We start from the raw sequence: 71,537 nt of genomic DNA, 5'->3' as shown, positions 1-71,537 counted from the left end.
TGGATGGTTTGCTATTGATTTGTGAGTAAAAATCATAAATTTAGCTTTCTTTTTATCAAAGATGGTGTTATTCTTTTTACCCCATTCTAACGACCTTTGCCCTTCATTTTCAAGAGCAGATATACAGCTATCAGGCCGCAAATCAGCAACAAAATGAGTGACATCGTCAATAAACCCAAGGGATAACCTGTTTTGATTCAAATCGAGTGGAGAATTGATAAGGAGGCCGGTATTGTAGATGATATAAAGGATAGGAGAGAGAGGAGAGCCCTGAGGAAGACCGCAACTAAGATTGAATGACGGGGATAGGTAGTTGTCCATACGAAGCGAAGTAGATCGATCGGAAAGAAGTGAGTCGATAATTGCTGCCAGGTACGAAGGGATATTGAATTTGATGAGAGTGTCGATGAGCCGTTCTTTGATGACGGAGGGGTAAGCTGATTTGACGTCAAGAAAAAGAGCTGATACGATCTTATTCTCTCTCCATTTCTGACGAATCCAGGAGGATAAAAATAAATTAGCATCATCTGTACAACGGTTTGCTCTACCGCCGAAATGCCCCTGTGCTAGGATTTTATCATTCTCAGCCCAAAAAGTAATACGTTTAGTGAGTAAGCTCTTGAATACTTTTCCCAAACAAGATAGTAACGCTATCGGTCGGTAAGATCCCGGGAGTGCATAAGAATCCTTGTCAGCTTTTCTAATAATAACCGTTACCGCGTGTCTCCAATATTTAGGAAAATATCCCAGATGGAGACACGCCGAAAACAATTTTACTAGAAAGGGAGTGATAATCTTTTTGCTCCAAAGTAAAACCTCATTAGCAATCTCATCGTGACCACACGCTTTCTTTTTAGGAAGTTTAGATAAAATGTTATCGATTTCGGCAGTGGAAATATCAGGGAAGAAAAGAGGATTAGAAAAATCAACCGGTGCGATATCACTAATATCGCAATTAATTGGAACCTCCGATGTTCCTTTAAATAAAAGGTTAGCTTGTTCTTCTTTGTCCGAAGTAAGCTCATCTTGCTCATTCAACAAAGGAGCAACATTTCCATTGCTGCTGGGTTTGGTAAACTTGTAAGCTTTAAATAACTGATGATCTTTACTTTCCGCTAAAAATTTACGCCAGTGATTCCGTTTGAGCTCGAATACTTTGTCTTTAAAGACCTTTTGCCAATGGTGATAGCAATCGCAAGCATGGACCGAATGAGCGATCAACATCCACTTTCGAGCTTGATTTCTATTCTTGACAATGGGTGAGAGGATATCTTTATCCCACCACGATTTGAATTTGACCTTGTTGACCTTCACTAGTTTTCTCTGTTTATCGATTGAATTCTGGAATGAAACAGTTAGCGTTTTCACAAATAAAGGACCTAGACTTTATTTCTGATAAACCAAAAACCAGAACTGACAAAAAGAAGAGTAAGAACAAGTCATGAAAGTGATAATGAGAAAAAATAGAAAGAAACCAACCCTGAAACAGCTAAGAATATGAAAGACAAGGACAACAACAGATAGAAGGCGATAGGAGTGTGGATAGACTGGATTTAGATTTTGAGTGGTTAGTTAACGAAAACAAGGTGGAGATTGGGAGAGAAGGAAAAGGAACAAACCCTAAAAGAATAGGTGAAAATCTTAACAAAGAGAAAGGGAAAGAATAAGGACTAGATCCAGGAAGGAATCTGGGAAAGAAAGGGATATTAGCATTGAGGATCGGAGGCGCCAGGTCGATGAGAGATCTGAAATGCAAGGGTGCATTTCTCACCAAGTTGGAAGCCAGTACGGCTGTCCAAGTTAAGGCTTCGCGGTGCACGAGCGAGGGTTGAATCGATGTTGATATCGAAGAGACTAGATCAGAGTCGTATTGGTTAGGAGCGGTGAGCAGAATGATGCGAAGTCGAGAAGTTGGGGAAAGAGATTTTAGGTTCGAGATCGATGATTATCGATGGAAAGCGTGGGATTGAGCGGATGAGGGAGTGTGGAAGGTTTAGGTTTCAAAGAGTGATATCGAGGGACAGTGCGCCCGTAATGAGATGCGCCGCAGAGCGCGCACGAGTTTCAACAACAAATTCATCAATATCATCTATATTCAGTAAAGGGAAATCTTCGAGCTCTTCTACAGTCTCCGACAAATTATCACAGAATTTTTGAACATCAAATAACTTGAGATCCACTGACAACCGAGTAATTGGAACAGGATGCGGGTTAAAATTGAGTTGAAGAACAATGGACTGATGATCTGATCCAAAATTTACAGAAGAAGTATAACACGAGTCAATAAACTTAATAGCACTGAAATTACCCCAGGTAAGATCGATAACAGTAGGACTAGTCCTTCTGTTAATGAAGGTTGGCTTTCCCTTTTCTGAGACAATTTTAAAGCCGTTTCGACCACATGTTCTGATGATTTCTTTGGATTGACGATGAGTGTGTTTGTACTTTGAGGGGTTCCATGATTGGTGATGGAGATTGGAATCCATGAAAATAAAAGAGGGAATAATTCGGTCGTTGTGTTGGTTCAACCATTCGGCAAGCTGATTAATACCTTCAAATGATCGGGGAGGATTATACAGATTAATGAGTCTGATCTTGTTGATTTTTTCCAGATTAATTGTTAGATCAACAGCCAAAAGGATGCGAGACCCGTCTTTGAGTTGAAGAATCTTGGCGGAAGAGAACGATTTTTTAAAAAAGAAACAGACTCAATGCTTATTGATGTAATCAGTTGGTGAGTGATTAGAATCGAGAATACAAGACCAATTTTCATAGTGTGGAAGTTTGAATGTGTGCGGATTAATCCATGGCTCTTGAAGAACCAGAATCGAGAAATTTGAATCCGAGTTGAGCACATTCGAAGTGACATCGAAAGAATTGTGACAGTTTAATTGTAGAATTTTGAGATTTGGCGAAGTCGAGTCGGATGCCGAAGAATCCGGCGGGACTGAGGCTGTATTAGGAAGGGATTGAAGGTTTGGATACAAATGATTTTGTCCTATCATTGATTAACAAATTTTTGACGAAAATTCTTCGTTTTTAACGGACACTTAAGGCTCAGGGGGGAATGATAAAACCGAATGTTATCATCATCGAACTCAGATGAAGAATTAATTTTTTTTCGTACTGAATACATTTTACACACTTCTCGCTACCAATATCGGACTGACAGTCTTTAGAATTGTGAGGATCACCACAGTGCTTACATAAAGGAGTGTTTTTACAAATTTGAGCCGTATGGCCTATTTCTAGACACTGAAAACATTGGAGGGGATACTTCTTATAATGAGCACCGGTTAGAGGTAAATAATTATAAAAAAGACTACCTTTCTCGATCTTGCGAGCAAGATCTTTGTCAAAAAAATTGACAATTAGAGACCCGTGAGATTTTTTGTTAGCTTGTGGGTTACCGAGCCATCGAGAACTTTGGATGTGGTCAGGATGAATGTTATTTTCTTTACATAACTCAGCGAGGGTAGACTTGTTGGACGGAGTAAATGAAATAGGAACCGAGTGAAGGATAACTGGGAAAGTCAAGGCAGGGGTAACAAGAGTAGAGTCACACAAATGAGTCCACTCATGCTTGTGCTCAAGCAGACAATTAGCTGCAAACCGGGTCTGGGTGAAAAACTTAAAATCACCCGAAGGCAACCGGGCAACACCCTTGACATTGATGGACGACCCATCAGCTGTAGTGGCTTCGATATCCTTAAGCACTTCATTCACTTTCTTGGTTATCTCCGGGGGAGACTTTTGGAAGAACAGACGAGAGTCCGGGATGGTCTTTCGAATGACAAAAAATGCAGGTTTAAATTCATTCAACACCCTGTTCGAGGGGGGAGGACGAACAGTAACCGAGTGAGGAATCACCGGAGTGTTCTTTTTAGTGGCTGAAGCCCAAGACGAGTTATTTTTAGGTTCCGGGCGAACCACAGCGTTGATCGACTTCTCCATGGAGTCTAAACGCTTGGTGATCTTCTCCACAGCGGAGAGAGTTTGAATACTAGTGATCTTCTCAATCGCTAAGAGAGGGGATAAGGTTTTGACCGTCTCCGCGTTTATGAAAATACTCCCATCTGAGTTAGGATGGGCAAAGATCTCAGCTATCGCACTGAGAAACCCATTATCAGGGTTTTGGGGGTTGTGGCAGGACTGGGTAATGGGAGGGTTGTGAGAGAAGTCCGACTGGGTCGGAGTTTGAGAACGGTCAGAAGAAACCGACTGGCCCATAGACGAACCGGAGGCTTCAATATCCTCCATTTCTATGGTTTTCGACCAGCCATCCTGGTCAACCCGCAAACCTTTAAGGTTCTTGGGGGCCATGTTATTGGCTACACGAGCCGAGTACGGTAGAAACCTAGTACTCTTTTTGGGGGGTTCTGAAAACTCAATCTTTAAGGTTTCGGAGGAAGAAGGGGGGAATGGGAAGGGGGGTGGGGTTAAGGAGGAAGCAAAGAACAGGTAAACAGGGAAAGGAAGAAGATACTTTAGGCAATACTTTTACACTTTTTGAGATTTTGATGTTTGGGTGAGTTTGAAAGGTGGTCGGTTTTTGGTGGTTGAAGTTGAGTTTTTTATGAGAGTGAGCTCAGTGGTTATTGCAGATGAGAGGGTTGATATGGTATGTTATGAAAAAGTGTAAGGGTGATGATATTGGCTAATGGGTGATATCTGTATAACTGGTGGGTATTGAACTGAGGAAAAAACAACTGGGGGAGAGAGCCCCTTGTATAGACAAATGTGAGGGATTTTAGCTACAAGGGGGACCCTGGATGAGGGATTTTAGCTGGTGGGCTGCATACAAGTGGTGTCAGAAGATACTAAATACAGACAAAAAGTGGGGTGAGAAATGAAAGATGAGGTCATACTATGCAAGGAGTGCATAAACGGGGTCAGAAGACTGCATGCAGCTGCAAGGGGTGCATAAATGAGGCGGGGACATGTCAAATACAGAAGAAATGGGGTTAGTCCCCTACATAAGCAGTGGAGATAAGAGGGATAGAAAAGAGTATGTGTTTGGCTGGGGCTGAGTATGCATATACTTGGGAAAGGTGACTTGAGGGGTGTGACAGGTTGATGACTGGGGCTGGCCGTGTCCATGAGGGTCCAAGAGGGTGTAACTTCCGATCCAGCGGGGTTCCAGTGACGCTTCCAGTGGTGACTAGGGGTAAAATTGGCCGTAGAATCCATTTCTGAGGTCCATTTGATGGTATCCTGAGGCCTCTAACTTAACACAAGTCCCCCCTGGTGGGAGCGCTGTGGCTGGCGGCAAAGCCGCCCCTCCCGCAGGGAGGGACTTGTGCATTATCCCAAATTTTACGCGGGAGCAGAAAGTTCATTTGGCTGAGAGGTTTTTAAAATTTTTATAGCTCCTCCCCCAGCCTCTCCACCAATATGCCCTATCTGTACCCTATGCTACTTTTCTTTCTCTACATTTTGGTCTACTCAGATTTTTTCTATCTCAATCTGTTGACCTTTTCAAAAGATCAAAAATGCACAAGTCTTCCAAATGAGGCTCCACTTGTTTGGGACTCCAGGAGTTGTTTTTCTGGCTACAAGATAGATAAGTGGCTCAAATTGATTGCAAGAACAGAACCTACAGCTCTGTGTATTCAGTTTTTCTATATTGGTTGGGATTTTTAGTGTAGCAGATCCTTTCTGCTCCTGCTTAAATCAAGACATAACTCATAGACCTCTCCTGCGGAGAGCCCTCCGGGCGGGGTCCCCCGGACCCTCCGTTCAAGAGGCTTAGTTAAGCTAGCTGAGGCCTAGGGTGAGTAAATATATGTATGAGAAAAAACTTTTGATTTTTCACTTTTCCGTCTACCACAGCGGACACACTTTTGATAGTGACAGACACACTTTTGATAGTGGTGGACGCACTTTTTATAGTGGTGGACTCACTTTTGATAGTGGCAGACACAGCGTAGCGCGCGCTCTTTTGCGCCCTGCGTGCTTAGCATTAGCGCAATTGCGCATATCTGTGCTAACGCTACACTAAAATCTAAAATGTATCTGTGCTAACGTTATGCTAAAAGCTAAAATAGCTTTGCACTCTGTGCGCGTAGCTTCAGCGCAGATGTGCGCATAGTGCAGCGCAGATGCGCACAATTGTGATAACACTACGCTAAAAAAGAGCGCATTTGCGCTGCGCTACACTACACCAAAAGCTATGGTTAGCATAGCTGACCCACTTTTGGGCCTTTTCAAACTCATCTTGGGCCTTTGGGCCCCAGAAAAGCTTGCATTGGCCCTCTACGCGCCCCTTTGAGCCATTATTTGAATTTATTCAAATATTTGAGCTTAAATTTGCCCAGGCATTATTCAACTCAAATTGAATACAAATACAAATACTCGAATCAATTCAATTCGATGTGCTAGTCTTTGCCGCTGTGGTGTGCCAAATCTGTTTCAAGTATCAAATTACACAAAGTGATGGTTGAATACATGAGAAGGAGATATATTCTTAGATTTATTGTTGCATAATTAGATTCTGAAGGTCATTTAACCCCTAGTCACTCACTTTAACCACTAGGGTAGCTCCACTCAGTCAAAAGTTATTTTGGTTAAATGGTTTTCATCCAACATAAGTACATAGTATAGTAGTACATTGGTAGTACATAATATGTTATTAGAGCCAACCAAAACTGGGTCATATTTTTTGTGCATATTCAATTAGAGTTAGGGCTAGAACCACAAGTTGGCCATATTTGTATGCATATTCAATTAGACTTAGGGCTAGAACCACAAGTCGGCCGCCTTGTAGATAGACTATATAAGGAGCCCTTCCTCCCCCCTCATTTTAATTCAGCATGTGAAGAGCAGCCACCAACCAACCAGTCACTCATTCATTTAACAGTGTGATCTCAAACATCCACTCACCCAACACCTGTGATCATAATCAGGTTCTTAAATAGCTTGTGTCATTGCACATCATCTGCATTGTTTGATCTAAGTCTGATAGAGACTACCACACATAGTGATCTCTATCAAGGTTTTGCCACAACAATAAATAAATTTTGTTGTCAGAATCCTTGTGTAGTACAATAGAGGGGCAGGTCCTTCAAACCACCCGTAACATAAATATTGCTTAACTGCAAATATCATATTTGTTATCTCCCCCTCACAGAACTGCCACCCGTCCCAAAGCAGTTCTCACACCGCCCAGCCCATCCCAGTCCACTCCGCATGCCAAGATCCTGCAAGCCCAAGTCGCCTGCTCTTCCTCAATCCATACGCTGGAGTCCACATCCCCGCCTTCCTTGCCGGCCAATACCGGTTCATGAGTAGCGCCGCTACCTTGGTTGTGTCGTTGGACGCCGCCTCTCCTCCTCGTCACCCTTGAGACTAATTGGTGTAAGACTCAAAAGCGGTTGTGAAACCCTTTTGCTGAATGGAGAAGGGGATGATGGAGGTGCAAACTCTGCCCTTCTATACTATCAGATAACAAGACCCACCAAGGTAAGCTTGGCAAGTTTTAATGAAGTGATAGGGTTGGTTGGTTCAAGATGAGCTTGTTGATGACACTGAATAAAAAAATTTTATTGTTAATGTAAGGGTTGTTATGTATGTAGGTTGTTATGTATGTAGGTTGTTATGTATGTAGGTTGTTAAGTATATGTAAGATTGTAAATGTAAATGTTGGGGTGACTGTAGTTGGTGAGTAATGAACCGATGTGAGAGATATGAGAATATGAGAGTGAGTTCAGTTGTTATTGAGTTGGTGAGGGTTGTTATGATGTGTAAAGGGTTTGGATGGTATGTAATGTTGTGGGGTCTGTGATAGGTGGGTACTGAACTGAGGGGGGAAAAGAGCTCCTTATGTAGACATATGTGAGGGAATTTAGCTACAAGGAAGCCCTGTATGAGTGATTTTAGCTTCAGGGAAACTGAATGAGTGAATGTGGTTAGTTGGAAATGTACATGACATGTAGAAGGTACAAACATCTGAATGAGTGACTATGATTGGTCAGAACATGAGGGATTTAGTGTGGTACTTCTATGATGTCACCTGCAGCTTTCAATTGTGAAAATCCACTAATTTGGAATGTATGTACATACTATGCAGTGTAAATGAGTATGTGTAGCTGTCCAGAAGCTGGGTCGTGTATGTAAACTTGAGGTTGTAATAGGAGGTTGGATATATATGTAGCCTGTGATCAATGGTGGGTAGTTATTGCTACAGTAACGCGTAACGTAACAATAATGTAACATTTTTTGGCCGTTATCGTTATTGTTACCAGTAACGGCAGTGCGATATCGATATCACACCAAGAGTTTTTTTTTTGCGACGGCTGTTACTATATCTGAGCGCGTAGCGACAGATATTGGGCAAGATAACAAGCAATAAAAGGCCAAAATAGGGCCAATTTGGCCTTTTATTGCTCAATAACGCGTTACTTTACTGGTAACGGCCTCAAAAAAAGAGGCCCGCTACGTTACGCGTGATGCCGCTGTTCGCGCGTTACTGCTAACAATAACGGCGCAAAAAGTAACGGCGGGTAGTTACTTTACAAAAATCCCGCAGATATTGTAAAGTAAAGTAACTACCCACCGTTGCTGTGATGTATATGTAATCTGAAAGTGTAGCATCTAGTCCTGTAGAGTCCTATCCTTGCGCCATAGTCTGTGATTCCTGATGAATAGTATGTAAGAAAAAGAGAAATAAAGATTTTTTTTGATTTTTGATGTAGTGGAACCTTTCCGTCCCCCGCGCCAAACAACCACCACACCAACAATCAATGCAAGTTAAAACAAACATCTCATTGAGTGGGCGGAAGCAGTTGCGCAAAACTACCACGGGGTCACAGTCCAATTCCTGCCAGGCAGTCATTTCATCTGGGAGCAGGATGATCGTAAGCGCGGATTACCCTGGTCATTTGAAACCCCTCAAGGCAAGAAAAGTACGGCCCTGGGTGGCGCTTGTGCTGGATCAGTCAATGAGATTGAGGTCATTGGTTCATCAGCCACCCGGCCTACATGTAAACTCAACTTCGAATTACTGGGGTCTTCCTCTGCTCATCCTGGTCCTGATGCCCCGGCCATCACGCACCATCAAATGCCGCCGTCCTCGCCATCCTTAGAGAGGTACGACTTGGAAACATACCTTGATCTGGCCAAAATCGATCCCAACGACACGTACACAGGGGGCTGCTTGATGACTTTGGGTATACGACATTGGGGATTCTTCCGATCATCAAGTGAGGCCGAGCTTCTCAAGCACGGATTTCCTATTGGGATCGCAAGGGCTCTATGCAAGGGGGTTGCACTCCTGGAGCAACATCATAAAGGAAAATCCAAGCAAACCAACATGGTTATCCTGGCGCCACCCTGAGCGCAGTCTTAATGGTATCCGGGTGCGGTCGCCGTCGCGTCAAAAGCTGTTTTATGATTATACACATTTTTTTCCTCGTTGATTTCCGCCCAACCAAGCTTTTATGAATAATCTTGTGATGATTTGACGTTGCCCTTGACACCAAGGTTGTTTGATGATTAGCCACATGTTTTCCTCCTTGTTTTCCTGCCCTCCCAGCTTATTATGAATTATCTTGTGTTGATCTCACACCTTCATTTGTGAGACTGAGACAAGTACAGAGAGTTATAATATGAATTATCTGCTGTTTATTTGACGAGTTCATTTGTCAGACAGGCAAATTCATGAGGTAAGTGCAGAGTAAGGATGATCATCGGCACCCGTGTACCGCTAGCAGTACCAGGATACCGGGCCAGCACCGCCCAGCTGGTGCCGGCGGTACTTACCGCCGGTACCAGCGGTACCTGTGACAAGTCTGAAACAGTGTCACAGGTCCATTGTACCGTCTTGCCCTGACCGCACGTGGTGGTACAGTCTTGCCCTGTCCGTTTGGACGACCGCACATGGTGGTACAGTCTAGCCCTGTCTGTTTGCGTGCAAACGGACAGGACAACCGCACGTGGTTGTAGAGGCTCACCCTGTCCGTTTGCGTGCAAACAAACAGGACGACCACACGTGGTAGCCCCCCCCCCCCCCCCCCCGGGGAATGTTAAAGTTCTTTGTGAGACAGGCAGCGCAGAGACATACAGTGACCCCGCCATGTAAGCATACATGTTGTAAGCATAGGATTTCCATCCACCATTTTTGGTTACTGCAAATTTGATGCTTTTTATGCATAATGCATAAAAAATTGGGGGGAGAAAACAGCACCAGGAAAAAAAAGTAGTCAGTTGATGACAACTGACATAACACAGCTCTGGTTTCAGCTCCAAAGCTACTCCATCTGCTAGTTCAGGGCTGGCTGGCACACAGCTCAGTGCCCATTTTGGCACAGCTGAAGCCTCTAGCTTGCAATTTTCACAAGCTGCTCCTCAGCTTTGTCCCAGGCAAAGCTGCTGCTCAGCCTTGGCCTAGGCCCAGCTGCCCCTCAGTCTTGGCACAGGACAAGCCACTGCTCAGCCTTTGCCTGAGCAAGAACGGGTGTTGATAAACACACACCCGTCCCCCGGAGGCAAGCCCTCGCCCACGCCCTTTGAAAAGGGCGTGTGGGACCGCACACCCTTGATAAAGGGAAAAAGGGCATGCACACCCCTGTATGGGCGTGCGAGGGCGTGCACGCCCCCACATGGGCGTTCACGGGCGTGCACCATGGCTCGTCGGGAGCTCCTCGGCGGGCAGATGCAAGTATACCTGCTCGCCGAGAGCCCCTCGGCGGGCAGTTACAGATACCACCTCGCCGAGAGCCTCTCGGAGAGCAGGTATACATGCACCTGCTCGCCGAGAGCCTTGCCTGCTCGCCGAGAAGGATAACTCTCGGCGAGCAGGTATACAAACACCTACCCGCCGAGCCTGCTCACCGAGAGCCCCTCGGCGGGCAGGTGCATGTATACCTGCTCGCGCAGAGAAATCCTCGGCGAGCAGGCATACAGATCCCACCTCGCCGAGAGCCTCTCGGCGAGCAGGTATACATACACCTGCCCACCGAGCCTGCTCACCGAGAGCCCCTCGGCGAGCAGGTGCATTTATACCTGCTCGCCGAGAGAAATCCTCGGCGAGCAGGCATACATATCCCACCTCGCCAAGAGCCTCTCGGCGAGCAGGTATACTTGCACCTGCCCGCGGAGAGGCTCTTGGTGAGCAGGCTCGGCGGGCAGGTGCATGTATACCTGGTCGCCGAGAGAAATCCTCGGCGAGCAGGCATACACCTCTCGGCGAGCAGGCATACACCTCTCGGCGAGCAGGCATACATATCCCCGCTCGCCGAGAGCCTTGCCTGCTCGCCGAGAAGGATAACTCTCGGCGAGCAGGTATACAAACACCTGCCCGCCGAGCCTGCTCGCCAAGAGCCCCTCGGCGGGCAGGTTCAAGTATACCTTCTCGCCAAGAGCCCCTCGGCGGGCAGGTTCAACTATACCTGCTCGCCGAGAGGCTCTTGGCGAGGTGGGATATGTATGCCTGCTCGCCGAGGATTTCTCTCGGCGAGCAGGTATAAATGCACCTGCCCGCCGAGGGGCTCTCGGTGAGCAGGCTCGGTGGGCAGGTGTATGTATACCTGCTCGCCGAGAGGCTCTCGGCGAGGTGGGATCTGTATGCCTGCTCGCCGAGGATTTCTCTGCGCGAGCAGGTATACATGCACCTGCCCGCCGAGGGGCTCTCGGTGAGCAGGCTCGGCGGGCAGGTCTGCTCGCCGAGAGGCTCTCGGCGAGGTGGGATCTGTATGCCTGGAGCAGGTGTACATGCACCTGCCCGCCGAGGGGCTCTCGGTGAGCAGGCTCGGCGGGCAGGTGTTTGTATACCTGCTCGCCGAGAGTTATCCTTGTCGGCGAGCAGGGATACATACACCATACCCGCCGAGGGGCTCTCGGCGAGCAGGTATATGTACTTGCGCCAACCCACCGAGGGGCTCTCGGCGAGCAGGCACGGTGCACGCTTGTGCACGCCTATGTGGGGGCGTGCACGCCCTTGATAAAGGGTGCGCGGTCCCACACGCCCTGTTCAAAGGGCATGGTCGTGGGCGTGCCCCCGGAGGACAGGTGTGCATTTATCAATGCCCGTTCTTGCTCAGGCAAAGGCTGAGCAGTGGCTTGTCCTGCGCCAAGACTGGAGGCAGCTGTGCCTGGGACAAAGCTGAGGATCAGCTCGTGAAAATTGCACTAGAGGCTGGATAGCCAGCTGGAGCAGGTGTCATGTCAGTTGTCATCTAGTGACTACTGATTTTTCCTGGTGCAGAAATATGCTTATATAGGATTTGGAAAAAAGGCCAAGGGGCCATAGATACTACTGATCTCCATCTTGGAAACCGTAAGAACCTCCCAAGTACAGCTTATCAACCTCAAAAATGTCAGCCAGTGAGCAGGTAAAAGCTCCTTTCTGCAGAATGCTTGCAACATCCCAATCATCTGCTCCCCAAACATCTCAAGCAATGATGGGCCACTACGCTACGGGCCAATATCTGTTAGTGTATCCGTGGTAATTTGGCGAGACAATTGGGGTATTGTTATCCCCAATTATAGCCCAATACACTAACAGTTAGTGTATCCAAAGTTTCTCATTGAAGATCTTGGGTATTGTTATCCAGAATACACTCGAAATACACTAACAGGTAGTGTATTTCTTTTGGATAACCAACATTTCCCTGAAAGTTAGTGTATCAGAGTTAGGATAACAATCTTCTGCACTACAGTATCTGTTATTTCATGGTTTTTAGCCTCTAGAAAATGATTTTCAAAACATCATGTCCCAGATTTATTTTTTTTGTAACACAAAACCAACTTTACTACCAAAAATATCAATACACTGAAAGTAATTTTATCATTAATTTCAGAGATAAACCAACAGTTATTGTATTTGTTATCAGGAATAACAACAGATAACAATCATGAAACTAGGGTTTGGTTATTGTTAACCTGGCATATTTCAGCTACACTAACAATACAATAACAGCCAAAAAGAATAACATCAAAAAGATGTATTGTTATTGCAATAAAATCAAGGATAACAGTATCATTTGTGTAGTGCAGTGGAAAAAACTAACAATACACTACACTAACAATACAGTTAGTGTATCAGCCCACCGTTGTCTCAAGCCACACAATGTAAGCATAAACTGGCCTGGGAATTTACAATGCTTATAAAGGCCAGTCCTATATAAGCAAAAGTGATTTATGCTTACTTCGCTAAGAAGCATACCTCAATGTAAGCATAGGGTTTTTGTCCACCATCCTTATGCTTACATGGCGGGGTCACTGTAGTACAATTGCAGAGATAGAGAACAATTAAATTGTTAGACAGGCAGGCAGGCAGCGGACAGACTGATATATAGCAGGCAGTGGACAGAAATAAGATTGACAAGACTTCATTTGTTAGAGTTAGACAGGCAGGCAGCGGACAGAGCGGGCAGACAGAGATATAAAAGTTGAAACCAATTCAGCACAGCAGCAGACAGAGCAGACAGACAGAGATAGAAAAGGACCAATTCAAGTGGCCAATCGTAGATGGGCCAAATGGCGTTCATATTGTGAGACATTGTCAAACAAAGCTGTAACCACACCTAAATTCAAACCTAGATCCGACACTTTAGATCGGGCTAATGACGACCCACGCCGGAAGAACCTATGGGATATGATGCCATTTGCGAGGAGGGTTTCATGAACCGCGTCAATCTTCCGGAGCCTCAAGAATTCAAAATAGCCGAGGATTGGTGGCGCCTCCGGAGCCTGAGGGTCATATTCCACACCGTCGGAAGTAGGAGCTGGATGTGGAGCCACAGAGTGAGATACATTGCTTGAAATGGTGTCCATAAGCAGTCGACACAATGTGGAGCTCTTGTCATTGGCTGGCTTGGGTTCCACCTTCTGCTTCTTTGCTCCTTGAACACGGTAAGGAAGAAGAGATTGAGGGGGAGACGCAATGTTTACGCCAGGCATGTTTGGATCAAGCTACACGGTGGGGACCAGACAACAAAATTCAGTCAACCAGCTACAACAAACAAGAATTCATAATATGGCGGCCACTCACAATACACATGGCCCACTCTTGACACCCGGCGACTGTTATGGGTATGTACTTGGTTGGATAGGCAGGGTTGATTAACACTGGGATGTTGGTATTGTAATCTTTGTTGAGAGGATAACAATCAAATATTTCACTCATTTGGAAGTTGATTTTGTTCCAGTCCTCCGGGTCAATTTCTTCCTCATCTCGCTCTTTGTCATCATCCGGATCATTGCTACTGTCATTGTCCTTGTCATCTCCCTTTTTGCGCTGCTTATTTGGTTGTTTCTCATCCATAGCCTGTTTGTATTTCGCTTGTTTTGCCAGAAGATCCGCCCGCTTGCCGTCTTTGACAACCTTGACTGGATTGACCATGTGGAGACTCAAACAAGGCTCCGGGGATTTTCCTTTGCAAGCCAAAGCAGAGATCATGTTGAACCAATCTTTGAGGGAAGCCTGATTGGTCAGGGAGACCTTGTCCAATTTGTACCAACCCTTGAGATGGAGGATGCTGGCATACCAGGAGAGCTTGTATTTTTTCTTCTCAAGCGCATCCATAAAGATGATAGTCGTATTTGGAACAGACAAATCACACGCGGCCGCTACTAGATATTGAAACTGTTTGAACGTTGAGTCAACCGGCACCATTACAATAAAGTCAAGTGGAGAGGGAACTAGGAGCCAAATTTTTTCGCTCTTCTTCTTTTTCTGTTTATCAGATACATAAAGTTTGAAATTTTTCACAATGTTTATCTAAATCCAACCAAACAATGTATGAGTTATCTCAGACGGAAGGATGAGAGAGAAGAAAGGCAAAACTCACTGTTACGGGACTTGGCTAGAGTTGAGTTAAGAGGGATTTGCACAACAAGGAATATATGAGTTAAAATGGATGGATGGATGAGAGAGAAGAAATAGGAACTCACATCAGAAGCAGGTTTTCCGGTTGTATAAGGTGGTGGAAGGCTTTGCGGGGCTATGGAGCTCAGTATTTCTGATAATTTAGGTAGTATCTGGCTGTTATCCATTGGCGACGGAGAAGTGGGGAGACAATTTTGACAAACCGGTTGGATTGAGGAGGGTTGGGATGGCCAGCCAGAATTAGCGGGATGGATCGATAAAAATTTTATTGGCTGGCCGGAAGTAACAGGTCAATTTGATCAGTTTGATATGGCGGCAAGTGGGCTAGCACAACACAGCAAAAGGCAATGACAGGTGCCAGATACCAATCATGATGATGCTCGCCAGAGTGTTTGATGCGCCTGCTGCATGAAACAGCTGATGTCAGATGGCAGAAAGGGGGGATAATACTAAATGTTCAAATTCACATCCCCATAACTTGCGGGCAACGCAAATTTTCAAAAAGCACCGGGTCCAACCTTTTCTGAAAGGGGGTTGAGAAATTGACTCCCATAAATTGAAAAATTGACTCCCAAATGGGGTTTATGTCGCGCAGACCGCTTTGCAACGTCTCCCCCGTGTCCTCATGACCGCATTTTGACCCGGAGGGGTTTTGGGAGTCGGATTTTTAATTCCGCAATCCCAAACGGGAGTCGGGATTTTAATTTTACAATAAATCCCAGAAAATAGGGAAATATTTATATCTCCTCACTGGAGCACCCAAACACTCCCGAAATTTTACAGAAATCTAGATACACTGTCTAGAAAACATGTTTAGATTTACAGAAGTATAAAAAATCAGGAAGGCCTTGGGGAACAGGGGGGTTAATTTGGCGGATTTCCTACTAAGGAAATCCCGCAAAACCTTATCTAAGGTGCTCCAAATGGCCCCAAATGTTTTCTGCCATGAGAATACACTTTTCAAACCATATTTTGAGCTTCACGGCATTAGCACACCTCAGGGACACCTTGTGTAGCCGGGGCTGATTTGGCGGATTTCCTACCAAGGAAATCCAGCAAAACCTTATCTATGGTGCTCCAAATGGCCCCAAATGTTTCCTGCCATAAGAATACACTCTTCAAACCATATTTTGAGTTTCACGGCATTAGCACATCTCAGGGACAACTTGTGTAGCTGGGGGATTGAAGAAATAAGGGCCAAAGGCCTGAGACTGAGAATGGTGAGCTGAGAAATGATCAAGCACAGAATCTGTGCAGGGACTCAGAAAATCAGATGAGAAGTCTTAAAAGAGCATGTCTCACTGATATGGGCTCGGAACTAAGTGGGGGTTGTATTTCATGAGGGGACGAATGAAATACGTGGAGAAAAAAAAAGGGCCTAAGAGGGGCCTAGGGGGCTAAAGGACCCTGATGGAAAGAAAAGGAACAAAAAGGAAATAAACCCTCTTCTGGGCATGGGGCACAATTCTAACAGGGATGATTTGGCGGATTTCCTACCAAGGAAATCCCACAAAACCTTATCTACGGTGTGGTGGACAGATCTGTACACGCGTGGGAATCAGGCTTTTCGCGGCGCATGGCGCGCGCCAGGGACATCAAGGTTCAAGCCAGCAAGCCCTCAAGGCTTCCTCAAGGTTCAATGGCGCGGCGTGGCGCGCTTCCTCAAGGCGTTTCAGGTCTTCTTTTTTATTTTCTTTTCTTTTTGTTTCTTTTTCACGCTTCTGTTTTCCTGTCAGTTTCCTTTCATTATGTTTTGTTAAATTTCTTTTTTTTCATTTGGCGCGCGTTGGTTAGGTTTTGTATGAGGAGGGTTGGTTTGTTTTGTTTCTGTTTGTTTGGTTTTGTTTCTGTCTTGTGTCTCGTGTTGTTGTTGCGCGCGTGTGCGCGCTAGGTTGTGATGAGCTGTCTGTTAGATGTCACAAGCTCCAAAGTTTGAGTTCAGTTCGAACTCCGGCTTTGGAGCGGCATGGACCTACTCTGAACAAAAAGAAAAATTCAGTTCTCCATCGAAATTCAAAAGTTAGAAGTCTTGGCGCTTTCCGCCCGTATCATCCGTTTTTCACACGTCTTCTAAGTTCATTACCCCGCAAAACGCCGATCTCTTCCACCTTACCGGTTTAGATCACATCCCTCATCCCGCCGGCAGTATCCCCGGCTCCCTCTCAAACTCAAAACACCGCCGACGCGCATCTCCAGCCGTCAGAAAAATCAACCCCCCCCAACGCTACACGACTCGTCGCGCTCTTTTACGGCCAATCGTAACCGGAGGGCATACACATCTCAGATTCATATTTTCTTTTCCCCTCCCCGAACTGCTGCCGGCCTAGCACCGGCCAGAGTTCCTCATTTGGTCCCCCGAGCCGGGATCGAACCAGCGACCTCAAGATTTACAGTCTCGCCGATTTGGACGGATTCGAGACGCTTGGCGGTCTTTGTTTTCATTTAGAGTTTCTTTTCTTTTTTTTAGGGTTCAGCGGCGAGGGCAAGGAGACTAGAAGTAAGTCCCTCCAATTGTGCACCTCCCGGGTTCTATCTGCTACGAGTCGCAACATTACAAGCCACATCTGTGAGCCTCGAATCTAGTTCGTTTCGTTTCGTCAGGACATCGTTTTAGAGGCGCTAGCGATGGCCGATGCAACTGCGGGATCGTCGGTCTCAAGGATGGTTAAGATTAAGCCTCAAGACAAGACCTTGGGCTTTGACGGCTCTAATGTGGAGCGATTTCTTTCCGAGTTTCAATTCGCGGCGAAGCTGGACGGTGCGTCAGAGGCCGACATGGCGCAGCAATTACGGTTTTTCATTCGGAGCGCTGAGGTGAAGGACGTTGTGGAGACGTTAGACGGGTTTGATCCGCCTAACTGGGCGGTGTTGAAAGCGGCGATGTTGGCTCATTGGGGCAAGATTGATATCGCCCGGTTTACAACGCAAGATCTCGAGAACCTAGTTCAGGGGTGGAAGGAGAAAGGTGGTGTGGCTTCTGTTGTCGATTTTCAAGAATTTCGGAAGACCTGGCAGCCTATTCAGTCTTATCTGCTGAGGAAGGACCATATTGACTCAGTCGAGGAGATCAAACGCCTTTATTATCAGTCCTTCTCAGCTGGACTTCAGGAACGAATCCGCGATCAATTAATCAAGGATAAAACGATGATTACGACCTTGGATAATCGTTTTAAGCTTCCATCGTTCGAGATCTTGAAGACGGCAGTTGAGGAAGTAATGAAGACTCAGACTGCGCTTACGTTCGAAGGGTCTCGCGCGTCGGTTCCAGTCACTTCTGGCTCGTTTAAGGAAGCAAATGAAGTCATGCAGAAGATCGAGCTCGATCGTCGCCCAAGAGAAGCGCCCAGTCAAGCTAGGGCTCCGGCTACGGTGGACGAGATCGAGCGTATGCTGCAGTCGTTTGAACAGCGGATGGAGCAGAAGTTTACGACGCAGGCGAGGCCGTCAACGCCGCGAGGGCCGATGGTTTGTTATTATTGTCATCGAGAGGGCCACGGTCTTGGTCGTTGCGCTGAACTGCAGAAGGACAAGGAAGAAAAATTGGTGGAGCAAAGGGGGGGCAGTTTCTTTCTCCCCAATGGTGCACTTATTCCTGTCGATTCCTCGCGACCGATCCGGCATGTGGTAGCCTCGTACAACCCAAAGGCAGCGACGGCTAGCGTTCCAGACCAGGAGTTTCGGGCGGCGTGCGGTTCTCTGGACCCTTGGCAACCACCCTCAATTTCCTCGCAGTCGTTTTCTGGGACATATCAGGCGGACCCCGCGAAGAAGAAGCACGAGCCCCCTAAGCCTTTTAAGGCTCCTATGGTTCCCCCTGCGGCGGCGCGGCGACCTATGCGCAAGGCCTCAACACCGAAATCCGGATCGGATACGGATGGAATGGATGCGGAATCTGAGCTGTTTGAGCGGGTGCCTGCGGCTCCCTCTCCTGAAGATACGCCGAAGGACAGCCCAGCCGCTCCTGCGACGTCCAAGACAATCCCGCCGACTCCCAAGGTGCGCTTTGAGCGTGGCATCTCCAAGGACCACCCCAATGCGGCGGACGTGATACTTAAGAAAATGTTCGACGTCTCGGTGCCGAACGTCACGGTTTCGGAGCTCTTGGCGGTGGCTCCTTCGGTTGCGGAAGGAATGAAGAAGTGGGTCTCTCGGCGGCGCGTCGAAGTCGGTGCCGAGGAGATGAAGGTGGCGTCCGGGACCTTGGCGGAGGATTCAGAAGGAGAAGGGCGGATTGATGGGATGAGGCTTTACTCTTGCCCATTGGGTTACATGCCGTGCTTGGTCGGCGATGAGGAGAGTAACGCCCTTCCGCTAGTCGACTCTGGTTCCCAGTTGAACCTAATCTCTGATTCCATGGCTAATAAGTTTAATATCAGTCCGCGCGTGAATTTTAGCTCCGCGGTGTATGGGATTGGAAACCAGGCGTGTGAACTTGTAGGAGTTGCGGAGGATGTTCCAATTCGAGTTGGGAAGACCATTGTTGGCTCGTGTCACTTCTGGATCACGCGCATGGACGGGCCGCTCATCTTCGGTCGGCCTTTTCTCATGGACTTCAATGCTTCTCTCAATTTCGACAATCAAGTCGGCGAGAGGATTCTTCTACCAGATTCGACTGGCCGCAAGATTGAGGTCTCTTTATGTTCAGTTGATTCCGGGCGTTGGGAGCGAGACTTTCCCGGCCACGGACGTAAAGCGGTCCTTTCCCATAAAGGAAAGGCTTGTGAAGACCCGCTGGAGGGCCGTCATTTTTTGTAGACACGGTTGATCCGGGAGGCGGCAGATCTAATTTAGGGTTCCGAAATCTCGCCGCTGGATCAACTGCACATTCAGGAACTCAAGGCCGCTATTTTTCTTTATCTTCTCATTCTCACCAGAAAAAACAGTCAGAAAACATCAAAAAACAGTCAGAAAACCCTCAAAGCATAAAAAAAATCATTTCTTCCGGCTCCTCAGTTCCTTCGACGGTTTCCTCTCAGTTTTCTCCTTTGTCTTTCAAGTTATCTCAAGATTCGGATGCGGTTCAGGGCCCAGAGGCCTCCTTTGCGATGGATGATTCGGAAATAGTGGCCGGAAAGGAGGAAAAAGGTTTGGCGCGAGGATTGGGAGAACTAGAAGTAAGTTCCTCCCAGTTATGCACCTCCAAGGGCTCTACCGCACCGTCAAAAACATTACATGCCACATATGTGAGCCCCACCGTCGAATTTTCTCGCCTTTTCTTCTCAGCGGATCGTTCAGCCTGCCAGTCGAGCCTCCGCAATGAGGAGAAACTAGCGCCGGACTCAATTCATACTCGTCTCCGCGACGAGAATAAACTAGCCGCTATTTCATGCCTCCGGAATGAGGGAAAACTATCACCGGATTCAGTTCTTTCACGGCTCCGTGATGAGAATAAACTAGATACGTCTTCTGACGTCCTCCGCAACGAGATAAAACTAGTTCAGCTCCGCGATGAGCCTAAACTCCCGAGCCTCCGCGACGAGGTAAAACTAATTCAGCTCCGCGATGAGGTGAAACTAGCGGTATATCGGATGGCGGCAGAAGGAGGGTATGTGTATTTTGGGACGACGGAGGGATTGGGAGAACCAAAAGTAAGTTCCTCCCAATTGTGCACCTCCGGGCAAGATGCCGCATCATTGTCGAAAACCCTACCTCGGGCCACACTCGTGAGCAAAGCGCCGGCGTTTCTTTCTACTCTTGCAGAGAAGGCAGCTTTTGAAGATCCCGTGGAGCACCGGACGTGGCGACTGCTGGAATGTGGACTTGGTTTGCGTGCTCAAACAGCGTTCGCGGAATCATGGCGCGGTGGAGCTCTTCTGTCCTTCGCGGCAAAATACAAGCCGGTCGCAAGGAAGATCAAGCCGGTGAACCAGCCCATGCCTCAGAATCTCAACCCCCCTCTTCGTCGTCCGTCTCTCTCTTGTGACCCGTACTGCGGCCTCTCCAGATCATTAGCGGGGCCCTTCGCGCCACAAGGACGGGTGACTGAAGACCGGCTTTCCGTGGTAAACTTCGGTCCTGAGGGGTGGCTGTGGCCAGACGAGTTGAATCTCATCAAAAACGTGTTGGCTGAACGCAACCTGTCTATAGCATTTACGGAGAGCGAGCGCGGATTGTTGAAGGAGTCGTATGGGATGCCTTATATCATACCGGTCGTGGAACACGAGCCGTGGCAAAAAAAGAAGATTCCTATTCCCTCGGCTAAGCTAGAGGAGTTCATCCGAGTGGTTCGCGAGCGTGTCGCCACGGGACTCTACGAACAGTCAACGTCGAGTTACACTTCTCCGGTCTTCTGTGTTCTCAAGAGCAACGGCAAAATTCGGGTCGTCCACGATCTGCAGCCTTTGAATAAGGTTACGATTAAGGACGCGGGTGTTCCGCCCGCTACGGAGGAATTTGTTGAGTCCTTCGCTGGCCGCGCATGCTACGGCTTGGGCGATATTATGGGCGGCTACGACGAGCGCGCTCTAGACCCCATCTCTCGCCCACTTACGACTTTCGACACTCCTCTCGGGCGTTTTCAACTCACACGGCTACCTCAAGGAGCGACTAACTCCGTCGCCGTGTACCAGGCCCAAATGGTATGGATACTGCAGGACGAAATCCCGGATCACGCGGGGATTTTCATCGACGACGGCGGCATCAAAGGGCCCGTCTCTGATTACGACAACGAACTCCTCCCTTGGCACACAGGAATCCGCCGGTTTATTTGGGAGTACGCTACAATACTCGAGCGGGTTCTCTTCCGCATCGAAGAATCCGGGTTAACGGTGTCAGCTTCGAAGTTGGCCGCGTGTGTTCCGGCACTAGAGATAGTCGGACACGCGGTATGCAAGGAGGGTCGCAAGATATCGGCGAGCAAGGTGAATAAGATCGTCTCGTGGCCAACGCCGGTGAACCCTACGGAGGTGCGCGGGTTTTTGGGAGTCGTGGTTTATGTGAGGATCTTTATACCTAAGTTGTCCGAGGTTTGCCTCCCTTTGCGGCGTTTGACGCGTAAGGACGCGGTTTGGGACTGGACGAAAGAATGCGAGGAAGCCTTCGAGAAGTTGAAAGTTATCGTCGGCAAGGACATAGTTTTGGTGAAGATTATGTACGGCTCCGGAGCGGGTCAGCTGAAGTTAGCGGTGGATTCTAGTTTCCACGCGGCCGGTGCGGTTCTTACGCAACAAGACGCAAACGGGCTTGATCGGCCTGCTCTTTACGAGTCTCTTCTGTTCTCAGACGTGGAATCTCGTTATTCTCAGCCCAAACTCGAGCTGTGCGGCGTAGCGCGGATTCTCAAGAAGATGCAGACTGTACTCTGGGGCCAGCACTTCGAGCTTCAGGTCGACGCACATTCTCTGATTGAGATGATCAACGCACCCAGCTTCCCAATGCGCCTATGACGCGTTGGGTTGCTTTTATTCAGTTGTTTTCCTTCGAAATCGTACACCGGCCGGGAAAGTCTTTTACCATGCCCGACGGCCTCTCAAGACGACCTCGAGGTGACGACGAGTCGGACCCCCCTTCAGATTTCGACGAAGAGGCACCTCACATCATAGCACGACACTCCTACGCGGTGGCCGCTGAGGAAGCTTATACAGGCTATCAGGAAGGCTATTGGCGCTGCATGGAGCTGTTTCTAGCTACGCTGCTCAAGCCGGACGGGATGGACGCGAAGGATTTTCGAGCGTTGAAGCGCCGGTCGGCGGATTTTTTCTTGCAAGCCGGAAGACTGATGAAGAGGGGAAGTCCTCTACCTCGCATTGTAGTGACCATCCCGGCGAAGCAGCAGGAGATACTGACTAAGCTTCATGAGGATCTGGGCCATAGGGGCTCCACGGAGACGTACCGACGGGTCGCAGAGCGCTTTTGGTGGCCGTCGTTGAAGGAGGCGGTTGTCAGGTGGTGTCGCAGCTGTGAGGCGTGTCAGAAAAAGGACCTCAGGCGCCCGCAGGAGCTGCGCTATCCTACGGGGGAGACGACAGTTTTCGGGCGAGTATCCATGGACGCCGTTCACCTAAAAGCTGGCGGCGCTAAGTACTTGATTGTTGCGCGCGACGATTTCTCCGGTTGGGTCGAAGCCAAGATTCTCAATAATTTGACGTCGGAGGCCGTGGCAGCCTTTTTGCAGGAACATTGGACCATGCGCTATGGCCTCGCGCAAGCTTATTCCACCGACGGCGGCTCTGAATTTGGTGGCGCGTTGGCGGCCATGCTCCGAGCTCTACCCGGTCAACATCGCGTGTCTACGCCTTACTACCCTGAAGGTCAGGGCATGGTGGAGCGAGGCCATGGTCCTCTCAAGGCGGCCCTAGTGAAGCTGGCGGGCGAAAGCGGCAAGAATTGTCGCAAATTCCTGCCGTTGGTTTTGTTTGCCGACCGCATTTCAACAAAACGGACCACGGGCTATTCCCCTTTCGAGCTTGTCTTCGGCCAGCGGGCCGTTCTTCCTTTGGATCTGGAGATTGAATCCTACCTCGGGGTCGACTGGGATTCCGTACGAGACACTGCCGACCTGTTAGTTGCGCGCTCTCGGCAATTAGAGCGCAGTGAGGAGACGCGCGAACTCGCGTACAAGAAGATGATGGACGCGAGGGGAGAATCGGTACGGTATTGGGAGGAGAAGAACGCGTCACGGATCCGGGAGCCGCTCAAATCGGGTGATCAGGTTTTAGCGTACAACCGGTCACTGGAAGTGCAGTGGGGTCAGTTGTTTGCGCATCGTTGGAACGGCCCGTATCGCGTCGTGGAGCAGGTACAAGGGGGCTCTTATGTCTTGGCGGAACTGGACGGCACGGAGCTCAAGCGCCGCTTCGCCGCGGATCAAGTGAAAAGGTTCTTTTCCCGGGAGGACATTGCTGACCACAAGTAAGTTCCTCTCCAAGTGTGCACCTCCCGGGTAGTTACTACCGCGTATCGTCAAAACCCTACTCTATGCCACGCTCGTGAGCCCCGCGGAGGCCCCCGGTTTGTTTTCCTTTCTTTCTCTAGGACTTGGATTTTCTTTAGGCATGGGCATTGGACGAGCAGTCTAGGGACAGACTGCAAGTCGTGGGTGGATGTGGTGGACAGATCTGTACACGCGTGGGAATCAGGCTTTTCGCGGCGCATGGCGCGCGCCAGGGACATCAAGGTTCAAGCCAGCAAGCCCTCAAGGCTTCCTCAAGGTTCAATGGCGCGGCGTGGCGCGCTTCCTCAAGGCGTTTCAGGTCTTCTTTTTTATTTTCTTTTTCACGCTTCTGTTTTCCTGTCAGTTTCCTTTCATTATGTTTTGTTAAATTTCTTTTTTTCATTTGGCGCGCGTTGGTTAGGTTTTGTATGAGGAGGGTTGGTTTGTTTTGTTTCTGTTTGTTTGGTTTTGTTTCTGTCTTGTGTCTTGTGTTGTTGTTGCGCGCGTGTGCGCGCTAGGTTGTGATGAGCTGTCTGTTAGATGTCACAAGCTCCAAAGTTTGAGTTCAGTTCGAACTCCGGCTTTGGAGCGGCATGGACCTACTCTGAACAAAAAGAAAAATTCAGTTCTCCATCGAAATTCAAAAGTTAGAAGTCTTGGCGCTTTCCGCCCGTATCATACGTTTTTCACACGTCTTCTAAGTTCATTACCCCGCAAAACGCCGATCTCTTCCACCTTACCGGTTTAGATCACATCCCTCATCCCGCCGGCAGTATCCCCGGCTCCCTCTCAAACTCAAAACACCGCCGACGCGCATCTCCAGCCGTCAGAAAAATCAACCCCCCCCAACGCTACACGACTCGTCGCGCTCTTTTACGGCCAATCGTAACCGGAGGGCATACACATCTCAGATTCATATTTTCTTTTCCCCTCCCCAAACTGCTGCCGGCCTAGCACCGGCCAGAGTTCCTCAACGGTGCTCCAAATGGCCCCAAATTTTTTCTGCCATAAGAATACACTCTTCAAACCATATGTTCAGCTTCACGGCATTAGCACACCTCAGGGACACCTTGTGTAGCCGGGGGCTGATTTGGCGGATTTCCTACTAAGGAAATCCCGCAAAACCTTATCTAAGGTGCTCCAAACACCCCCAGCTTTTTTCTACCATATAAATACCCTCTCTAGAAAATATTTTTATAACCAAGGAGGTATTAAGCATCAGGAACACCTTCTATAAAGCCCTGTGGATAAGGATTTGGTGCAGTTCCTTAGTAGGAAATCAAATTAGCCCCCTGCTTATAGAAGGCTTTCCTGATGGGTAATACCTCCTTGGGGATCAAATTTTTTTCTAGAGAGTTTATTCATATGGCAGAAAAAAATTGGGGCCATTTGGAGCACCTTAGATAAGGTTTCGCGGGATTTCCTTAGTAGGAAATCCACCAAATCAGCCCCTGGCTACACAAGGTTTCCCTGAGGTGTGCTAATTTCGTGAAGCTCAAATATAGTTTGAAGAGTTTATTCTTATGGCAGAAAACATTTGGGGCCATTTGGAGCACCGTAGATAAGGTTTCGTGGGATTTCCATAGTAGGAAATCCGCCAAATTAACCCCCCTGTTCCCCAAGGCCTTCCTGATTTTTTATACTTCTGTAAATCTAAACATGTTTTCTAGACAGTGTATCTAGATTTCTGTAAAATTTTGGGAGTGTTTGGGTGCTCCAGTGAGGAGATATAAATATTTCCCTATTTTCTGGGATTTATTGTAAAATTAAAATCCCAACTCCCATTTGGGATCGCGGAATTAAAATTCCGACTCCCAAAACCCCCCCGGGTCAAAATGCGGTCATGAGGACCCGCGGGAGACGTCGCGAAGCGGTCCGCGCGACGTAAACCCCATTTGGGAGTCAATTTTTTAATCTATGGGAGTTGATTTCTCAACCCCCTTTCCGGAAATACAATACATGAAGTAGAGTGCTGTGTTTTATGTTTACTACAGAGCAGCCCGGGCCCCGATGGACACGAAAGTGGTGATGGTATCTTTATCTAAACGTGCGCTGCCTACCGAGCCGATACCTAGCGACGAGGGAGGCTTTTTTTCTTTAGCTAAGCAACCGAGCCTCGCGGGACTCGCTGGCTACCTAAAGATTTACCGCAACGAGGGTGGATGCTCTAAACTGGGCCCGGGTGACTAAATTTCGTATGGTCCCCCAACATAGGGCCCGCAGTGGAGATGCTCTTATAAAAGCAATCAGAGCAAGTTTATGCAGGTTGATTGACTAATTCATGTGAAGATAGATGATCAAGGTCAACAAGGAGAGGAAAAAATATGTGCGGCGGCTATGATCGAGCAAAATAAATGGATGGATGATAAGAAGCGGAAACGAAAGCAAAAAGAAAGAAAGGCAAAACAAACTTTTATTAAACAACAAACCACTTCTTGCCATTTTTCCGGCTTCCATTCTGTGCCAGTACAAATGCACTGCTGCTACTAATCGAGTTGCAAGATGTGAATATTATTGACATACAAATGCTGCGAAAAAATCTTTTTTGAAGATAACAAAACACAAATGATGAACTGCGGTAATTTTTCATTATGCTTGAGCTTCAAGACCTCCATCGCCTGAAGAGGAAAACCAAGCAGAAAAAATAAATAAAGTCAAAACGATACTCCCGCAATGGTGATGGCGAAGAATCTTTTCTCACCTGCTTCGCGCTTCTTGAGGGCAATTTCGCCACCAACAGCTCGGCGCCATACATCTTTAACATCGTCGGTGACAGTTCTGAGACAAGATTCAGAGAAGTTTCAGCACAATGCCATTACTTCTTCCAATGTTAAAACAAAATAAACAAAACTAACTCGAAATGACTGGTGGCATCGTATGACCGAGTGATAAAGACGTTGTCTTGTTGGCCGGAAGCTGCTGGAGCGTAGATTGGGCTCACAGTTACAAATCTGATGATATGGATATTCAAATATTTGGGTCAGCTCTACACTTTCTTCATCTCTAGATCCTTATGTACTGACTTGTCGTGGATGGGACCAATGAGCTTGTACGCAGCATCTAGCTCGAGCTCAGGGGTCGAGGTCTCAACGATAGTGGAAACAATCGCCACATAGTAATCTTTAGCACAAACATTGTGAGTTGAAGAAATAGCGGCGATGTAGATATCTGATCAAAATAGTAAACGTGTAAGGTTGGGAAATTCTATTCAACTTCGCACACGGGTTCCAATAACTTGAAATGATATGACTTACCATGTTTTCGACCGACTTGGGCTTGAGGGATAACCAATTGAAAAGAATCGCTATCATCTGTGTTGGGCACAGGGTGCTTAAGCAAGCAAATTGAACGGACTACTTTGCCCTGCTCGACGACCTTCTCCCCATTACCGCTCGAGAAGTAACTCGGGTCGCCTATGACTTTTTTCGCCTTGACGGTCTCCGTGCCGCTCCTCACACCCGAGACCTTGCCTTCACTGTCGTAAATGATCTCATCGATAGGCTTATCAAGCATATAGGTTCCGCCATAGATGGCTGATAATCTGGCGAAGCCCTGAGGAAGTTCACCCAAGCCGTACAGAGGGTAAATGTATGGCGACTTGCCGTACCGAGCTAGAGACTTGGTATAGAGCATGATGCGCTCATGTGTTTCCTTAGCGGGCCGGGTCTTGTATGATTCATCGGAATGAAGAGCTAATGCATGTCCGATGAAATCTTGGGTTGCCGCCTCCAAAGAAAACTTGGCGTATACATCTTGCATCGTTGTGGTCTCGAGAGAGATACCTGTGTTTCGATTTGGTCAACAAAAATTACCCTTAATTCGCGAACGCAGAGTGCAACTGACCTTGATGGGTAGACGGATCGCTGACATTGTAGTTGGCCACCCATTCCATAAACTTCTTGGCCCTTCTCTTTTCGAAGATGCCCATGAGGGGTGATGTGACTGCCTCCACTTCACTGGCAGGTACCTTGGCCACTTTCCCAGCGGCAAGCACATACGAGCCAGCAACCTATGTTTAGCGTGCACAAACCATAGTTAGTGGATGTGTTAGCAAAGATCAGCATCAATAAGACAAAGGTAAACATCAATAAGAAGAAGAGGGGATAAACTTGCTTGTTTAAATTCGAGGTAACGGGTGACGTCAGTGTGCACTAGGATATTGGTGAGTTCGCCGTTGATCATCATGAACTGAAAAAAAGCAAGAGCGATCAGAGGGAGGTTTGTGGGACAAAATTGATGAAATGAACGACGAAGAAGAAAGCTCACCTTGGGGATCAAATCAATAGCCCAGTCCCTGTCTCGGCCTAGCGCAGCGGGAGGCTCTTGACCGGGGCGGAACTTTCGATAGAGCTGGGTGAGATTCAGAGAGGCAGATTCTGCACCATAATAGTCATTTCTAGTTGTTGGGACAAGCACACACTTTAGTAATTAACAGTCGCTGTGCGAAATAACAGCCCTCGAAACCCGACGGTAGGCAGCTCACCTGTCCATGTGCAAGACTTTCTTTCCGTCGACCGAAAGCAAACCGGATAAGATGCATTCCGTCAAGCCAGTGCCCAAGACAACGTAGTCGTACCTACATGCACGGGGAAAGTAAAGTCATCGACCACTGTAATGTCAGCATGGTGGAGATGGTCAGAAAGCTACAGGAGTTGATCGACACGAACTCTTCATCCATGCTGGTGTTCTGATTTTGAGAAAGTGTCGGTTTTTTGATTGGATAGTTCTTTAAGTCGACTGGGGGTTGTTGGTGAGTTGGTTGATGGTCATGAAGGTGTGTCGGTGACTCGGTCCCCAATGCGAAGACTCCGATTGAAGAAGGCTGTCGATCTGGTGGGTCCACACCGGCTCTCCTCCTAGGGACAGTGCACAGGGACAGGTCGTCATAGCAGTGGTAATACACCATCACACACTCACTTTAGCCGCTCATGATGTTTATTTTCCCTTTAATCTTGAGCCTGCTTGCATTTGAGCCCATTTAACAGAATTTCCCTCCCAACATCCACAAAGGTCCAACGGATTTGTATTTTGGGTCAGCCTAAATGCACCCCAAACAATTACTTCATGTACACCAAAAAGGGGTACTGCTGAAATGTACCCCAACCACTTGGGGTGTACTTTTGCGCACCCCATGTAATTTGGAGTGAGCCACAGGTACCCCAAAACTGGTGAAATCTATGGTGTACACAGCCACAACACCCCATCATACTGGGGTGCAAACCCTCCGCGCTCCAATATGTTACCCTGTGAAAGGGGTGAGCCACCCCAGATGTTTCTGGGGTGCCACACCCCTGACTGGCATAGACCGGCACACATTGGTCATTGAGGGGAATAGCACCTCCTCTCAATGACCAACACAGACCGGTCACTGAGGTGAAAGAATTCACACAACTAAGAGCGTTTTTATTGCTTTAGATAATCTGGTCTATCTGTCAAACACAGAGACATGATAAGAGACAAAAACAAGATTGTACCTAAGAGCGGATCGGTGGCCGTCCTCGGTAGAGATGATAAGAAGGAAATGACTGCTAAGCAGCTAAGGTCACGCAGTGGCGATGGTGACGAGTACGTCTGATAGGACAAGTGGCAACTGCGCTCAGCGTCAGTGCTGGGACTTCTGGTGACGAAGCTGATAAGAGAAAGATTCTCTCTTACATGGACACGGGCGGCGTTGCGCTCAACACTAGCCGATCCAAGCTAGGAGATTGCGGGAGCTGTCGGTTTCTGCTATGCACGAAAGCCGACAGTCAGCCTCTGACAACTCTAGTTTAGGAACTGCAGCGCAGGACTTACCTCCTTTGGAGTGATAAGTAATCCTGTCGCTGAGTCTGGAACCGTTCCGGTCTGCGCTGGTGTTGGACGTTAATGTGCTGTATCAGGAATGAAGATCCTGTCAGTCTAACTGTCCTAGCTGAGACGAACCCAGCGTTCCTGCTTACCTGATTGGTATTTGGGTCTGCTTGGGTCGCTTGGGCACTTCGTCTATTGCTGACGTGGCTGAAAGGAAGAGGAGCAGGGTTTCAGCATTAAGCTTGAACCATCTGCCTGGGAGCTGCATGCATATGCATGAGCCTGTGGGTCGCGCCGACTCACCGATCCCCCTTGCGGGGTTAGGGTTCAATGCCTTGCGCTTCCTTTGTTCAGGGGTGGAGCCTGAATCTTGACAGAGGGGGGTGCTACTCTCCTTGATGACCAGCACGGATCAGTCATTGAGGGGAGTAGCACCCCCCTCAATGACCAACACAGACCGGTCATCAAGGTTGCTACTCCCCTTGATGACGGGCATAGATTGTTCATTGAGGGGAGTAGCACCTCCTCGTGATGACCAACACAGACCGGTCATTGAGGGGGGTGCTACTTTCCTCAATTAATGATCTATGCCGGTCATTGAGAGGAGTAGCACCCTGGATGACCGGCACACATCTGTCATTGAGGGGAGTAGCACCCCTCAATGACCAACACAGACCAGTCATTGAATAGGGTGCTACTCCTCTCAATGACCGGCACAAGGCACAATTGTTCATTGAGGGGAGTAGTAACCCCTCATTGAGGGGAGTAGCAACCCCTCATCAAGGGGAGGTGCTACTCCCATTGATGAATGATTGTGCCGGTCATTGAGGGCCCCCCCCTCAATGACCAACCGGTCTGTTGGTCATTGAGGTGAGGTGCTACTCCCCTCAATGAACCATCTGGCAGTCATCAAGGGGAGTAGCACCCTTGATGACCGGTCTGTGTTTGTCATTGAGGGGTGCTACTCCCCTCGATGACCAATGTGTGCCGGTCATCAAGGGGAGTAGCACCCTTGATGACCAATGTGTGCCGGTCATTGGAGTAGCACCCTTGATGACCGGTCTGTGTTGCTTATCAAGTGGTGCTACTCCCCTCAATGACCAATGTGGGCCGGTCTACAAGCCGGGTGGTTGGGTGGGGGAGTAACTCCCCTTGATGGGGTGCGCTACTCATGTACACCATTTCTTTGGTGTAAATTGAATTTCACCCCAGAAATTGAAGGAGTCTTGGAGTTTTACTACCTGCATCCACCAGGGGGGAAAGTGTGGCACTCTCTAGAGAGTGCCAGACGGTAATTTCTTTCTGGAACCCTGCTAGATGTCAACTGTGTAGAGTGTGCAATTCAAGCTTCAGCCAATGTTGATGTTGTGTCTGACTAAAGCTGATCTCATCTCTAGCTTAATACGGTGAGTGGGGTGGTGACCAATTTATGACTTGAGTGCAGCTCAACTTGAATCATATTTGATAGCTCAGTTGGCTCTGGGCTCACATCATGGGTTACTGTAACAGCTTGTGGATGAGACAACCATCATTCTTCTATAGAATAATATCACAGCAGATCCCAAATTCTAGCCGGATAAGTGCAGCAAGAGCCCAAGTTGTAAATCCTGCCTGTTCCAGTGCACAGTTTTTAATTTCATGGAGGTTTAATTGAACCTCATAAAGCCCAAGATTCAATAAAATCCATGTCATGAAATCTCAGATCCCCCTTGGTGGGCTTTTATATGTATACCAGCCTGCTGAGAGTGATCCCTCTTGGCAAGCTGGTATATGTATGCCAGCCTGCGAAGAGGGAATTCCTCTGTGTGACATTTCCACCATGATTTTTGGCCAAACATCAGGGTGGAAACTCCCCTGCAAAGTAAAGTTCAATGAGGGGAGTTGTGTCTCCTCTTGATGGCCAGATGTAGCGGTCATTGTAGAGAATTACATCACCTAGGTGGTGATGAACTGTCACTTGTGTGACATGTCTACCCTGATGTTCGGCCAAACGTCAGGGTGGACAGTCCCCTGTAAAGTACAGGTCATCAAGGGGAGTTGTATCTCTTCTTGATGACCACCTGTACCATTCATTGAGGAGAGTTCCATCCCCTCGATGACCAGTACAGCTGGGTCATCAATGCGGAGTTGTAACTCCCTTCAATGACCACCTGTACCGGTCATTGAGGAGAGTTGCAACTCCTCTCCATGACCTAGCTGTACCGGTCGTTGGCAGGAGTTGTAACTCCCCCCAATGACCAGGATTGACTGGCCATTGAGGGTAGTTACAACTCCCCTTGATGACCAGTACAGGTGGTCATTGAAGGGAGTTACAACTCCACATTGATGACCCAGCTTTACTAGTCATCAGCAGGAGTTGTAACTATGATGACCAGTCAGTACCGGTCATCAGGGGAAGTTGAAACTCCCCTCAGTGACTGGTACAGCTGGTCATTGAAGGGAGTTACAACTCCACTTGGTGAGCAGCTTTACTAGTCGTTGTGAGAATGAAAGCTGGTTAGTTGGTGGAAATGTCCGCTGACTGCCTCCTTCAAGAATATATTAGTTTCCGGGCTGTGTGGTTGTTGGTTACTTGGCTCCGCACTGCTACTATCCGCTAGCCTTCAGCGCTCCTCTCTGAGCCTGATCTATACTATAGCGTAATAATCCGCAAGTGAATAAAGCTCCACACTTCGTAGGCACAGAATCCGCAAATACTTGTGAAAATAAGATAAGGTCACAAATAGTCTCCTAATAACTCTTAGTACGTCCGTAAGTGTAAGTACAATACTGAGTAATCCGTAAGATGATAGGATAATAGGATGAGGAAGGAAGAGAAATCCATGAGCCCCCGTTTCCCGTCCTTCCCTCCACGCTCATCGCCGTTCCCACCCAATCCCGCACGCCTGACACTTTCCCGCACTAGTCCCCCCAGCTCCGCCCGCTATTCCGCACGTCACTTTCCCAGACTCTGCTCCTCTCCAACGCTTGATCTCTCACCGTCCTCTGTCTAGCCCCCGCCAGTCGGTCTCTTGTCACTGCCTCCACCCCGGTTCCACCCGCTGGTGGAACCCGCTTTGGCTGTGGTGGCTCACCCGCTGAGGCGCCGCGGCTACCAGTCCATGTGTGTAATACGCCGCAGTCCAGCCCTGTCTTTTCCGCTCCAATCCGGATACCCAATCCACAATCTGTGATCCGCAATCTGTGCATTTCCGGTCCACGCGTGACTTTACGTAAGCTTTCTTAGCGCGCTCTCCTGACATCATCCTCAGTGCTTATGTCACCTGAATGCACTCTGCCTGAGCCGCTCTGTGCATTCCCGCCCGCGCTATCCCCGAGTGGACATTCTACCACGCTTGCCTATATAAATCACCACATCGTTGAGGCAAGTTACTACCCTCGATTACCTGTACTGACTGGTCATTGTGAGGAGTTGTCACTCCCTTCAATGACCACCAGTACCGGTTATCAAGGGGAGTTGTCACTCCTTCTGACAACTGGTAACGCTGGTCATCAAGCGGAGTTGACTTCCATTGATGGGCAGCCAGTACTGGTCATTTAGGGGAGTTACAACTCCTCCTGGTGACTGGCAAAGCGGGACATTGAGCAGGTATTTAACTCCCTTCAATGACCAGCTGGGCCTGTACCAGTCATTAAGGGGATTTTTAACTCCCTCCAATGCCCGGAACTCCTGTGATAATACTTCTTAAAACTAGGAAGAAAGGGAAGAAAACATAATTGGAAACAAGGCTGACCTAGTGTTGGCAGAGAGATTAAATTCTCTGCCAAGCTAGATTGAGGAGGGGACAAATCTGCCTAAGTATGCAGTGGATGATGAATGAGTGAAATGTAATGTGAAACCTTTGTGGAGACCGCAGTATGGGCGGGCTTTACAAGCCAACACAAATTTTACCAGCAACATGCATTCAGTGAAGTAATGAATTCTGAATGGCATGATACTCCAAAGTGAGGGTGGAAAACCCTGGGTTTCACTTCTGAGTAGTTGCTCACATGGTGACATAAATTTGACACTCCTACCTTGTAAAGGATGTACAATGGAGAGAAACTGGGAAGTAAATTCTGGATAGGCTTGGGAGGTATTATCAGTTAAACAGAAAAACACACCATGTGATGCAGGTGGACAGCCAAAACTTTGCCCCAATCCCCACATGAGATTAGACTGGGAGTATGATCCATTCAACATCACATCCAGCCTGCAGTTTGTAATGAGTTCAGAATCAGCATAGCCATTACTTGCTCCTGGGAGCACCACCAACATTCAACTGACATCTAACCCAGAGCCTGACAAAATTACGGTTTCTAGAGAGTGCCACACTTTCCCCCCTGGTGACCCCAGTGTTTTTGGGGTAAGTAGGTTGGCATACCAAGAAATTGGGGTTCTCCAGAAGTAGAGATGGCCCCTGTGAACCCGGGTACCCACCAGCTTTTTTGCCAAAGGTTGGACACCCGCACCACCTGGGGCAGTCAGAGCGGGTACCTGCCCCTCAAAATCTACCAGAAGGAATATTCCTTCCAGTTGAAGAGGTTGCAAAACCTCTTTGACTGGTCGAAGGAATCCTTCCGCTTGAAGAGGTTTTGTAACCTCTTTGACTGGAAGGCCTTTGAAGAGGTTACAAAACCTCTTTGACTGGAAGGAATCCTTCTGGTCAAAAGGGTTACAGAACCTCTTTGACCGGAAGGAAGGCCTTCCCAGTCCTTCCGGTTGTTGTGGCAGCCACCACCTGCCCAAACAAGAGCGGGTACCCGCTGGTCAAAGAGGTTTTGTAACCTCTTCAACTGGAAGGCCTTTCCAGTCAAAGAGGTTACAAAACCTCTTCAAGCGGAAGGGTTCCTTCCAGTTGAAGAGGTTGAAAACCTCTTCAACTGGAAGGAATATTCCCTCCGGTAGATTTTGAGGGGCAGGTACCCGCTCTGACTGCCCCAGGTGGTGCGGGTGTGGGTGCGGGTGTCAAACTTTTGGCAAAAAAGCTGGCGGGTACCCGGGTTCACAGGGGCCATCTCTACTTCTGGAGAACCCCAATTTCTTGGTGTGCCAACCTACTTACCACAAAAACACTGGGGTCACCAGGGGGGAAAGTGTGGCACTCTCTAGAGAGTGCCAGACCGTAATTTTGTCAGGCTCTGGGTTGGATGTCAGTTGAATGTTGGTGGTGCTCCCAGGAGCAAGTAATGACTGTGCTGATGCTGAACTCATTACAAACTGCAGGCTGGATGTGATGTTGAATGGATCATACTCCCAGTCTACTCTCATGTGGGGATTGGGGCAAAGTTTTGGCTGTCCACCTGCATCACATGGTGTGTTTTTCTGTTTAACTGATAATACCTCCCAAGCCTATCCAGAATTTACTTCCCAGTTTCTCTCCATTGTACATCCTTTACAAGGTAGGAGTGTCAAATTTATGTCACCATGTGAGCAACTACTCAGAAGTGAAACCAAGGGTTTTCCACCCTCACTTTGGAGTATCATGCCATTCAGAATTCACTACTGACATAATTAATGTCTCTGTTTTCTTCTTTTATTGAGTACGTTTGTGGTCTAGAGGAATCTAAGGGTCGAAGTTGGGGGGCTCACGTAGGCTCAGGCTTCTCCCTGAGTTAGTGGTGTAGCACTATCCCCCCTTTCTCACCGCTGTCATTACAGCGGCCCTTTGTTTTCCTCCTTGCCCCTGGAGGAGAGACCCCTTTTTTAGATCACCAATCCCCGGCTCAGGAGGCTGACTCATAGCCCGGCCGCTCTTTGTGATTGATGAAACCGGGAAGGTTTCAAGGGATCTCTCATCCGAGACCGAAACACCGATCCCGGTGAAAACCTACGTAAAGTAGGAACCACTGGATCTACGGTCAGGACTCCGTGGCCTCATATGCTGCGGAGTCCTGCCCGGAAAAGTGTGCAAGAGAGGAACAAGCGGAGACGGCTTGGACCCCTAATGCGTTGCGTGCAGCATAAAAAAGGTGGTTCTTTTTTCGGCCCAGAGGCAAAGGAAAAGCCTTAACGTCACTACACGTGCCTTTCCCTCGCAATGTCCTCAAGTTTCAGCAGATGGCTCTTCTTCCATCCTTTGAAGCATATCAATCGTGAGCTCAAACATACGCCAACATGCCCGACAATCCGAGACCAAGAAGCTGCATGTTCACACTCCATCACAGCCTGAGTAATGCTATTTTCCGTCACCCGTCATCCCAGAAGACATGAAACTAGATTGATCGAAGGAGAGTTTTGGACATAAAACACGATTCTCTTTTGTGCCTAAAGCTTGGGTATCACGAAGGCGAAGGTAACGGTACTCTGACATTGTCCCCCCATCCTGAATAATATTGGGATCCAGAATTTTTATAGAGATCACGAACCCGGGATGTTATCATCCTAGCTGCGTTGGCGTGTATTCCGAGACTACTTGGCTCACCTTCTTGTGCTAAGTTTGAGCCATCTTTGGCGCGGCATCACGAAGGCAGCATCAATAATTTCTCTTACCCACCGGAAGACGAGCCAGGACCAAAACCACTCTCTGCTTGGGTCAAACGCTATCAAAGAGCTAAATCTCGAGGCCTTATTCCTTCCATGAGGCCTTCGATTTTAAACAACGGAGCTGCCGAGTACCCCTTTTACTCCGATTCAACAGTCTCGAACCCCAGGAAAGTTTGCAGCTGGACGGTTTCTAAATGTACTTCCCCCAGAGAGTGAGTTTCGATGTTTCATCTGCAATATACACTCGAAGGAATGAAGTTGAAATTTTCTACCCATACTGCAGTATCGTAACCGCGCCTCAGGGGGAGATGGGGATTTCTTTCGATGACGGCCCCCAGCCACCGACTTCTGAGCTGTTGTCTTTCTTGAGGGAGAACAATCAGAGCGCGACCCATTTTATGATTGGCTCCAGGATTCATCAGAGCCCGAAATTCTACGCAGATAACGGCGGTTATCGTAGCGTATTGTAACTACCCACCGCTGCATGACATTGGAAAAGCATACACAAAACGGTGTCCAAGCTTTTTTCAAACGACAATTTGCATTATTCGATTTTCTTTTTACTTGATCTTCTGCTCAGTAAACAAAACATGCTTGTTGACTTTGACATTATTTGTTTATTTTGACCAGTTTGGCAAAAAACGAATGAGAGGGATGGCAGTCAGCGTGGGTAAAATATTGTCAAGGAAATCAGAACAAGGCTCGATGAGTCATACCTCGCGGGTCGTACTTCATCCGGGCGATCTTTCGTTCCGCCGTCCTTACTTTCGTGGTTGTGTAGAAAAATCCGGTACCTTTGAAGAGCCATTGAGCATCGCTGGCTGACTTGAAGGGCGAGGAAAGGAAAACTGACCAGCAGTTGAGACTAACTTGACCAATACCGTCCTGTCGATTTGCCATGATCAATCACTGATTCATAACTGACTCATGTGAACACATGATACTCACCGCGTTTTGGGGGGCATCCTTCACTCTTGTGTTCCAACGGGACCAATAGAAGCGCCTGATGTCGGATTTCCGAAAATGCAAGTTTGTCCCCGGACCCCCGGGCTTACCCGACTTGAGACTCCACACTCTGGATGCATTATGCATGCACATATTGCATTGCGGCGGCCCGCCGGCCCGGCCAGCCATTTTCCCAAAATTGGATTTATTGCGGAGTCAGGGCCTTGTAGTTTTTTTCGCGTCAGTCATTGATTTACTCTCGGGCTGGTGGGGCTACTAGAAGCAAGCAAGCACTATCAGGGAACTACTTTCTCCCTACTTCTCTAGATAATGTAGTTGCAGAGAAAGAAACTTGACATCTGACGATAGAAATGCCAGAGACAGTTTGTGAGCTTGCATATACAACCTGATAGGAAGCATTTTGTCTGCCTTTTTTAAGATACCCCAAACGATTTTATTCTCAATTAAGTCATGCAAACCAGGAAGGGGAAGAGAGAGTGAGAGAGAGAGAGAGAGACCATTCAACTGTATACAAATTTTTTCTGGAGGAATTAAAAGGGGAGAAGAGAAATTGGATATATATTTGGTTTGTGTTTAGGTCAAACCATAGAATTGACATTTGGACCGACGGAAGCGTGAGTTTCAGCTGAAGCCGACTCTTGGGGGACACAACCAATGAATTCTAATAACCCAGTCCGAGTTTTATCCTCGTTTCCTTCAATGATCAGATTAGATTGCCCATATCTTTCTAGAAGTGCGACACATTGCGTATCTAGAAAAATAAGCCAAATATGTAACTCAGTTGATCAGTATGCTTTTCGATTCAGATAGGAAAGTCCCTACTTACGGTCGAGATTTTGTGCTTCTTCCACGGTCTTCGGGAAATCGACAGGAAATGTTGGCGTGCTCTGAGGAGGGGCAATAGAAAGCGGACGCAATACTGAGGTGCGGGTATCCGAAGTGCGAAGGTTGATTTGCCTGGTGGCGCTCCACGCACTATCGCCCAAGAAAAGAAATGGGAAGAGGAACCAGATTGATCAATTCATTTTAAGTTTTGTCAAAAAAGAGCTGCTTGCTGGAGATTCTAGCCGAGAGGGAATCCATCTGGATCATAGATTCATCAATTGACTCACAGCTCTTGTCTGATTGTTGATTCTTGCTTCTTAATCACACTTTGGAGTTCCTCGACAGTTTTGACGAGTGAATCAACTTTAGAGATCAATTGTGGAGCCACAGCATCAGTTTGAGGTGAACTTGCGACTGATCCGTTGTGGGTAGTATTGTTAGGTATCTTGGTAGCTGTGATACTGAGCAAATTTTTCTGCAGGGCGAGGTGAAAGGGGGAAGAGAATGTGTAAGCAAACTTGACAAGAGTGAAGGGGACATTGTCCTCATAGTTGGATAGAATCAGATCGAACAAAACTCAACAAGGGCAGGGGATCGGAAATTGCTTGGACGCAGTTTGATGCCAATAATCATGTAGTGTGTTTTACCATCTTCTAGTCGAACTACGACTCGTCCTTCAGGAAAGACATCTTGAACCGCTTTGATGACCTCTGTAGCGGGAGCCAATGGAGGAACAAATTTATCGCTGGGGGCGCCCTCGACAACATATTGTGTAAGTTGTTTTTGATAAAGTTGCCAAAGGGTGACTTGTTCTACTCCGCCGCCACCGGGGCCGGGATTGCTCGTAGGATCAGGTTCAAAGAGCGAGGCGATCCATAAACGCGTTCGATAAGGTTCCGGAAAGGAAACGATCTTCAATATGTCAGTCTCATCGAGTAAGTCTGCCGACCGCGCAGCCGGGAGCGGTGGGGGGACTGGCTGGGTTTGATGAACTTGATGATGATTCGCACTGTTGCCCGTATTGAGGCTGTTGGTAGCGTTGGCCAACTGATGAGGAGTCGAAGGTGCAGCCACGGATGTGGTAGACTCAGGTGCTCGGAACATGTCATCCTAAATGGAAACCAGCCAGATTGATTTTTCCTATCAGTAAAATGTGATTGAAAAAAGAATTGAAAGAAAGACGAGTTGGGGCTGGGTGAACGTACAAGAACAGCATCACGTTCGATGGCGGGTCTCAACTTGAGGCCTCTGATGACATATCTCTTCTGTCCGTCGGCAGCAATGTAACTGTCTGGCCTAAATACGCTTTCCATGACGGTGATCACGTCGGTGGCAACAGCCAAAGGTGGAATAGGGGCCACGGCATCCTCCACGTGATGGGGTTCGAACTGCATGCGATACATGCCCCAGAGTGCCACCTGCTCGATCTCGCCATCCGGATCAGCTTCAAACATCGTCGCAATCCATGCCCGGGTACGCGAGGGCTCAGGTAGTCGTATTACGCGACGCAGATGTTGTCCCACCAGCAGGTCGCCGGCAGTAACGGTGGTATCGCCCACCTGGACAGAAGTTGGCGGAAGGGGTGACATCGAGCTGCGTGGTCAAATTGAAGTGAGTTTGATTGTGTCTTCAACGATAGGCCGATGGGATAAGAAGCACCTAGTCGGTTGGGGTAAGTAGGCTAATAGATTTTTTTTCGCCTTTCAACAAAACACTGCTAGCTGGCGAGGGGGTTCTTTGCGGAGTCTGTTGGGTCCAGTGGGGTCTGCAGAGCGCCACAGCAGTCGAGTGGGGTTTCCGCAGCCACAATGGTTAAGTTGCGGACTATCCGCTGCGCTGGGAATTCCTCTGCAGATGGTGTTTCATCCCCACAAAACATCTCAGCTGTATTAATTAACTTGCCGTTGCCTGGGAAGAGCTTCCGTTTTGGAACACTGCATTGGACTGCATTTTCCCAATTTTTCATCTCAGTCTCATTGAAGCTCACCCACAAGGGTCCACCAGCTGATAAAATGTCAATCTCCAATGCGTATAATTCCACAACTGGACTTACGCCACAAATGCTCTCTTGAAAAGGAAAAATCTACTCCTATTTTGAAGTACCTGTTGTGGTGCATGCCCTGAATAGTTCTATGTAGCTCTGCTCTACAACCCTTCATCCAATCTTCAGGCAAGCCAATATTTCGAGACTTTTCAAGGCCACTACTCACAGGGTCTCTGTTTTGAGTATCTCAGATACTCGTCCCCGGTCGATGCACGCTGCCACGCTGGGCTAAGTGCTGGAATTTCATCTACAGGTTAAGGCTCAGATTTATTTTGACAGTCAGTAATCACAAATGTGTTAGCCTTGCTACAAAGAATGTGGGTTTTTGGTGTTTACGCGTGGTTTTACGACCCGGCATCGTCGTGGATGCTGCGGAATGTAGGCGGTTTTCCGCGTACACACGCTAGAACTTAACCCAAGTCCCCCGCTGCTGCGGGCGTCTGGTCTTGCAAAGCAAGCCTCCGATAGCCCTCGGCAGGAGGGACTTGCGCGCTATCGCCCTTTTTTGGCGTGCCAAGATTCTGAGTTTGGCTGAGTGGTTTCTTCAAACCATCACAGTTCCTTGCCCTCAGAACCTAAAGGCCTAAAGATTTGCTAGACACAAAGCCTTTGTTCTTGCCTATCATCCAGTACAATCTGAGTTCTATTGCACAAATTCTTCAAGTACAAAAAAAATCATCCAAGTAACTACCTTGGAGTTTACTGAAGTTGAGTAACAGAGAAGATCTGTGCTCAATGAATTTATACATTTTTTTTTTTGACTTACAGTCAGCTCTCTGAGCCCTTGATCACCGGCACAGACCGGCCATCAAGACCATACAACCCTCTGGATGACCGGTACAGACCAGTCATCAAGGGGATATGTACAACTCCCTGGATGACCGGTACAGACAGGTCATTGAAGGGATATGTACAACCTCTTGATGACCGGTCTGTGCTGGTCATTGAGGGGACTCAACCTGGCTGGCGGGTGCTCTTTGGAGACATCTGAGGTGGATTTGTTATTGGACATGTTGGTGTCAGATTTCAGGTTTGAGGTCTGTAAGGGTTCAGTGAACCCTCACTGGAAGGGTCGGTGGGACGGAGGGCCAAAGGCCAGGAGTCTATATAAAAGAATGATATTTCACTAATGAGTCGTGAGAAGGGATGGAAAGGGGAACCTCAAGGTGAAGACCAGCTTGGGGAAAAAAGAGAGAATGAGAGCAGTCGAGTATTACAAGCTTATATAGTGGATCCTACAATGTAGATGCATATGCATATGTGCATCTAGCTTGACTTCTGTTTCAGTAAGGGAGAAACCCTTACAAGGTCGCGCGTGCGCTCTGCACAGCCTGTGCTCTCAACTTTCCCAAACTCAGTTTGAGCTCGCCCGCTCCCCTTGTCTGTTCCCTATCCCGAAGTTAACAAAGTCCCTCGCTGCTGCGGGCGTGTGACTCGCAAAGCAAGCCTCTGACAGCCCTTGGCAGGAGGGACTTATACCGTACCTCCACTTTCTGGCGCACGGAGAATGCAATTTTCACCCCACTTTTCACTTTTCCCCTTTTACCTCTCCCATTCCATGATAAACTTGTTTTTTTTGCTCCAGATCAGCTCAACATGCTACTGCTGAGGCTTCTATTTTTTTCTTTATGTACTGATACATGTATGGCCTGAGAAATTACACAAGACAAATAAACCTCAAGACCGTTACCGACTCTATAGCCCAACTTTGCAGAAAGTAATTATTAAATGAGAGCACGGACTCTCTGGTCAATACATAGCCTGTTTGACACCCAGCTAGCTTGAGGATGAGCGGGATCAACCGGTCATTGAGGGGACTCTCAATGAACGGCACAGTACCGGTCATTGAGAGGGTCGTGTCCTCCCAATGACCGGTCAATACCGGTCATCAGAAGTGTCAAGTCCCCTCGATGACCGGCACAGACCGGTCATCAAGAGGGTTGTATACTCTCAATGACCAGAACATACTGGTCATTGAGAGGTTGTACATATCCCTTTGATTATGGCCGGTCTTTACCGGTCATCCAGAGGGCTATACAGTCTCAATGGATGGCGGGTCTGTGCCGGCAATCGAGGGCTCAGAGGCTGGACTGTAAGTCAAAAAAAAACAATATGTATATTTCATTGAGCACGGATCTCTTCTGTTACTTGACTTCAGTAAATTCCAAGGTTTGGTCAACTTTGAAAATTTATTTCTATTTGAAGGAGTTGTGTAAAATAACTAAGATTGTATCAGATGACAGGCAAGAAGCAAGGCTCTGCGCCAAGCAAATAATTAAGGTTTAATGTTATGAATGCAAGAAACTGTGATGGTTTGAAAAAACCACCCAGCTAAATGGAGTTTCTAGGCTCTGTGAAAGGGGGTGATAGCGCGCAAGTCCCTCCTGCCGAGGGCTATTGGAGGCTTGCTTTGCAAGACCAGACGCCCGCAGCAGCGAGGGACCTGTGTTAAGTTCGTCCCTATCCCATCCGGAACCAATCAAATCCAACACACTAGCAAACAAACAAACGGTCAAATCACTCATTGTTGTCGTTGTTTTCACGGGATCACAGCGGTTAGAGTTTAGAGTAGTGGTACTTGTCTCTTCTTTCTTGTTGTCTTGTGTTTCCTCCCAGACCCTTGTTCACTCACTGACTTATCATCTCTCAGTCTCTTCTCTTGTTTGTTTGTTATTTTGTTTCTTTTTGTCTCCTGTTTTTTGTAGCTTTTCCATCCTGGTCCTCTAGGTACATTCTTGTTTTTCTGCCTCCTTTCTTTCTTCTTGTTTTTCTCTTGTCTGACAGAAATACACCTCTAGTTTTGCCTCAAACTCTCTTAGTTGGGACAGTTGTTGCTGCTTGTTCAGGACTTACTTTCATCCATCTCAGTTCTCTACTCACCGGCACAGTGGTGAGCACGGTCCTCAAACTAGCTACACCTTAGGTAAGGCGGGGTAATTGAATGAGGTCCCGTGCTCTGACAAAATGAAATATCTACAGATCTCCCTTACCGAGTTGGTTATCTCTTTGCAAGCATCTTTGCTTGGTTAATTTCTCAGAGGATATATCTGGCAGTACATAAAGATAAAAAAAAACAAGGCTCTTGAATAGTATCTTGCGCTGACAACCAGCCAAAAAAATCAGAAATTTTGTTCTTATATGAAAAGTGTACAATGAAGAAAGTGAAAAGAGGTACAAAAAATCCATTCTCCGTGCACCAAAATGGGGAGGTATGGTCTAAGTCCCTCCTGACAGAGGCTCGCTTCGCAAGTTCAGCCTAGTACCTACCCCCCGGGGGCCCAAAGTCTTGAGGGACTTTGTTAAGTTTGACACACGCTAGATTTTTAATTTTTTGAGGCCTCCGGCAAGGCAGAGGGCCCCTCGCAGCATGCTGGAATGTTGAAGCAAGCTGGTCAGGTTCCTGTGGTCAGGTCCCTGATCAACATGATAGCCTTTATTGGTGCCCGGGCACCGGCTTTCTGGAATACTGAGACAAACCCATTGGGTTTGCCAAGGACTCCCAGGATGGCTTGACATTTGGGAGTCCTTGGAAAGCTTAGTGGCTTGCCAAGTGTGGTTGGCAAGTACAAATTTTGGATCAGCTGGCCGGGAGTCTTGGCAAGTATCAGCTTTCTGCCAGTCCTCAGCAAGCTTTTAGATGAGCAAATCTTAAATTATCAAGGACCTCCAGGGAGCTGCAGTGTGTATCAGCATGGCAGAGCATGGCGGACTCTTGGAAAGCTTATCCGACTTATCTCTTTCCCTGCTCAGCAAGCCAGTAAGATTTCCAAGGCTTCCGTCATGAAGCCTTTCTGAGAGCAACGGTGGGTAGTTACAGTACGGTTATTGGTAACGTACCGATATCGTAACAATTTTTCTCTTGTTACCGTTACCGTTAAGCGTAACGGAAGTGCGTTACAATATCACACACCCAGGATGTTTGAAATTTGACATCCGTTACAATATCTGCCCACACAGAGGGGGAGATATTGGACTGAATATGATACAGAGGGGGCCATTTGCCCCTCTTTATCTCGTTAACCGGTGGTTAACGCGAGTAACGCACCAAAAAAATCAGGCCTGTTACGATACGGGCCCGGAGTTACAACTGGTTGTTACTATTAGCGCTAACGCCTGAGCGCAGTAACGGCAAGTGTTACGCTACGCAGATAACGGCGGTTATAGTAGCGTATTGTAACTACCCACCGCTGCTGAGAGTTCTTGCCAAACCCAATGTGCTTGTCTACAGCTGCCAGGCAGCTCATTTGGTACACAGCGAATGCAAAACTCCAAAGTATCTCCAAAAGTATTTCGGAGAGCCTCCAAAGTTCCTGTCAGCAGCAGCGGACAGTTGCCACTTGGTCAAAATATCTGATGAAGTTCCTCCAAAGGAAGATTCTAATGGAACTTCAAATTTCCTTTGGGGAGCCTTTGGAGGAAAACCCTCCTCTGAAGGCTCTCCAAAGGACATTCAAAGATTCTTTGGCAGGCCTTTGGAAAAACTTTGAAGTATTACTACTTGAAAGCCCCTTTGAATGCCAACTTTGAAGAGGCTTTGAATTTATTTGAACAGGCCTTCAAAGGCATTTGGAAGATTCTTCAAAGGCCTTTCAAAGTGCGCGGCCTGTTGGGCTTGATTGGGAGGAATGCTCCAGGATTGGGCCCGCCCATCACAATTGCTTGGGTTATCTTGCTGCGTGTATTTATTGTTTGGCTAATATGTGGTTGTACATACATGTAGAGAGAGGAGAGACAGAAGGGAGGGGAGAGAGAGAGAAGAGGGAAAGAATTTTAGTTGGAAGGTAATACAACTTCCATTGGGGGTGGATTTTTAGCACTGGAGGCCACGCGCTCCATGACTTCTTCCTTGGAAGGGGGCTCTTGGTTCTCGGCCGGATTGTCGTTGAAATTGCTGACGGTCTTTTCACCGTTCCAGAGTTGTTGGTTGAGCTGGAAGATGAGCTGAGAGTATGCAACACCATACGCGGGCAACTTTTTCCTGATTCTGACTAGGTCCTTGTTGATATTGTCCCAGAATGAGATTTGCTTCCGGGTTGATTGTTGACGTTGTGTGTTTTGTTTATGGTTGGCCACAAAGCGCAGGTAGCACAAGCAGATCTTAGCGCCGGGGGTAAGCTTCTGGTGAATTACTTCCTTGTCCACCTTTTTGAAATCTGGGTGGAAAGTCAAGTAAACGTGCGCAATGAGGGAATAGAGGTTGGGTACCCCCCCGTGAGACAGACCTTGATGAGCAGAGCCAGGGCGGGTTTTTCTTGCTTGACGTACTTGGTAACAAACAATTTCAATTCAGGGCCATTGTGGGAGGTTGGCGGTAAGTGCACGGCGCGGAATTCTGCCTATGCACTCTCAATGGCGCTGTGGTGATTTATATAGGCAAGCGCGGTAGAATGTCCACGCGGGGAATGCACAAAGCCACTCAGGCATGGTGCATTCCGGTGACATAAGCACTGAGGATGAGGTCAGGAAAGCATGCTAGTAAAGCATACGGAAAGTCACGCGCGGATTGGAATGCACAGATTGCGGATTGCGGATTGCGGATTTCGGATTGGGTATTCGGATCGGAGCGGAAAAAGACAGGGCTGGACTGCGGCGGGACTACACACGTGGACTGGTAGCAGCGGCGCGTCAGCGGGTGAGCCATGACAGCTCGAGCGGGTTCCATCAGCGGGTGGAACCGGGGTGAAGCAACGCTGCAACCAATCCAATACAAGACACGTATTGGCCAATCCAGGTTATCGGATTGGTTTTTCAATACAGAGTATCAAAATTTTCAGGATCGTATTGACTTCTCGATACGATCCTTCAATCTTGTATCAAGAAACCGATCCAAAGGATTGGTTGTATTGGTATCACATTGCGATACCAATACGATAAAGATACAGGCTTGCAGGGATCGCTATTTTAGGCAGGTGAGTTCGATTTTATTTTGGATGTACATAGAGTTTGGCAGCTGCCAGATACAATCATGAGGAGTCAATTAAAAAAAACTATACACTGAGGTCTTCAAGACTCAATGTTTCTCAAGGGCCTTCTGCGCGGTGGCCTGGGTGATGATGTTCTGTGCATCCTCAAAAGTTTTGTCCGGCTTCACACCTTGGACCATCCATTGATGCGAGCTGACACATCGCTCAATAGTTCTTGCAGCGAGACTCCCTCGATCGCTGCTACAAGTGTCGGCTGCAGCTGAGAAACACCTCTCCACACTGGCAGAGGTTGCCGAGCAAGCCAGATAGTCTCGGGCGAGGAGGGCCAACGTTGGGAATTCTCGGCCATGGTTCTATCATATCATTCAAGCTCAAAACCAATTTATATGTTCAGTTAGAAAGTAGAAAGACTTACTTTCCACCAATTTAAGCATTCGCTTGCTTCAGCTGTAGGTAACTTATGCTTACCCTCGAGATAGATTGTAAGCTCATCTGCACAAGGGACTTCAACCGGTTGAGGAAAGTAGTCGATCTCTTCTCGAACTTTTTTGCTGGAGTCGGGTTTATTGAGAACTGGTGGGGCTGGTCTTGAACTTGATGCTGCGTCAACTTGAGCTTTCCGAGTATTGAAGAGGTTGTTCATTAAATCAAAGACATATCTGTGTTTGGAAGGGAAGTACAACTTGAAGATTGATAGCCGGAAGCTGGGATTGAGAACAGTTGCGATGAGGATTGCATCACACCGCATTGCCTCGTTGAGATATGTAGTCGTCTTTGTGAGCATCCTTGCAAACATCGTGTGGAATTCGGGTTCGGAGCAGGATTCCATCTTTTTCTTGATGAACAATTTGATGTGTTGATACTCGGAAATGAGTAAACATGCTGAGGAGTAATCACCCTCCATCTTCTTAGTCAGATAATAAAATTCCTAACAAATAAGATCGTACATGATAGATTAGTGTTGTGTGAAATTGAAGGGACTAAAACAAAGATCGACTCACACTGAGAGTGTCATTTAATCTATTTACATTCTTCCACTCTTCCGTTGTGATTTGAACATTGTTGAAGTAGTGATTTCCACCCTCTCGTTCCACTCGATCGTTTTCGTTTTCAATCAATTTTGCTATGATCTTTCGAGCTTGATAACCTCAATCCCGACTTTGGAACTTAATGTTCCAGCAAATACCGTACCCGGAGATGAGGCTGGGCCCGTCGAAGTCAAGTTTTTTGCACCACGTGTTGTACTCGGATCTCTTGGCTGCTGAGGATGTGATCCTCTGGATGACAAAGTCAACCTAGGCGGAAAATTCAACTGTCAGCCTTCAAAAAAACTAGAACACATGCAGAAAGAAGCGTACCTTTTTTAAGCTTTTGTCAATCACATTTTTCCCTTCATCTGGTACAATCGATGGATCAGGCTCATCGTCACTCTCACATTCATCGGACGCCTCATGATCGTTCTCCTCAACTTGATTGTTGTTGGAGGATGCCAAAATTGTGTCCTCGGTCACATACAGATCGGCTTCGTTGACTTCTTCAGATTCTTCCACGATGGGGTTCAAGGCGGGGGTGAAGCCAAGCGTGCCGTTTTTGGATGTACCTAACCCTTTTGTTGATAGCTCGATCGCCCGTAGCCCCGCATTGAGGATCAGCGCAAGTTTATGGCAGAAACATCTAATGTGATTTGCTGAAAGGTTGGGATCGATATCAGTCTTGATGAAAATAAGCCGATCAATCTCTGAAGCCATCGTGAAATTATTCAAGCCTGAATCAGTTGTTTGAGCTAAGATGTATTAAAAAACACATCATCACAAATGTGTTAGTTCAGAAAATTGACGGTGAATTAGAGAAATGAAATAAAATACTTATCTTGTCTTCAAGTTTAAATTTTGTCAAAATATTAGCAAACGGGATTGCCAAAAGCTTTCCCTTGTGACTTGATGCAATAAACTTCATGCCGAGATGCGAGATTTTAAATTCCCAATCCGCAGTAACATAAGCAACTGAGATTCCGAGAAACGCATGATGGTTACCTTTTGTGGTCCAGACATCATGGATCAATGTGAATTTGGAGCTTAGTTTCTGGAAGGGGAGGATTGGATTTGGTCAGCTTTGCATATGAGAAAACGAGCAAAACAACATACCTGTAAGCTGGAAACAACGTTGTTCTGCAGGTTGAGATAGAGCCAATGTGCCTTGGTTGCTGCCCAAGTCCGGGAATAGAGAAAAATACCTCTTCAAGCATAGTTGAACGCAACACCCAATAGAAAGTCTCTGATCCGGCACCAGGGTAGCGAGAATCGAACGAGCCAAAGTACCAGAAGCTGGTTAAAGACCCTTGGGTCAAACGCTGTGTGTTTTGCGTAGGTCTTCATTGTTCCATGTTGTTCTTCTTGCATGTCGTTCTCGATTTCCTTTGCTGTGGGCGGGAGATTGGCTCCTTTATCGATTGCGTCCATTCGTGATGAGCAGGGCAAACGGTGCTGATTACCATCACGATGCTTCATAAGGTTCGATTTGGTCCCAACGCCTTTTTTGTAAACAGTTGAGCACCACTTGCACTTATACATCATTTTCTCGCCCTAGAACAGGAATATATTAGTTGTGTGAAGCTTGTCTCTTTCTTGAAGTCAAAAATGAATAAAACACTTACGGTATCTCCTTCATTTGCATGGAACGGGGGTTCAAAGTAATCGAAAACATCATCAAACGAACTTTTTGGTTTCCCTCTCAACTTCTTGACCTTCATGTTATTGTTGTCCGAGTCCTGTTTGTGATCTATCACATCATCGACTTCGTCCAAATTCTTATCGGCAGTAGTACCACTTTTCTTTCTCTTCGGCTTTCTTTTTGATTTTCCAGTAGAATTGTTAGGGCTTGGTGGAACTTCTGATCTTCTCTGAGAATCTTCATTGGTCTGAAGAGAATTAGCGTTCGAGCAGGCGGGGGTTCTGATGCGAGTAGACTGGCGAGATGGTGGCCGGGACGGGGTTCGGCGAGGTGATGCACATGATTGGGCCATTTCGGGATCTCTCCTATGTGCTGTTGGCGAGTGGACGGTGGCGGGTGCGAGTGGTTTACCGTTGCGGTCAAGGAGGAGGAGCTGTGATTTGAGGGTGGTCGGCAGTGGCGAGTCAAGGGCTCCGGCGGCGGATCTGCTCTGAGTCACCGTGGGCGTCTCAAAGGGATCTTGCCTATGTGCCGTTGGCGAGTGGACGGTGGCGGGTGCGAGTGGACGGTGGCGGGGGCGAGTGGACGGTGGCGGGTGCGAGTGGACGGTGGCGGGTGCGAGTGGACGGTGGCGGGTGCAAGTGGACGGTGGCGGGTGCGAGTGGATGGTGGTGGTGGCGATGGCAATGGCGGGGTGGATGGATGGTGCCATGGGCTGGCGGAGGGTGGCGCAAAGGGGTGGACATGGACATGACACCTGGGTTGCGGCGCAGCCGCTGTCTTTCCTATACAGCCCAATACATATCGCACTTTGGCTGTATTGTATTGGTCTTGGAGATACACAGGAGGAAGATCCTGTGTATTGTATTGGATGCAAAATCCACAATTTTGCCAATAAATGTATCGTATTGGAAACACAATACAATCCCGATACTAAATATCGGGCAGTATTGTGATACAATAAATTCTAATCCCGATCCCTGTCCCGGATTGGTTGCAGCGTTGGGTGAAGGCGGTGGCAAGAGAACGACTGACAGGGGCTAGACAGAGGACGGTGGGAGGGCAAGCGTCGGAGAGGAGCGGAGTTTGGGAAAGTGACGAGCGGGATAGCGGGCGGAGTAGGCAGAATAGTGCGGGAAAGTGTCAGACGTGCGGGATCGGGTGGGAACAGCGATGTGTGTGGAGGGGAGGACAGAAAGGGTTTTTCGGCTCTCTTTTTGGAAAGGGGGGGAGGAATTCTTTTTATCCTATTGTATTACGGATTACACTCATCATCATTGTACTTACAACTACGGATGTACAAGAGTTATTGAGAGAATATCTGTGTTCTTATCCTTATTCAAGAGTTACTTGCGGATTATTGTGCTTGCAACGTGCGGAGCTTTATTCACTTGCGGACTATTACGCTATAGATCAGGCCCAGTAGAGGAGCGCTGAAGGCTAGCGGAAAGTAGCAGTGCGGAGCCGAGTTACTGACAATCACACAGCCCGGACATCAATATTCTTGAAGGAGGCGGTTAGCGGACATTCTTCACCAGCCAACCAGCTTTCATTCTCACAGCGCCCTGTGGTGAGAAAGGTGAGAAATTGTTCAGTTCCAGCTAATATACAATGTGATGTACCATTGCTTTAGACACTGGGGTCTCATTGACACGCAACCAAGTTGCCGCGCGGCTGCTGTAAGATCAAAGGTGTAGAGACTGTAAAATGAAGATGTGTCTGGTGAGAGTTGAACTCACAACCTTAGCTATGCTGAGACACATACTAGAGTGCTGCCTTTACCAACTAGGCTACAGACGCTTGTGGCTGCCAGCTGGGTGGTTGGTTGGTAGTGCTCATGGGTCAATCCGACAGCCCTCCATACTGTGGTGATACATCATGGTAGCAGACTAACAGACAAATCAACAAAAGGTCCTCATCAAGTAACACTCATTGGACGGTCTCACTGAGATGGCCCTTGAAGATGTTGCTGAACTCAAAGGGGGGAGCAGTTTTGTCCGGAATAGTGATTGACCCGACTGATGTCAAGCGGGGATTGAGGCCAATAGGAGCTTTTGAGTTGTCTGTTAGTCTGCTAAAATAATGTATCACCACAGCATGGAGGGCTGTTGGATCAAACCATGAGCACTACCAACCAACCACCCAGCTGGCAGCCACAAGCGTCTGTAGCCTAGCTGGTAGGCAGCACTCTAGTATGTGTCTCAGCATAGCTGAGGTTGTGAGTTCGACTCTCACCAGACACATCTTCATTTTACAGTCTCTACAGAGTATGGCCATGTTGCGGGCTTCTGGCATCATCTGTGATATGGTGACTCATCAGCAACCAACCCAAGTAAGCTGATGAGTAACTCACCTGAAATAGGGGCTGGGCCCGTTCCATCAGCTCTGGACTGAGGGAAAAGGTGCCCTCAATGGCTTGTAGGGCCACCTGCATCTCCTCAAGGTCTTCGGGCAAAAGGGCTGCAGACCCTCTGGCACTCAATTTCCTTGAGTTGGCGCTGCTTGGGGACCACACTTGATGGGGGTCTGGTGGTAACAGATTCATGGGGTAAGGGGACGCCGGCGCGCCAGTTCAGGGCACTGTGGGCGTGCGTTGGGGTCCTGCCTTGCTCAGTTGGTTTTGCACGTCTGGGGGGTTGGAACCGGACGGGCTTCCAGCTGGAGGGAAGGGGGTTGGAGATGAGATGGGATGGGAAGGAGTAAGTGAAAGAATACTCACCAGGAAGATGGTGATTGGGCCCTCTGAGGGCAATGGGTTTGTTTCCAATGGAGGAGGCGGGATTTCTTCCAAATGGGGGGGCTGCTGGGTTGTTTCTAAGGGGGCTGGAATGAGTCAGATCAGCACCTCGGAGTCCAGAGAGGCTTTCGTTACTTGAGATGAGGTGTGGGTCATTCCCGGGGGGTAAGCTGTAGTCCACATGACACCAGGGGAAATTTCAGGGCACTGGCCTTGCAGTGACTTCAATTCAGAACTGTGACACTTTGAGGGATTCAGCAAAAATGATGAAAATCACCATAAAGATTCTGGATAGAAAACAAGTTTCAATTTAAAATCACTGGGTTGGATACTGAATATATTTTCATATTCACAAGGTAAGATTATGAAATTGCCCAAAACTTCCTTCTTGTATACACAACAATTTCACACCAATTTCAAACTAGTTTTCTGATGAAATAAAAGCAGATGCTAAAAAATTTAAGTGTATCAGCAATGCTGGAACAAATACAATACATGTATTTATTATACATGGCATGTATTGCTTATACATTGCATCTGTATTGCATTTTTTATCCAATACAATACATCATATTTTTTGCATAATGTATCATAGGGGCAACACCACAAGAGCTAGACTACATGTAGCAGCAAGCATAGCAAAAGCATAGCAATTTTGGCCCAACTCACTATGCTTTTAGTAGAAGGCTGGGTACTATGCTTTTCATTGAATTTTTTAGGCGAAGAAATGCACCAAAATAGCAAGCTATTTTCAGCAGCAAGTAGTGAAACTCCGGTATGCTTCTCACTAAAGTAGGACAAAAAACACTATTTTAGCAATTTTTCTGCAATACTGTAGCACCATTCAAATGTCAATCCACAACATCATTGATTGATGGAGGATTGATGATTATTTATCATTTGCCACATTTTCCACCAAAAGGTGCACTTGCTGGCTATGCTTTTGGCACAAAAGCAGCGTCATTGCTATGCTTTTGGCGCTAAAAAGTGCTCATAGCGCCAAAAAGCACCAATTTTTCTGGTATGCTACACTGTAGCTGATTTGAAAAAAAGGGAATCACTCCACACTGCTCAAATTTACAGTAGCAGTGCTGGTGGTTCACTACCACTCAAAGTAGTGGTTTTCCACTAGCACTAATGCTACTCTGGATCCAGAGTAGTGGTTTTTTGCTTCACTACACAAAAGAGCTGCTTTTCATAGCAAAGAGTAGCTCTTGGGGTGTTGATAGGGCTCTGCATCTTGATGTGATAAAATTGAGATTTACAACAGCATTCTTAAATTTGGCCTGGTGCCGTAAAAAAGTTCTATTCTTTGGTTGTGCTATAATACATTCCCTCATTGACCTAAATGGAAATAAGTCAACCTGTGTTGCATATAATTCAACAAGGGGATTACTCACTTGAACAATGATAAGGCCCAAAAATTCATCAACTCCTTCAAGGCTTCCGTAGAAGTTTACCCTATCTCCTTCTTTGAGAATCGTTCCAGGTGGAATTCTTATGTGATCATTGTCTAAGATGTACCTGGCTTTCAACAGTTCACCATGATTCTATAGTAGGATGTTAGTGAGAATCAAATTAATTGAGAAAAGTTGAATGGACACTTACATTCACCTTGTGCCCTACAATGACCTCAAAACTAAATTCCTCCTCATTCAATTTCACCGAGAGAATAGTCCCATCACTCCAAATCATAACCCTGGTTTTACACGTTTCCTTTGGATCTCCTCTGGCAATCCTTGCGTCATTTGGACCAAAGTTGAAATTGAATAGTCCTCCAGTTGGTTCAGACGTAACGTTTCCATCTATCGTATACAGCATATCCTCTAGCAACGCGTTCTGAATTTTCCGAGTAGGAACAAGTGCCAGAGAGCACATATTCTGACCATTTGACCATTTACCAGAAACAAAGCATCGGCTCATCACTATCCCATCTATTTTACAGAACACAGACTAAAGATAAAACACAATGTTAAGTAGCACATTTCATGAGTTATATCAGATCTTGTGCATACCGTTTCATTGGTTTTTATGTACCCCCAGAAATGAACTTGGTCTGCATTCGGTATGACTGTATTTAAATCACCTTTGATTTTGTATAGACTGAGCATGGTGTCTGGAAAAATTGTCGAGATTTAATTGCAGTAATGAGCCGTAGTAATATGTAAGTTTAATCCAATGATATTGGGGAGATTCCACAGATTTTTTGAAGCTTGCTACGGGTAAAACTTTTCCTCTTAACAATTGAGGATGATCGTTCACGCTTATCATCTATGTTATAAATAATTGAAAGTAGAACGCTTCCACATCTGTTTGGCTTAATCTCCACAGCTGCTGATTCGAGGAAATCACATTGAATTGATGAGTTGGTTTTTACAATATGTTGATGACACCTTTCTTTGTGCCAGTTGGTTTGTGATCGGATTACGAATTCAATGGATACACTTCCATCGGTACACTCAAACAGAATTGATTGATCATATAGTGGAGTCATGTGATCCTGTCCCGTCCAATCGGTTGGTAAGATGCAAACAAATGATGGTTCAGTTTTTTTTAGCTGATTTTGATATACCTTGATTGCATCCAAATGATTCATTTTTGGGCTCAAATTTGGCAACATACATGACATTTCTAACAAAACTGCTGAGCAATTTTGCATAAAGTGACATGTTCCTTTATTCATGAATATTGGGTTTGATCGGAAGATCACTCATACCAGTCAAGGGGAACAGCTGATTTAAGGTGGATTATGGTATGAATTCATGCATCCAATTGCGAGCTCATTAATCAGAAACAGTGATTTTGAGGATGCACTTCGAGAAAGCTGTGCTTGCATTGCTGTCAAAGCATAAAATTCAAATTCAACAGTGACACTGCTCAATAATGTCAAATTGCACTGCGTTGTTCGGTTGACTTCAGAACTCAAATGGTCTTGAGTTTCTATGTCAACAAAGGCCAAATATGGTAAGATGAATCATACTTTTGTGTATGCACTGCTGATTCAAGGTGGAGGATAGTGGGATGTGCTGTGTTTGATTGCGAGTAGAGTATATTATTTATGTAAGGATTGCATGGCTTTGGAATCCGTGCATTCATAGTGTAGTGATACAACAGTGTTGATTCTGAGAGAAGTTTTTGCGTACCCAAAGGACTTATTTGGTATTGCTGATTCACAGTACAGAATACCCAGGCCTCAAGTGTATAATTGTGCGAAACGATGATTTTGAGGTTGCCTCTAGTCAAGTCAGGTCTATGAAGATATATATATGTGCTGTTTGATTTAGCAATCAATTCCCCAGAATCCTCAAAAACACTTCTGACCAATCGAAATTCGTGTTACACACTACTCTTCAGTGACAAGAACTTTTCAAGAACTGATAATGGACACGAACCCCAAGACTAAAGAATCACTTCGTAATAGTGTGGACTGTCAGTTGATCCCACAAAAAACTTCCCTCCTGCTTCCTTTTTATGCTCATTTGGATTTTGTGATCTAAAATAAGTTCATGCTCCATGTGGAAGGCTGTTCTGTGTGTTACACATTTACTAAGATATGAAATGTTTCCATTGATCAATCCCTAAATTCAGCTCCAGATGATCCTGTTTTAGATAGATACTCCGAGTCAAAGGATGATTCAAATATTGGGCAGAGTTCAACTGGTATGTATGAATTCCCCTCACTAGGTTTTCCGCTTATGTTACACTCCTCACCTAAACTTTAAAACAACTGCTTGACATTATTTTCTTCAGAAAATCCGAAAAACACAAATCAAATCGGACCTGACCCCAAAACTTTGATCAGTCAATCACCAGTTGTGAATCCCACAAGTAAGTCTTATCTATTTTGGTGCGGATTTTATTGGTGACTGATATGCCTTTTTAGGAACTGGGACAGCTAGGTTACAGGGGAGTGCTTCACGGCAAAGTAGTTAGTCATTTAGATTTCTTGCTTCTTTTTTGCGTGATAATATGCCAGGCTGCTCATTGTATGAAAAAAATAACAGAAACATCTTCTGCTGGGAGTGAAACAAGCCGTATGTTCTGCCTTCATTAATTCTTCCCACTACACAAGTTTAAGTTGCTAATATTCTGTTTGAAATTTAGGTAGCCAAGTCCGAACAAAGGAAAGGAAACATGGGTCAGCTTCAACAAGAAAGGGCTCGTCATCAAGAACGGAGGGAAGGTCTGGTGAATCACGCTCTGGAAGTGATACTTCTGCAACTTTGCAAACAGCACTTGCTACTCAACAACACATGCGGCAAGCGAATGTTCCCATCCGAACTATGTTAAGAAACATATCTGAGGATGGAAATACAGCTGGGGGTGATACCGGTGAGCCAGATAACTCTTATGTATTCTGCCATTTTATAAATTCAAAGCCATGAATGTTAACATGTAAACAAAAGATCGGCTTTCAGCCAACACATCACAGGTTCCAACGGTTAGCTTTTCAAGAGCAGGAGACATTCAATCCACGCAGTCAAGAACCTTGAATGATGAACAAGGTAGTCAAACTTCTATATCAAGTGTGTTTGGATTCCCTCCACATAATCATATCATCGGAACAAATGGGGATACTCACAACGGGTGATTAAAGATCGTTTCCAGGAATCAGTAGCGCAAACAGAACAAAAATCAAAATCATTGACCCCTAGAGGCAATGAAAATAGCAGTGATGATGATCGAAGTGCTTGGGGAAGGCATCAGCCGAGAGAGTTTTATGAAAGTGGGTGGTTTCTTGTGTACTATAATCTATATGATTCAGTGCAAGCTTTGACATCTTGGTCTTCTGACCATTGTTTCAGGCGATGGAAGTGAGGATTTCTATCCTCTAGGAATCTCTCTATCGGAGGTTAAGTCAACAGGTGAAGGTCCATCCGCATCGGTTCGTTGGAATGAGGGCACCAGCCAGCCTAGACTAAACTATGAAGGAGGCTGGAGAGCTGGTTCAGAGGAAGATAGTGAGATTTTTATGATTTACTGTTAATTATTCGATGTTCCTAATAATTCATTTTGATTTATCAGTCGTATCACCGACAAGAAACATCTGGAGAGATGATAGTAGTTCAAAAACAGATGAGAAAAATGTGGAACAACGTGAAAAGCAGATGTCGGGTGGATTCATCATTGATGTGGATAAATGTAAGCTTGTGTGATACTGAAGATAGTGAGAAAACTGGATGAAGATTTTTTGCATGCTGATTTCTTCACATTGGATCCAAATGTGGAATAGCTCATGGAGAGGTAGAAATCAATGATAATCCGGAAGCCGCAATTGAAAGGCAATCATTTTCTCTAGTGACACGTGCAAATGAAGAATTGCAAGATGAGTTTTGGAATCCATTTTATGTTCCACCAGAGCATGATGCAAACGTAAAACGTATGGGATTTCTTTAAAAATCTATTATTTTGTTATTGATTACTAAATTTTGATAAGGTATATAGGAAAAGCGGATTTACTTTCAGAAGAGTTTGGTAGGAGGTCAGAGATTCTAAGAAAAACTGCGGTACTTTCAAGGCACGAGCAAGAGAGGAGTAAGATTTTCAACTATTTCATACATGTTCCAGGTAAATTATCTGATTTTTACTTTGTGCGAGTTTTTTTAGAAGAAATGATTGAGAAATGGAGGAAAGGGCCCCAAAGAACACCCATAAGTCATGAGAGTGGTGGATCTCGGCCAGAATCATACCTGTCAAAACTCAACCCACCTAATATGGAACCTCGTAAACGCATGCAATCTTTACCTTTGAAAGGCAAATTCAACAAGAAGGAATTTGGGAGCCTCATGAAGGGGCCAAAGAGGATGAACGAAGATTTGAACCCAAGTAGGCAGAGGCTGATTGATGCAGCCGTGAGAGGTGGGGGAGTTTTTAATTCACGGCAGTTTGGCGAACCTCTTCAAACCCTGGCAAAGAAAAGTATGTTTCATGTTGTCCCAATGATTATTCTGGGTTTGACAGTTGAATAAAAACAATTCTGTTTGTATGCAGCTGGGGAATCTTCAAAACGTCCACGCCTTGATCAAGAGAATGCAAATCAAGGCTGGGATTGGAATTCATCTGCTTTGAATGTTAACTGTAAGTTTTTCAATCACAATTGGGCGGTTTTTGAGATATTTCTGTTGATATTATTCACTGGGGGAAAGTTGGCGAGCCCTCCTCTCCAGTTGAACGGCGTGAGAAGGGAAAAGGAAGGGCAGTAGAACGTGAGGAAGTAGATATACAGATTGATTTTGAAGGTAAATCATTAATCTTTTGGGGAATTATGTTTGCAGAAAGATTCTCTAAATTTCCTTGCTCCACAATTTTTCCAGATCAAACGAATCAAATAAGACCAGTCAACTCAAGTGAAACCCAAAATCAATTCAACCCTGGTTCATCTACTCAGGCAAATTCTTCAAGAAAACTTGTTCGAATTCACTCTGGTCCACACCCACTTTCCAAGGAGATCCTCCAGCCTATTCCAACACTAACTTCTGACTCACCAATTCCAACACGATTGGAGCCAAAAAAGGCAAAATCCATCACCCACTTGGCTCAGAAATACACTTCTGGTTCGACTTCACAAATCCCACAAAATCCAAAGCCACCAGCTTGGCGTTCTGTACCTTTCGCCATTCCACAATCAAATGCTTCCACACAATCTCAACCGCCCCAGCCAAAATCATCTATACAAAATCACCCAAACAAAAATGCTCGACAACCAACACAACAAGCTGGCGGTTCTGGAGGAAATGGGGGCAGGAACAGTGATGAAGAGGGCCGTGGTGGTCAAAGAATTGGAGGAGGAGGAGGAGGAGGCAGTGGCAATGATGGTGACAGCGGTGGCGGCGGCGGAGCTGGACGAGGCAGCGGTGGCGGCGGAGCTGGAGGAGGCGGCGGTGGCGGCGGAGCTGGAGGAGGCAGCGGTGGCGGCAGAGCTGGAGGAGGCGGCGGTGGTGGCGGAGCTGGAGGAGGCAGTGGAGACCGTGGAGGTGGAGGAGGCGGCGGAGGTGGAGGAGGCGGTGGTGGTGGTGGAGGTGGTGGAGGTGATGGAGAGGAAGGAGAAGATAATAGTGATCATTCTCCAGCTGAAGATTATGCAGCTGATTCAAGATCTAGGCGGAACAAGGGTCTACGAAATAAGTTATCAGCTTCTGCAAAGAAGAAAACCCAGAAGGAACGTATGAAGGATCTGCGCGGCACTTTACCTGAAGGTTCGGAACCACTGAAGAATATTGTTCATCAACATACCCGGCTGCTCCTTGGTGTCACCGGAACCGATCTCAAAACACTCCCCCTACAACCAAATGCCGAAGAGCGAGATCTTGCAGTTCAGAGGGGAAAAAACCTTGGATTCGACCAACCACGTCCAACAGCACCAGCAAGCACCAGCAATCATACCCAAGCATACAAAAGCTGGCTGCAAACCCAGTTACGTGATCTGGGTTTAACACGCTTCACCTTTGACTGGGAAAGTTCCTGGAAACACCCTTTCAATCAGCTTATGGATGTAGTTTTTTATCGGACTCTTAGCATGGCTCTTCACTCAGGAGAGTATAACAATCATCCTTGGTCACCTGATCATGCTACCCATGCGATAGCTTCAGCCTTACTTGAACGATACTTCAATCATCTTCAGACTCAGTGGAAGTTGATCCAAAAGGGTGGCGAAACTGCGTTGGATGCACAAAAGGCACGGAACAGGTCTATAAAGACACGCTCAAGGGTATGTTTGAAATTTCTTATCTTTTCCCATTGAATAAATGACTCATGCTTGGTTTTATTTTGATGGAAGGTTTGTGAAAGAAGGCAGCAGTGGTGTGATGAAAACGGTTATCCAGAGCTTGCAGCTCAGTTCAAGGACCCAGCAGTTTGCTCCGATACCGAGGAGATATTGGTTGATCGTGTTACAAAACATAGAAAATTGAAGTTGAGCTGGAGATCTGATGGGTTTTCTGCCCTGGTCAAAACTATTGATCATGAAATTCAGGTTGGATCACGGATTGGAAAATCGAGACGGAAGAAGAAGTTCATAGCACGGGAGGAGCCAGAAAACACGGAGGAGAATCCAAGAATCCCAGAAAGGCTCTCCAGGCAGGTTTACAAAGAAGAATGGTTAAAAAACTTGACTCCAGGCACCATTGAAAATCTTAAAATCAAAGAGGTTCGTATTATGACTGATGATTTCATGCCTTATGCTGCCCATGCAAGCTAGTCTTTTGTATAATTTTCCATTTTTGTAAAGTATTCTGGAGTTTCATCGGTGGTCTTTTATATAATTTTCCATTTTTGTAAAGTATTCTGGAGTTCTATCCGTGGTCTTTTATATAATTTTCCATTTTTGTAAAGAATTCTGGAGGTTTATCTTGTCAGCATCTCTTCCAAAAGCTCCCTCCAATCAGTAGTGGTTAAAATAGTTGATCTTAACTTTTCAACTTGGTCAGAAACATAAAATCTGCTAATTTCAACCTTTGAAACAAACAAAAAGACTCACTCGCTTAGCTTTTTCTTTCTTTTTTGAACCTTTCAATTCAATATAAGAGCAAGTATTATTATTATGTGCTGTGAGAGTTAGTGGAAATGTTTAAGAGAGTCAAACGAACAAGAACAATTTTCTCTTCAACAGTTTCAGGTGTGATGAAATGGAAGACCTGTACAGATTTCTTCTGGCCAATTCGGTGAAGGCGGTCAAATGCCTGTGCTTCAACAGTAGGGTTCCAGTGGGGTTCCTACACAGAAATATTCATCATTATCTCTGCATCCATTTTCTAAAATTGAGACTCACCATGATGAATGCTATGCTAGCACAGGTGATGGTGAGTCCAACACCTGCAGTTTGCAATGATGCCAACAGTAAATTGGTGTTTGGGCTGTTTTTGAAATCCTTGAGACATTGGTCCTGCATCCTTGCATCCAGTTCACCATCCAGACGGTAGAAGGAAATATTGTGTTTTTTCAGGGCTATTCCAATCCTTTTGATTATGAAACAAATTTGATTTTTAGTGAATTTTTGAATGCATGATTATTGTTAGATAGGCACTCACAAATCCAGGAAACGTGTCCACGTTGAAAAAATCACAACCTTTGTATTTTCTTTCATGAGGGGGGAATGAGGGTCTACCATTTCACATAGCTGGACAATCTTTTTACTTTGGCAGCATTCCTCATAAGAAACATGATGATTAATTGTTTGACATGATCTACTTGAGGTGATGAGCTAATTTGCATCATTATCATTCATCTTTATCTCACCATCATCAGTTAGTCGGAGGTTAGGATTGGAAAGCAGTGGATGGTCACAAATGCCTCTGAGGCTATGGAGATAAGAAAAAAAACTCTGCTCCTTGTTGAGGTGGGTGGATGGATTCTCATTGTGACAATTTTTCAGGAATTTTTCAAACTGGTGATCATAATATTTTTGGGCTGGTGGTTTCAATGGCACAAGTATGTTGTGGTGAGTGATATCTGGCAGATTTTTCAAGGTCAATCTTTTTATGCGGCGTAACATGACATGTCTGAGAACAAGCTGCAAAGGCTTGACATTCCCATGTTTAAGTTGTGGCTTGAGGATATCTGACCATTGGTTATATGAGGCTTTGAGGTTAGAACACATAAAATTGAGGAGTGCCATGAGGTCATGAAGACTGTTTTGAAGAGGTGTTCCTGTGAGGCAAAGTCTTCTTTCAGCCACTATGGACTGAATTGATATTTGGGTTTTGGATTCTGCTGTTCTTATTGTGCTGATTTGAAAACATAATTTAGCTTCTCATTAGCAATAGTTTTGAAAGAACTGAAAACTCACTGAGCTTCATCCAATATCACTCTGAACCAAAACCGGGAGAATATGAAAGAGGCACTTGAGGAATTGGAACTCTGGAGCTGATTGAATTCTGCTCTAATGATTTCATAGGAGGTGATTATTATACTTGCAGAATCAATTGAAGACTTGGGAATCAAGTGACGTTGAGGTCCATGATACTTCAAAAACTCAATTGATCCCTTCTGTACATGTTTTATAATCTCTTCTGACCAATTATTTATTAATCTTGCTGGGCAAACAATGAGTGTTGTATGAGTGTGAGGAAACTTTACATCAGAGTTGTAACCATTTTTTGAAAATAGTTTTGCCTGTTCCACAGATGTTGCTATGAGAGAAATGGCTTGCAATGATTTTCCCAAACCCATTTCATCAGCAAGAATAGAACCTAAGGCTGTCTCTGGAACTTCAGCAGGATTTGAGAATCCAATATGAGTCCCATTAATCTTGCTCTCCCAAAGATACCACTTTTCAGTGATAGATTTTGACCATAAAGATTGTGCGGAGCAGGAATTCACTGATTCACGGTCAATCATGAATGAGAGTCCTTGGGCCTGGTGTGGTAATAGTTTTGTCTTGATAATATTTTGTGGTGGATAAATTGGTTGAAGGTCACATCCACTTGGTATTGACAGAAGGCTTGGATCAAACCTAGGGTTCATAATTTTTGAGCTTGAGATCAATCTTTCTGGCAGGTTTGCAAGTTTACAGCCAAGATGTTTGTTGGGATCATAGTTCTTTGGGGCCTGAGGGAAGAGGCTAGATTCAATTAGCTGATTGAAAAGTGACCCTATGTTGAGGCAAACGGACAGGACAGAACATCGGCGTCCTGTCCGTTTGCACGCAAACGGACAGGACAGAACACACATTGGCGTCCTGTCCGTTTGCACGCAAACGGACAGGACAGAACATCGGCGTCCTGTCCGTTTGCACGCAAACGGACAGGACAGAACATCAGTGTCCTGTCCGTTTGCACGCAAACGGACAGGACAGAACATCGGCGTCCTGTCCGTTTGCGTGCAAACGGACAGGACGGAACATCAGCGCCCTGTCCATTTGCACGCAAACGGACAGGACAAGAACATCAGCGTCCAAACGGACAGGACAGAACATCGGCGTCCTGTCCGTTTGCACGCAAACGGACAGGACAGAACACACATTGGCGTCCTGTCCGTTTGCACGCAAACGGACAGGACGGAACATCAGCGTCCAGGACAGAACATCGGCGTCCTGTCTGTTTGCACGCAAACGTCCAGGACAGAACATCAGTGTCCTGTCCGTTTGCACGCAAACGGACAGGACAGAACATCGGCGTCCTGTCCGTTTGCGTGCAAACGGACAGGACGGAACATCAGCGCCCTGTCCGTTTGCACGCAAACGGACAGGACAAGAACATCGGCGTCCTGTCCGTTTGCGTGCAAACGGACAGGACAGAACATACATTGGCGTCCTGTCCGTTTGAAACGGACAGGGCGCTGATGTTCCGTCCCGTCCGTTTGCACGCAAACGGACAGGACAGAACATACATTGGCGTCCTGTCCGTTTGCACGCAAACGGACAGGACAAGAACATCAGCGTCCTGTCCGTTTGCACGCAAACGGACAGGACAGAACATCAGCGTCCTGTCCGTTTGCACGCAAACGGACAGGACAGAACATACATTGGCGTCCTGTCCGTTTGCAAACGGACAGGACAAAACATCGGCGTCCTGTCCGTTGGCACGCAAATGGACAGGACAGAACTTTCGCGTCCTGTCCGTCTGCACGCAAACGGACAGGACAAGAACATCAGCGTCCTGTCCGTTTGCACGCAAACGGACAGGACAAAACATTGGCGTCCTGCCCGTTCGCACGTCAAAGTACAGGACAGCCCCAAACCTCCCATGTTGTGGCGCTTGTCCTGTCCGTTTGACAGAGGTGTTGGGGCTGTCCTGTCCGTTACGGACAAGACAATCCTCAAAGTGTATGAAATATCATGTTTCAGCCTTGTCTGTATGAATTCCAAGGGACCTGACTGCACCGTGGTCTTCCCATCCAAACAGACGGGATACTCGTACATGTTTCAGAGGCATCTGTTTTCTGACAAGCCAACACATTCGTACTTTCCTGTCTGGTTTCATGCAAACAGACAGGACAACAGTGGCCTGGCCATCCTTTCAGTTCCCATGCAAACAAACTGGCCTAAGACTGTGAGGCAATCCTCTCTGATTGCATGGAAATGGACACGAGCACAATGGTGCAGCAGTCTGTCTGTTTGTGTGCGAACCAACAAGAATGTATGATGTGGGGCAGTGTTATGATATGATGTGTCACCCTACTACAGTACAAATGTTTGGTGATTTAATTGTGAAACTGTGTCAAATTCACAGTACTGGTGTGGGGCTTTTTTGATGAGTTTCAGTACACATGGTTTTCCCAAATCCCCGGTGCCTCTGAGTCTGGGAGAGAAACAACCCTCCTCTCAACTCCCATCAATCTGTTACAGCTGAAAACAGGAATATTTCCCTTACTCAAAATACTCAACTTTTTGATCAATCCAGATGTCATCAATACCAACATGTTTGGTCCTTGCACCACGCAACAACCAAGCAGAGCATGAATTCTCCATCCAAAACATCGTTGTCAACCCCAAAAATCCAGAAGAATATATATCTCTAGATATCAGTCCCCCCTTTCTCACCCTGAGTATTGACCAAACATCACCTCCCAGTCAAATCAAATGTCCAGAGGTCACTGACATCAAAGCAACCCAACAGTTCCTTGAACAGGCAAATCATACAATCAAACCTGATCAACCAACAGCTATCCTCACAAACAGAAATAGAGAAGTTGGACTTTTTGTCAAGCAAACTAAGTGGTCTGATATGCCCCCTGATGAATATGAAGAAATCAGATTCTTAACCACAACACTAGTCCAGCTTGGGCGTTACTACAATGATCAAACCAATGCCTCATGGATTGAAGGAATAATGAAAGGATTTGGTTGGAGAAAAGGTTATGGTCAAAATGATGAACATTCTGGTATGATTGAAAGTTTTTCTCAACACTTAAATTAGAGTTTCTATGTCTTACTGAATTTGCCCAATTCATTTCACTTCTGCTGCACCAGGAACATATACCCCATCAAAGGTCAAAACTGAAGAGGATTACAGAAAATGGAAGGCTCTTATACTACAAATGCCCAAGATTGAGTCAATTATATCTAAAAGATACCAAAAGCTTGCGCCTGGCCTGTTCCGTCAATCAGTTGAGAAGATGAAGTCTGCCAAACTCCCTAGCTTTGCTTCACCAGAATTCAATGAAACTTCACCTATGGGGTTTGCATCAAATATTACAGCAACTTGGGGAGAATTTTATAATCAAGCTCATGTTGACAATGATGTCAATTTGATTTCTTATGGTGGATGGTGTGGAATATTTGAAGAAACAGGCGAGCCAGCTTCACAAGAACAAGGGTATGATGTCAAGCATGGTCAATTCTTTCTTCCAGGAATCTCAGTTGTCGTGGACTTTAATTCTGTTGATGGATTCACCGATATGTTCTGGTTATCCAATTTAGTTTACCATCAAACTGTTAAATCTGATAGGCCACCTGAGAGCAGTTTCACCTGCTTTGCATTCTCAGCTCAGATATGCAAGTCACTCTACGACGGCTTTATATCAATCCTTGGCCAGACTGGACACAAATTTGGAGGATTCTTGGAGCGGGATGCACATCTTAGAAGATTACTTAAAATCACTGGTAAGCAAACAGTTTGATGTTTCCTCTCTAATCAAACCTGCATATCCGCTTCAAACCCACTTAAATCATCTTAGATAATCATGCAAAATCAATATCATGTGTCATCACATGCAGATTGTCATTTTAACCAAGCAAATATGATTTGTCAGGTGACAATCCACATCGGTGATCGGGTTTCCAACAATATCCCTCCCTATTGGATATATAAAGACTCACTCTCACCCCGCTCCAACCCAAATCATCAAAAACACACCTATCCTCAACCAAATTTACCTCTACCCCTATCTGTTCTCAGAATAGTAGAACTTATACAATTTACTAACTGTTCCAAATGCTTACGCGTCGCCGTTCCCGTCTTGCTCAAACTGAACAATTGAAAAACTCTGTGATCAACGATAATCCTGGCTCTCCTGATTCCTCGATACTCACTGACTTGGATACAGATGGCAATGATGGTGATCAAAAAAATGATGGTAAGCCAACGGCTTGATGCTGTATTTATAAGGTGGATATTTGAAACTTATTCTCCTCATTTACTTCAGAATCTTCTCTGCCGAAACCTGTCTGGCCCGAGGCTTCGAACGAATCAAAACCCATTGAAAATAAGACTTTGCCACCTCCACATGCCGATTTCACAGCCTTGCCCGATGAATCAGAAGTGACAGTCTTATCTGCAAAAGAGTTCTTGGATAACCTGAAGATCAAGCGTCAAAAGTTAGAGTCAGTTCTCAAAGACCCAGGTCTCCCTCGTAAGGCACGCTTCCATCTTCAGCAGTCGATCAAAGTGTTGGATGAATCATCAGCAAGTAAGTCAATGATTGTTTTTAGTTTTGGTTTTATTAAAGCATCTGAACTAACCTGAAATACGTGACTCACTAATCCTCATTTAGCTGTCGAAGATGGGAAAAGTCTCCCAGCGAGCGAGGGAGTCAAGATTGGAACTCCAAATCTTCTTGGAAAGCGGAATATATCAAGATCCACTAAACAGCCGTCCCAAAAGAAGCGTCACAAGTTCACCTCTGATGAAGACTCCAAGAAAAATGAAGAGTCCGTGAATCCAAATCAAACAGAAAATGATGCCGCTCCACAAAAAACGACTCTGAACGACTCGGCTCCCGTCCCCACTTCCAGCTCTGTAGAAAAACTTGAAAAAACTAGTCAACTCGGCACCTCTGATTCAAACAACCGCTTTGAAAAAGACACTTCTGATCTTAATCCAGAGAAGAACTCTGTCAATCTGCAAAATGCCACTCCTGATCGATCGTCTGCTCTGATTTCCGGTCCAAACTCAGCTTTGGAGAATCCTGAAGATCCCAGTCAAGATCCTCCAATCTCTGCTGGGAACGATGATCAAATAAATCCGGGTCCTGAGAAATCACACGATCAAACTAAACAATCGAACCAAGAGCCACCAAAGGATGATTCCGAACCTGCCGCTGGGAACGATGATCAAATAAATCCGGGTCCTGAGAAATCACACGATCAAACTAAACAATCGAACCAAGAGCCACCAAAGGATGATTCCGAACCTGCCTCCGGTCCACTTAAAGAAATACAACGATCTCCAGCAGACAAATTGGAAAACTTCACCAAGAAGCATTGGGATGAACTTTCTCCTATCCATGAACTCTACTCATCCTCTCAGGTCGACTACAATGGCTACCATCTCGCACTTGAATCCATAAATCAACTGTACTCGGCAAGAATCAATGGATTGCTCCCTCAAACTGAATACAGCAGTTTCTTATCTTCCCAAATCGAATTCAATCCAGTTAATGGAAAGACACTCAAAACTTGGCTGAAAGAATTGAGAAACAATGGTAATTGTAATCTACTGATTTAGTTAACATTCTTTGCACCTCAAAACTGATTTTCTATACTTGATTACAGTTCCGGACATTATTTTCCCAGCATTCAACGAGCCTTTCTATAAGACAGATGTTTGGAGTTTCCCATCAAAGGATTTTCACAAGGCAACCAAAGATGCTCAAAAGTCTTTGTCTGAACGCGGAATGGGCTCGGAACTCTTCCCTCTGTTTGCACACCTCTGTCATCCGGTTGAAGTCATCCAGTTGAGATGGGCTGCAATCTTTTTCCAGTCTGTGGCGCTCGTTTCGAAGGACATCAGCTCTCTCCCAGCGTACAAGAAGCCAGCCGATTCTACGAACGAACTCGAAATGGAACTTGCGGTGATAGACTACTTCATACAATGTATCAATGGACCCAAAGGCAACCAGATTACCGACTCAGCCACATCCAAAGGATCTGAATCCAGAGTTAGCTTTACTTCTCTTGACAAGTTCATCGACAACATACATCAAATGCTACTTGCCTTCGCCATTCTCAAGGCGAAATGCAAGATTCACAAGAATGAACATTCTATTGTTAGTTACTCAGAACAATGGAGCAAACTGCCCTCCGAACATGTCTCACGGCCACATTTTCAACTCTTGGCTGCTTTCTGTGTTGCTGGAATTTGGGGTCTCTTTCTAACCCCAACCGATCCCAAACTGTTTTCAGCATCCAAGTGCTTTTTATTGATTTCTGTTGTAGCAAAAGTCAACTTGCTCCAGCCTCCGCCTTCGAACCAGAATCTTGAGCCTATTTGGAAGAGAACCAATGCCTACATATGCTCCATCATTAACGCTGCTTTTTTCCCTTCTGATGATAGTACACCTACTCGCATCTCCCGTTACGATCTTGCCAAATTTATTGTACTAGATTTCAGTGATTACTGGCTTCAATACAATCCAGGGGAGAAAATACTCAATGTTCCCAAGCGCTCCGACTGCCCAGGAGCTACAATTCAAGATCTTTGATTTGTATTATGCTGTTAATTTTGTCTAGTCCAAAAATAAATCATTTTTTTACTTCATGTTTCATGTCTCCTCTATGGCTTATCATAAATTTCAAACAAACTATGTTTCAATTGGCATCTTATCTTATCTGCTCTTGATATCTTATCTTTTCCTTATCTTGGTGTCTCATCATATCTTATCTTGATGTTTCATCTTATCTTATCTCCAAAATCAATTCACATTCTTATCTAGGTGCCAAAATGATAAACATGTTTTTTTTTCCGGTGCAATGTGTAACAAAGGTCACAAAAGTGGCATCCTGTTTTTTCATCTTCATTTTGCCACCCTCACGAACCTATTAAAAGGTGATATCTTTGACAGTTGTTCCCAAAATTCATATCCACACTACAAAATTGTTATGGCACCTTCAACTCCCCATGGCCATGTAATTTGCACATGTCTGAGCTGTGGCACAAAGCAGCACATGACTCCTTATGGTCTACGGCCTGGTCTATCCTTCACAAAAAAGCAGTATGAACTCCATGTCTCTCAAGTTCAACCTGTTCCTAAGCAAAACCAACATGAATTTCAACCAAATGATTGTGATTCCACTCAAAACATTTCACATCAAACAAAGTCTCATCAACTGATTCATAAAACTCCTAACAAGATTGTTTCCCAGTTGAATTCAGCCTCTTCTCAAAATTCTATGGATATTGGAATACCCATATTTAACACAGAGGAATGGGCACAATCCTGCTGGAAGCAAAATGAGCGCCACGTCATATTTCCAATGGTTTTTACATCCCTTCTGAGTCTTCACCACAACATTAGCCGAGAATCTTCACGATTCCTCCTTGAAGCATTAAACTTACAAAATAGAACAGTTATCTCAGAACTTGCACCAGATTCAATCAATGAACTTGGAAAGATCCCCATTAGTACATCAACAATTTTTGATGGCCTCAATATCAACCCAAAGCTTGAGATATATGCTTGCTGTCCTGAGTGCTTGTATCTTGTAGGAATAGAAAAAGATATAAAAGATCCCAACATAACATGTAAGCGCCACCTGAACAAATATGAGATTGATGGTCCATGTCAGTCACAAATTGGTAAAATGAAAACTTCCACAAATTCCAATAAAAAGCCAAGAGAAATTCAAGAAAAAAAGTTTGAAGCAAATAAGCATTTTGTTTATCAACCTTTCAGGAGTTGGCTAGCAAGACTACTACTACAGCCTGGAATTGAGGAAGATCTTTCAATCCATCTGAAACAAGAATATAAATCAACAATGACTGATATTTGGGATGGACATATTTGGAAGCATTTTGCTGGAAAAAATGAAACTCAGACATTTTTATCACAAGATGGAAACCTGGCCTTTGCACTCTACATTGACTGGTTTAATGCATTTGGAAAATCAAGCCGGCATGCTAGTCTTGGAACCCTGATACTTGTTTGCTTGAATCTCCCTTCTGAAAAGCGCCTCAAACCTGAAAATGTATATGTTGCTGGAATCCTTCCAGGACCAAAGGAGCCAACAACACCTCAATTGAATAATTTATTATTTCCACTTATTGAAGAGCTTAAGTTGTTGTGGAAGGGTGTTTATTTTTCCAGAACATTTAAGCACCCACAAGGAACTAAGATAAGAGTTGCAATGCTGACCGTTATTGCTGACTTGCCTGCAATGCGTAAGATTACTGGATTCAAAAGCCATTCTGGAACAATGTTCTGCAATTTCTGCACCATTTCCACTGAGGACAAAAATGATGTTCATGGTTTTTTATGGGAAGCAAGAACACTTAAACAACACAAGGACAACATCCAGAAATGGCTGAGTGCTACCTCAGATTCCCAACGTGAAATAATTTTCAAGGAAACTGGTGTTCGTTATTCAATACTTGAGGAACTTCCTTACTGGGATCCCACACGGATGATTAATCTGGATGTAATGCATAATATGATTCTTGGTGCATTAAAAGATCATGCTGAGAAAAAACTACGTATCCCAGAGAAATATTGGAAGGGCCATCCTGAAAAAGAACAAGGCTCAGGCAGTGGGGAATCTGATCATGAAAGTGAACACGAAACCTTTTACCATTACACTGAGACAGAATTTGATGCAAGAGCAGCCAGGTCTTTGCGCCGAGAGGCAGCAGAAGATCTCAAAAATCTTCCTGAAAAAAGAGTGAAACAACATCCATTAGCCAGTACTAGTAAACAGACTCCACCCCAGATAAGGAGCAAAGCTGCATCACCAACTTCAAGCTTGACTGAACGTTACCAAGATGATTTGGACTTTGTACCAATAACAACAGATAATCCAAGCTCACATGATGATATGAATTTGGATGAAGATTCCAATCATAATTTTTCCTCTTGGTCCAAGTTCAATCCTGAAATTTTGGGAGCATTGCAGGAGTTGATCAATGAAACCTCCATACCCTCAGACTGGACAAGAGTACCCAAAAATATTGGTGAAAAAAGTCATGGAAGTTTGAAGGCAGCAGAATGGTTAATACTTTACAAGCTGTATATTCCAATGTTGATGATTATGAAAAGATCAAATGAATCAAATCCTTTTCCTGATGACATTTTTCAAAACACATTCCACCTGATAAGTGCCCTGAATATATCTACCAGTTGGGCTGTTAATCAGCAATCTGGTGCTGACTTCACAAGACATTGGACAAAGTATCGCAAGATTAGCAAAAAAATGTTCCCAAATATGAATTCAAAGCCAAATCATCACATGTCAACTCACATTCCTGAGCTGCTTTTGCGCTGGGGACCTGCTCCCAGCTCAGCAACATGGGCCTACGAAAGAATTAATGGAAAGTTTTCAAGCCTTGGGAATAACAAATGTGTTGGTAAGTTCTGAGTGGATCATTTGTTTCTATGATCTTCCATTTTTTGCAACTGACTTTGAATTTATATGTAGATCAGATTCCAATCACCATTCTCAATAATATCTGCCGGTCCTCAAATTTGAAGTCCTTAGTTAAAATGCCAAGTGCCCCACCTGAAATAAAACAACTATGCAATATCCTAGAAGAGGATCAATCCAGATTTAATCACTCAGATGCAAAACCTCTCCATGTCAAGGAAGATATTTACAAATGCTTTGTGGACTATTTAAGAAGATCAAGACCAAAAACAAATTGGATTCATAAGACTAATTCATCCTCATTCCCTGATATCCACAACACATTTTGTGTATCCCCATGGTGGGTTTATCATAAAACAGTCCACTGGAAAAGCAAAACATTCACTGTATATGATAAAAATCTGGGAAATAGTATTGTCTGCTACTACCAAGAAAATATTGAAAAGTTTGGAAAGATAATAAATATTTTTACTGTGAATGATCCATACAAGCAAATTACAAACTATTTCCTTGTCATCAATAAATTTGATATAAATAAGGATTTTATGACTGATTGGCCACAACTCAATATGTATCAAGCACGGGCCACTTCTCATCATGAGATCATTACATGTGAAGATATTGATTGTCACTGTGCATGTTATGAGAAAAATAATCAATTTCTATTAACAAAGCTGTATCTATCTTATTATACTGAATGAGAATTTATATCTTGTGCTGCATTTCACTTTTATAATAATATATAAATTGCAACTGTGAAATTATTATTTGATTTCAGGGTGTGATTTTCAATCCTGAATGATGATTTTTGTGAAATTTCAATTTTTGCCACTGAAATCTTAGTGAATACACGGTGAATAATGTGAAAAAACTGTATAGAATATTAATGAAAATCACTCAAAATAACATCATTGAAATTAAAGCAAAAGCAATCCAAAACATAGGGATACTTGTGTAATGGAAATAGAGATGAAAAAGTAGGTACCTGGTACCTGCTGGCAGGTACCTATCTTACTGTACAGGTATCTGTTTTGTGTGCAGGTGCAGGTGTCCAGTCTGAATAAAATTTGAGGGACATACCTGCACCTGCATCAGGTACCTGGGTGCAACACACCTTCCCTACATAGTGGGGATGGCACTGGGTACCAGTTGGCAGGTACTGGGCACCTGTAGGTGGGTACCTGT

The 71,537-nt window shown here is 45.9% G+C and overlaps 6 protein-coding genes across 6 annotated transcripts; 3 read left to right on the top strand and 3 right to left on the bottom strand.

Moving 5' to 3' along the window:
* Positions 1–26,288: 26,288 nt before the first annotated feature.
* On the bottom strand, positions 26,289–28,377 carry PtA15_3A841 (uncharacterized protein; the record flags this gene model as incomplete). Its single annotated transcript, XM_053167849.1, has 10 exons — positions 26,289–26,317; positions 26,401–26,477; positions 26,555–26,650; positions 26,723–26,867; positions 26,954–27,481; positions 27,543–27,708; positions 27,813–27,887; positions 27,966–28,095; positions 28,183–28,275; positions 28,367–28,377. 10 exons carry the CDS (start codon positions 28,375–28,377, stop codon positions 26,289–26,291), a joined length of 1,350 nt encoding a protein of 449 aa, XP_053019025.1.
* An 8,268-nt stretch (positions 28,378–36,645) lies between these two features.
* Positions 36,646–48,736, bottom strand: PtA15_3A840 (uncharacterized protein; the record flags this gene model as incomplete). Its single annotated transcript, XM_053167848.1, has 8 exons — positions 36,646–36,780; positions 37,530–37,672; positions 37,748–37,896; positions 38,034–38,221; positions 38,329–38,856; positions 38,952–39,339; positions 39,406–39,446; positions 48,368–48,736. 8 exons carry the CDS (start codon positions 48,734–48,736, stop codon positions 36,646–36,648), a joined length of 1,941 nt encoding a protein of 646 aa, XP_053019024.1.
* Positions 48,737–54,501: 5,765 nt separating this feature from the next.
* On the top strand, positions 54,502–56,518 carry PtA15_3A839 (uncharacterized protein; the record flags this gene model as incomplete). Its single annotated transcript, XM_053167846.1, has 9 exons — positions 54,502–54,550; positions 54,710–54,781; positions 54,872–54,949; positions 55,021–55,049; positions 55,126–55,155; positions 55,226–55,259; positions 55,927–56,082; positions 56,147–56,263; positions 56,355–56,518. The coding sequence occupies 9 exons, from the start codon at positions 54,502–54,504 to the stop codon at positions 56,516–56,518; spliced, it is 729 nt and encodes a 242-aa protein (XP_053019023.1).
* A 1,140-nt stretch (positions 56,519–57,658) lies between these two features.
* On the bottom strand, positions 57,659–58,184 carry PtA15_3A838 (uncharacterized protein; the record flags this gene model as incomplete). Its single annotated transcript, XM_053167845.1, has 2 exons — positions 57,659–57,729; positions 57,830–58,184. 2 exons carry the CDS (start codon positions 58,182–58,184, stop codon positions 57,659–57,661), a joined length of 426 nt encoding a protein of 141 aa, XP_053019022.1.
* Positions 58,185–58,286: 102 nt separating this feature from the next.
* PtA15_3A837 (uncharacterized protein) lies at positions 58,287–59,318 on the top strand (the record flags this gene model as incomplete). Its single annotated transcript, XM_053167844.1, has 2 exons — positions 58,287–58,829; positions 58,899–59,318. 2 exons carry the CDS (start codon positions 58,287–58,289, stop codon positions 59,316–59,318), a joined length of 963 nt encoding a protein of 320 aa, XP_053019021.1.
* A 5,674-nt stretch (positions 59,319–64,992) lies between these two features.
* On the top strand, positions 64,993–68,328 carry PtA15_3A836 (uncharacterized protein; the record flags this gene model as incomplete). The annotated part of the gene is made up of 4 exons (XM_053167843.1): positions 64,993–65,134; positions 65,204–65,467; positions 65,552–66,199; positions 68,294–68,328. 4 exons carry the CDS (start codon positions 64,993–64,995, stop codon positions 68,326–68,328), a joined length of 1,089 nt encoding a protein of 362 aa, XP_053019020.1.
* Positions 68,329–71,537: the final 3,209 nt, after the last annotated feature.

The sequence above is a fragment of the Puccinia triticina genome, chromosome 3A (genome assembly GCF_026914185.1).
Source record: "Puccinia triticina chromosome 3A, complete sequence".
Taxonomy (NCBI): domain Eukaryota; kingdom Fungi; phylum Basidiomycota; class Pucciniomycetes; order Pucciniales; family Pucciniaceae; genus Puccinia; species Puccinia triticina.
This window is presented reverse-complemented; position numbering and strand designations above follow the sequence as displayed.